General features: G+C 36.0%; 2 protein-coding genes across 5 annotated transcripts in view; one reads left to right on the top strand and one right to left on the bottom strand.

The window, feature by feature from the left end:
* The window catches only part of TRMT10A (tRNA methyltransferase 10A), a 13,885-nt gene extending 11,878 nt beyond the window's left edge, over nt 1–2,007 (bottom strand). Inside the window, exon 1 of one of the 4 annotated variants that reach the window (XM_079154857.1) lies at nt 1,601–2,007. Coding sequence is in view for 1 of the 4 variants with exons in the window: in XM_079154855.1 (XP_079010981.1) it covers nt 1,057–1,077 (21 nt within the window). In the remaining 3 variants the exon portion in view is untranslated. Of the gene's footprint in view, nt 1–1,056; nt 1,516–1,600 lie in introns of those variants that run through there. The other 3 variants (XM_079154856.1, XM_079154858.1, XM_079154855.1) reach the window with 3 other exon arrangements.
* A 9,655-nt stretch (nt 2,008–11,662) lies between these two features.
* On the top strand, nt 11,663–59,902 carry LOC306669747 (microsomal triglyceride transfer protein large subunit-like). Its single transcript, XM_079153894.1, is given in 23 exon segments — nt 11,663–11,825; nt 17,625–17,812; nt 19,068–19,211; nt 24,857–24,964; nt 26,134–26,250; nt 26,567–26,706; nt 28,511–28,661; nt 30,791–30,948; nt 32,241–32,409; nt 33,288–33,395; nt 42,924–43,136; nt 45,034–45,245; nt 47,416–47,425; nt 47,427–47,518; nt 47,611–47,641; nt 47,643–47,720; nt 47,722–47,730; nt 49,426–49,551; nt 49,553–49,573; nt 49,575–49,655; nt 54,579–54,703; nt 56,647–56,817; nt 58,524–59,902. Coding segments are annotated over 23 exon segments (2,688 nt in total). The 5' UTR covers nt 11,663–11,764; the 3' UTR covers nt 58,699–59,902.
* The last annotated feature ends 12,187 nt before the right edge of the window (nt 59,903–72,089 follow it).

The following is a 72,089-nucleotide window of genomic DNA, read 5'->3' as shown; positions in this document are numbered from 1 at the left end:
CGCAACATAAAGCAGTGTTTTTACAACCATGTGCAGCAGAGGGAGCTTTTGCCTTTCTTATTTAAGAAGTCTCAAGTTAAATTTAATTTGACCTATCACAGCATAGTTACGTTCTTAAACAGCCTATCAAAAACAAGAAAAGGTCATGAACTAGTCGTCATCATCATTCAGTTTTTTAGTTATTCTGAGTAAAGAAAATGTAGTGAAGTTTCAAAATTATAAACATAGGACAGTGAAACATTAAATGCAGAAAAAATCCGAGCTTGATAAATATTGTTGTGTATACAAAGATGGACCAACCCCGACTATCACTTCATTCTGTACTAGCTCGTTTGGATTACCTGTTATGCAAAATATAGCACTTTATAAGGCAACTTGTTTCCTAATTGTTTTTGTTTGGGTCATAATTTACAAAATTTCTATGGCAGAGTTTTGTGTTCCTCTCTGACCTGCAATTATGCTCACAGTACATTTTCAGTCATTAAACCAAGTCCAACAAATATTTAAGAATATTTTACAGTATAGAAATATTTGTGAAATTTTGTTTTAGCATAAAATAATGAGATTCACAGATATAGGTTATCAGGTGGGCTTAAGAAAGAACTAAATATAAGTGATTATATTTGGTGTGGGTGGGCAGAATAGGTAAAAAGGCATCTCAATATTTACATTTCTTCTGCCAGTTAAAGCAGGGAGAACACACCTCATAATCAAAGCCAAAAGGAAAAAGAAAATTTAAAAACGTCGTGTTATCAAACGAACTAAAAGGTCTTCGTAATTTACAACACAGCTCCCTTCGAGAAAGGTTTAATGTTGGAATAACTGAACAATGGAATTAATGACCTGACCGTGATAGCAAGAGAAGACCGAACGTGTTGGCCAACTCTGTGGTTGCAAAAGCCCTTTGTTTCATTGTCAAGATCCTAGGGCCAAAGATCTCCCCTGGGAGAGATGTTTTTAATCTTTTCACATCTCTGGAGAAATTCCCAGATTTTAAACTCTTAACGTATTTCAGTGAAATCAAGTAACACTTCAATCTAATAGTCGCCAGCTCACCACAAAGGGACTTAGCAACATCTGCAGCAATTTCCCCCTCGGGCTCCCTACATTTCAGAGGGCTCAGCTACCTCAGTCTGCTCCCATAGGAGACAGAAGGAAAGGGAGCTATAGAGGTAAAGCGTCTCGCCCACGGTCTCTAGTCACAAGTGGCGCTACCACAACTCGTTTTCCGGCCCTTCAGAGTCCAGATTCCCTCTCCCGATATCCTTTGTAGGACCATTCTGTTCACATCCGAGGGACCGACCGCCCACCCCCCAAAAACTTGAACTGTAAGCTAGGCACCGCGAACCGGAAGAGCCCGGTCCACCCTCACCCCCGTTTCTACACCTTCCGCCACGCATCAGCGGAGAGGCGGGACTAAGATGCAGCCGGCGAATCAGAGAGCTGTGAAGGCCGCAGGGGCGCGCCCTAGCCAACGTCATTTCCTTCGGGAATAGGATGGCTACGGCCACTTCCACAGGCCCGTTCCCTCGAGCCCCGGAAGCCCTTGTTGCCAGTCGGTCGTGCTGTGGCACGCGTCCCTTTTGTATACGAACGATACCTAAGGGAAAGCAAGCGCTATCCGCAGTGCCAGGAAATTTACCAAACTGAGTTGATGGGGAACGTGATAGTTCGTTCAGAAAGCCTCTGGTGTGTTCCGATACCGCTGGCGAGTCCTCCTTTGGAAACTTCAACTCCCAGAGGCAGAGGCGAGAGTTACACGGTGGAGGCTACGGCGATTACGTCTTACGTCATTGAACTGCGCTAACTTCCGACTCGCCTGGGAGAAAAAGGAGGGGCTTTATATGGGCGGGGTCTGGAGTTAGGATTTGGGGAGTGGGAGGTAGTTATGGTGACATCAGTTTTTCCCCTTAAAGAGGTAGAGGTGTACGTGCCGGCATTTATTCATTCATATATTCGTGTGGCTGCGGAGTGGGGAGCTTAAGATAGTCCCACTCTTAAAAATTAAAAATGCGGAACAGATGAAAGAGTAGAGGACAGCATTTCTTACTTTAGTATTTTTTCGGTTTTATACAAAAAAGGTTACCAGGGTGGCATTTTTACATGACTCAGATGGAAAATCAGAGTTCGAGAAGTGAGTCAAATTCACAATAAAAATGCATTTAAATTTGGAATTTCTAAGACTTTTTTAATGGCTTAAGGAAAAAAAGCCAGACGCTTTACTTTCCATTCATTCTTTGACCATTTTTTCCTGGGTTATTTTGCAAAACATCAGGTGATGTTTCATTGTTTGTAATGTTTGACCTTATATAATCTTTGGGCTATATATAGACCAAGTCACCTGAGGGAGAAGTGAAACACAATCCTGTGGATTGTCGTTTTCTATTTTTTTTTATTTGATCCTAATTCTAATAGGTGATTATTGTAAAATTTGAAGATAAAAAAATAAGGTTTGAATCTTTCAATAGAAGTTAGCCTTCTTAATATAAAGAACTTTGGAGTAGTTTTTTCTTGATGTTTGTAGACATATTTGAATGCGTTTAAAGACTTGAGTGAATAGAAAGTTAAATTCAGAATTTTAGATTCTCTAAAATAATTGCAGTTTCTCTGAATTTAGTCACATAACTGAAGTCACTTTGCTTTAAACTCTTAAATTTATTTGAAAAACTATGTGAACTGTAAAACAGTTTTAGTCCCTCTCAGTTTTTTCCTCATCTGAAATCTAAAGGATCTCTGTTAACTGAACATTGGCAATGAAATCTGGATTCATTTCTGATCTGTTAGTAGGGCATCTTTTTCCAGCTGCCTCCATATCAGGGCAAAGAGTAGCTGAGGGAGGATTAGTAATTGGATATGTAGCCCTTCACATGTAGGTCATTAAATTCAGGCTGGCACAGTGATGTGCCAGATCTTTCAACAGCTGTTCAGTTGTCCCTGTGGGATCTGTTTTATAAATAATTATACTTTTTTTTCTAGAGGTAATAATACCTGGCATCCTTAGATATTTAAAGCAAAGTTTTGTAAGTTATTAAAAAGTTCTCATTTTAATAATGGAGTCTTAATTTTTACTTAACCATTTAATTTTGTAGTCTTATGGTCAAAATGTATAGACTCTAGAATAATTCAAAGTAAGTACAAAAAAGAATCAGAAAAAAAAGTATTTAACCAAAGATGAAGCATATAAAAAGATTAAGCTGAAATTATCTGACATGAAACAATTCTCATTGATTTGTAAAATTCATGGTTATTTGATGTATTTGTCAAGTTCCATGTTTTTTTCCTTAGTTCTGGTAATACAAAGATGGCTAAATCATTATCATTGTCCTTAAGGAATTCCTCCTCTAGTAGAAGAGCTAGAAGTAAATAAATAATATACAATATACAATGCATTGGAGATACCTATAGATGGAAAAGAGCAACTAAATGTTTCTTGAGACAACATAGTTTCAAATTTTGTAATTTACTCCATCTTGGAAAGTAAGTAGGAGTTTTCCAGACATCAAGAAGGGAAAGGAATTTAATGTACAGGCAACAGTGAAAGTAAAGACCTAAGTGGGTCACATTTTTACACATGATTAAAAGCTGTGCATAGAAGAAAGAAGAAAAAATAACCCTAAGGATTTTTCTAATTTGGACAGCTGTAAAAAATGTAACTCTATTAATTGGATCATTAAGGGAACACTGGAAGAAAATCAGGTTTCAGAAAAAATAGGTTGGTTTGAATATGTGAATTTTAGGGAGTCTGTAGGACATCTAAACAAACAGATTTAAAAATGAACAGCACGTTTGTAGTGTAAGCCAAAAAGAGAAGTTATCCATGATTCACAAGTCTATAATGTCTATCGCAACTGGAAGGTTACAAATGAGAGAAGCTGTCTGGGAGAAAAGTGTCAAAAGCCTGAGGGTGCATTGCCTCTTTAATCAGGACTCAAGTACCATTTGGTAATGTGGGCATTATGACATTGGGCTTCAGGTTTTTTTAAGAGCAGTCAGGTATCCAAATTTGTATGTGAAATTTGGTTGTAAGTGTTGGCAACTATTTTGTTTGTTTTTAAAATACTGATCAGCCGTTACAGAAAATGATAGATTTTTTAAAAAGAAATTTAAAAAATTCCTCTTCTGTACCCAGAGGAAATGAAATCACTGCCTCATACAGATATTTATACTTCCATGTTTATTGCAGCATTATTCACAATAGCCAGGATAGGGGAAACAACCCAGGTATCAACAGATAAATGGATAAATCAACAGCTGATTATGTACAATGAAGAATTGCTCAGCCCTAAAAAATAATGAGATCTTGTCATTTGTAACAATATGGGTGAGTCTGGAGGACATGATCCTAATAAGCCAGATGCAAAAATATTGCACCATTTCATTTATATATTGAATTTTCAAAAATTCAAGTATATGGATTAAAGCAATGGTTAACAGGAGTGATTGGGAGGTTGGGGGAGGAGAAAGTGGGAAAACAATAGTTCAGAGAATACAAAGTAACATATAGGGTGAATCGGTCAAAATTGTTCTGCATATGGGATTCATACTAAATAAGTGGATTTTAGCTGTTCTTGCCACAGAAACAATAAAAATGGGTATCTGTGAGATGATGGGTATTTAATTTGCCTAACTGGTAACCTTTTTAACTGTTGATATATGTACCCCATAATGTCACATTGTTTAAGTATACACAATAAAATTTATGTAAAAATAGAATAAAACAAAGTATATGAGTTAACCACAAACCAATAAATACAGAGCAGTCTAAAGAAAACATCGATGGACCACATTCAGACAATGGGCAGTCAGTGTATTAAATTGGACTGCAAATTGTAGAACAAGAAGGAGCTTACAGCTAGAATCAGAATTTTGGTGCACAAAAATATGGTAGTAAATACAATCAAGAGCTCCTCCATGTTTGGCCAAATTGAGCAATCATTACAGATTCCACTATTGTAAGCCTACTTCTGATTTTTAAGTCTGAGAGTACTCTACAGCGAGTTGAGAATGGGGAAGTGGGGGGAGAGAATAACGCTTGCAAGCACTTAATTTCAGGTGAAGAAAATCAAAAAGGAACCAATTTTTAAACATGACTTGAAAAGGTATCTAAAAGGAAGTATTGGTTTCTTATCTAAACTTACTTCCACTTTCATTTTAATTGACTTCAAAAATAACGTTTAAAATGTGTTTTAAAGTACCTCAGCTTCCCAAGTAGTACATAAATACTGATGACTAGGGAAACGGTAATATGAGAACTTCCTGAACATCCTCATATAAACAGGTAAAGCATCTAGAATAGCCAAAAATAAGTAACAACAACAATCTTGGACAATAGTCATAACTAGGTTAAAAAAAAAAAGGAATCCTTTATAAACTTCAAAATATTAGCATCTGTGTAGAAGGAAATAGTGGGAACACAACAAAGACCCTGAAAACCTTGAAAATGGGAGTGCCCCAAATTGCCGAGTATTTGCTGGAAAGCAAGGAAGACCAATATGGGACTAACCGCAAAATGGGCAGGGAGTCCAGTAGACAATAAGTTTAGGGCAATTGTAAAGGAATGAATCAGAAGTTCTAAAGTGCCACAGTAATGTGAGGTCTAGAAACTCTCAAAACCAAAAAACAGGAACTATGTTCTTGAACAGTGCCCAGCACCAAGGAGAAACTACAAGAAGTAAAATCCTTATTGAATAGGATGGGAACAATAGAGGGCAAAAGGATAAGGCAGGTCCAGACAAAAGTCAGAGAAGAGACAAGAGTTCAGAAAAAAACCTATTCTACACACCTCTCTTTCTTAAAATTACAAAATAACATTTAGTTAAAAATAAGCCACAGAAAAGGATTATGATTCAATTCTATTAAAAGTTGCTATAGTTAAAAATAAAGGAGGGGGAATGAAGCTGGAAAAAAAGATGAAAACTATAACCCAATATTTTAAGAAAATTTGCAAAATTTTTAAATGATGGAAAATAATGAAAGAACAAAAATAATTATTAAAGATTTTATTAAAGAAGATAACTCAAAAAAGAATAAGAAATATAAAACTACACATTTATATTTAACACTGTATTGAAAATCCTAGCCAGCACAATAAGAAAACGCAGTAAAAATAAAACCGTTTGCTGATGATAATATTATCGGTTAAAAAAAAAAAAAACTCACCAAACCCTTATTAAATAAGCAATTATAGTAAACTCACAGGATACAAAGTTAAGATACAAAAGTCAATTGTTTTCCTATGTATCATTAATACACAATTTTAACTTGAAAAATAACTATATTATAACAATACTTGATATAAATCTATTACGGTTTGGATCTGGATCGTCCTCTCAAGACTCATGTGTTGAAAGCTTGGTCTGCAATGCAGCAGTGTTCACAGGTGGTGCTTTTGGGAAATAACTGGATCATGAGAGCTTTACTCTCATCAGTGGATTAATCCATTGAGGGATTTGCAACTGGTGGTGCTATTGGGAAGTGGATACTAGTTGGAGGAAGTAGGTCACTGAGGGCATGACCTAGAATGGAATTTCTTGTCCCCAGCCCACCTCACTTCTTACCAGCTGTCAGAGCTGAGTAGCTTTCTTCTACTATAAATATGGCCATGATCATGATGTTCTACCTCACCTCAGGCCAAAGTGATGGAGCAAATGGAACAAGATGACCATGGACTGAAACCATGAGCCACAATAAATCCTCCTTTAAGTCCCTCCATTCCCAGATTTTAGTGACAGCCACAAATAATTGTCTAATATAAAATCTAACCAAGTTTGTATAGGACATATATGAGGAAAGCTACAAAATTCCAATGAAAGAAATCAAATGCTAGCTAAATAAAGAAATATTATGTTTGTGGAATATAAATTCAATGTTGTTTAAAGCATAGGTAGACCTAGAGCACATCTAGTACCCTGATCTTGGTTTTTAATGATATTCTTCAATAAAAGGAACCAGAAATTCTAGAAAAAATGATTGATTCTTAGATTAGGATAAAAATACACAAATGAAAAAGAATAGGAATACTTAAAAAGAAATCAAAACAAAAACCAAATTCTTTTGGATGAGATATGGTCAAAGGAATCCAGGAGCCAAATTGAAAGAATTCCTAATGGCTAAAAATGAAATAATTGTAGCAACAAATTAAAAGAGGTAGTATTGGGTTATATCCCTGAGTATAAAATATCCATGAGTTCATGCTACTATAAATGATTCAATAAATGAATGGGAAAAAGAAGACAAATCTCTTATATAGAAGCATTCCTTATGATATTTATACCTATCCCACTTTTAAAGAGGAGAAATACAACTAACTCTATTTAGCAGTCTGCTCTCCAAATATCGTAAACATGTATAAACATAATTGTAAAGTATTATTTTAAATGGCTACCTGTTGAATTGATGTACCATAATTTATTTAATCACTTCTTGTCATTGAACAAATATTATAATATCCAAATTTTCACTGTACCACGAAATGTGACATAATTATTCTTGCCTACTTTTAAGTTGGGTTCAGCCCCACAAGACATAATTATTAAAGTTTCAAGAGTCAGTGTGTCTCCTCACATTATTTACCACTTTCTTTATTCTTTGTTCTTTCTTGAATCTCAAATTCCAGCTGGAGTCACTTTTTTTTCTGATTGAAGTAGATTTTTTTAAAGATCCCTTATGGAGGTATGGTCTTGCACATTCTCGGTTTTACTTTTTCTGGAAATACCTTACTTCAAATTTATGTTTAAAAGACATATTTACAGAGCATACAATACTATGATGACAATTGCCAATAATTGTCAATTGACAATCATTGTCTCATCACATTGAAAATATTATGTCTTCAAATTTTCATTGTTACTGTTAATAAATTACCAATTTTGATCAAAATTTAAATTTTATTCTCTTTACAGTAGTCTACTGAAAATGCTTCTATCAATTTTCTTCCTTTAAGTGCTAGCGACTCAGTTTTGCGTGGCCAAAGACAATTGTTAAGGTAGAATCCTCATAGTTGGCTAACATGATACATAAGGATTTTTTTTATTGTTATCAAATATGTGTGAATATGTATGTATATGATGGGATCAAGTTTGCTTCATAATTCTATCTTGAAAAAAAAACTGTATTTTTTTGAAGTTTTAATTCCAAATATCTCCTACCTAAGTCTAAATTTGACTTTTAAGGTGAGGAGTTTAATGAGTATTTTCTCAAAGACAACTCTTGAACAACACCTGTTAAAATTGTGCATTTATTCTTCCATGATTTTACCTTGGTATAAATGAGGTCATATATTATAAGAATATCCTTAACCTAACAAAAATTACTTTTCAGAATTCCTTCAAAATGCTAAGTCCATTATTAAACTGAAAATATTACTAGACTTAACCATTATGACTTTTTAGGGAAATATCCTCCTAAAATTTTTTTTTTTTAATTTTTACTTTTTACAGACTGCATTTTGATTCATTGTACACAAACGGGATACATCATTTTGTTTCTATGGTTGTGCATGATGTAGATTCATACCACTTTAACAATGTCATGTTTGTAAGAACAAAGTGAAGTGTTCTGATGATGATTTTCTTCTCATATAGTCACTATACACCCTGACCTACTATATCTGTATCTAGTGGGGCAATACATTTCCTTTCAACCTTTAGTGGGTAAAGTTCATCTATCTTCTAATCTACAAAAATAAGTTAACCCCTGTTAATAACGCATGACACTCTACAGAAACAACTGCACTTTGGAATTAGTCATCCATCTTTATTCCATAGTGCCCTTACTTATCGAGGCAAAGTGGTAGTACAGGAAATATTTCAGTGTCACATACCACCAAAGGAATTTCATGATAATAGGATTATTTTAAAATGTATTCTATGATTTTTCCTAACTAGTATAAATCAGTGTTTCCTCTGTATCGTGACCTTAGAACATCTAACTACAAAAATCAGGTGCTCCATGAGCTTTCATGTACAATTGTGATGGACTTACTAAAAAGATAGTTCCTACTGATAATTTCATGGCATACATAAGAAATTGATTTTTTTCCACTTCCCATCTTTAATGGTTTTATGTAAAGAAGAACATTGAATTTAGGTTTTAAGGTTTGTTTTCCTATATTCCTTAAAATGCTTTACTAAATTAATCTGAGCCTAGTTTTCCTGATAAGTGGGATGATTATTATGATGATATATTATAAAAAATGTAAATCACTTAACATAGTGTATTATGTGTGGTAATTGTTCCACAGACAGCAACTCTTGTTATTTTTATACTGTTCTGTGCTTCTACCCTGCCGCGCATGCCACGTAAAATAGCTGGGGAGTATTAGGATGTACCTCCAACATATATTATACAGCATTTGTTCTGCTTGATCTGCAGAGCAACAGAAAGAGGATGCTTCTTTGGTCTAGAGTTTATTCAATGTGGAAAGGATTTGACATTCTTATTTCACCTTGGTGAAGCAATCACAGGAAGTCTTTTCTCAAATGTTTGTGTAAAAAGAAAAGGTTATAGACAAAATATAAAAGGGTGATGTTATTTTTAACCAATAGAAGCAGCCTTGTTGAACATCCTATGTTGAAACAACTCTAGTACAATGACTCACAGGCGCTTTCTAGTGGAAATCAAATGCTCACCTGAAACAGCAGTTGTTTTATTAGGCAATAGTGATATGCCTTTTATTGGTTGGACTCTGGTAAACGCCTGACAACAAGTAGTACTTTACCCGAAGAGACACGTATCATGAACCACATAGTATAACCCCAAACTTTAAAAGTCTATTTAACTGCAAGTCTCCAATGAAAATGCAAAAGACAGTTCTTATAGAATCAAATAAGAAGCAAACTAGTCCTTAATTTAAAGAAATGTGGACGTAAAGCTTAAGTGATTATAATTGTTTCATATCCCTATAAGTATAATACAGAAATTGTGGGAACATTTAGAAGTCTGTTCAAATGGAAAGCAAACAGCACTTTCCCATTTCCTTGTGTTGGTAATCCCATCTATTCATAATACTTTTATTTTCTCAACAAAGTTATTTTTTCTCAAGATGAGGGAAGGGTGAAGGTGTGGGAATAGGAAAAACAGTAGAATTAATTGGACATAAATTTCTTACGTTCACATGTGAATACACGATGTGAAACTCCACACCATGTACAACCACAAGAATGGGATCCTGATTAGAATAAGTTAAACTCCATGAACATATAATATGTCAAAATGCATCCTACTGTCATGTATATCTAAAAAGAACAAGTGAAAAAAAGAACAAAAAGAAATAAACTTGACAGTCTCAGCTATAAGGAGTTACAGGGAAAAAAAGTGACCTTTTCTGTTAAATCCCAAGAAAACTTAGTATTTATAGCTTTAAGGAGATTCCTAATCAAACAACTTATTTTTTATTAGGTACTTCAGCCAAGATTATTATATAAAACTGACGATAGCATATTAAGTTCTAATCTCCATAGATAATAAAACAAAGAATTTCATCTTTTTATTCCTCATGTGAAAATATACTTGAAGAAGAAATACTCTTTGAAAATTTCTAAATTTTTATTTTATTTTGTGGCCCCATTAAGTCTGCTATCTTTTTCCTAGTTGTTTGAAAGATTCAAACTTCAGGTTGGGGTTCTACAAAAGGATTTTGAGAGGAAACAGGGTACATTTAAGAATCCATATGTTACTGAAACATGGCCATAAGTATTTTCAAGTACATTGAAATGACACTCAACCAGCAACCCTCTCCCCCTCCCCCACTACCTTCTCCATGCCACTTTGGTTTAACAGGTTTTGTTCATGTCAGGTCTTTCTCATGGGAGGTCCCAGGGCCAAGGGTTGGTTCAGCTAGCATGGCCTTAGCCATACCAGGATATGTACTTTAATTCTAGAGAAATTTCCTAATTAATATTCTGTACCAAAATTGCTGAGAACTGTGATTTGCCCTCTGAATCTCTTCCTGGAAATAGAAATCAGAAAGCATAAGCTAATCAGCCTGTGAACTCACACAAGTATGTCTTACCTTAGATACAAATAGAGGTCTACCATGACCTACTCAATTGGCCTGCTAGCCCATTAATGATGGACAACACTTATTTGCTTCAACCCCCTACACTTTCGCACACAAGGAGACTCATCTCTGCTTTAGGAATGAAAATTCTGTTTTAATCTTATTTTAAAGTAATTGGTAGTGGCACATCTTAGTCTAAATTTAAATTCTAATATGATGGTTTTTAATAATGGCATATAAATAATACAAAAAAGCTAAAAATGACCATATAAGACATATTAAAATTCAATTAGATTTAGCTGAGTTTGAGAATCCTTGCCACCCTCCCACATGAAGTAGTGAAATGTGAACATAGGCAGTTAATATCATAGACATGATGATGACTATGTATTGGGCAGAAAAAATCCCACCCTTTGCTTGAAATGTCCTTCAGTATTTCTGTATTTATAGGAAGGTAGACTGACCTGGTTTAGTTCTCAAATGTATAAACTTTCTGAATTTTCCTTAGGGATTGAAAAAAATAAAATAAAAAGAGTGAGAAGCTGAAAACTACAGCCCACCTACATTTGTTTAATCATTAATAATGAGCCCTTTAGTGAACTTAGGTCCTGATTTTGGAGTTTGGAATCTGACCTTTCCCCAAAGATAAACATTATTGTCACAGGTTCTGAGGAGGGTCACTCCCTTGCTGGCTAACATCTGAAGAGTCCATCTCTCAGTGACTCCTAGCTTGGGACTGGATGCAGTAGAGGGTAGTCAGTCAACATGATTCTTCTTGCTGTGCTTTTTCTCTGCTTCATTTCCTCCTATTCAGCTTCTGTTAAAGGTAAGTTTGTATTGTCTTTTGCTAAACTTTAATTTTGGTCTTTAGGGAGAATGTGTGTGTGTGTGTGTGTGTGTGTGTGTGTGTGTGTGCGCGCGCGCGCGCACGTGCAGTGGAAGAGTTCCTAACTAAATCATCTTCAAAGCTGTGTAATTTTGGAATGTTTGTGAAAGCAAGACTAGGTTGACATGAAAACTAAATTCAACTTTCTGCTTCCATTTTTCTTTTCTTTCTTACCAGTGTGTTTCTTGCTTCAGTTTCTCATTCCCTGTCTATTTTTAAAAGAGGGAAAAACGAAGCCAGCTATTGTTACCCACAGCTTTTGGTAAAGCCCAGTGCAACTCCTTCATTTGAATTGTAAAAGAGGATTTAAAAAAAAAATCTTCAGTACTTAGATTTCCTTCTAGTTGCTTAGCAATGTGACATCAAGAAGAATTAGACCCAATGAAAAGGGCATTTGATTTACTAAAGAATTATGAATGAAATGGTAAAGCATGTATTTAATCCATTACCATTCAAAAGTGCTAGAATAATCACAGTTGGTGAATTAAGAAAAAAAAATATTATATAGGTTTAAGAAACAAGACTTATCTTTGGAAAAATAGTGTTGTGAGTTAGTTTTTATTTTAAGATGGAAGTGATTAAAATAGATATATATTTATATATCAATATTTCCAGAAAAAGCAAGAGAAAAAAAAAAAAAACACTTTATGAGGAATGGTTTCAAAGGACTGTATGAAATGTACTAATATGGAATCTTACATTATATCAGATAGATTATAAACTCCTTGAATTTCTGAATGTTGCTCCGTGTAAAATTGTCACTTTTCAGAGACTTAAAACCCATCAATCTAACTAGCAACTTAGTATGGCCTGCTTTTAAAACTACTTAACTCTTAGTAATTGATGTAAAAGAACTCTTTGATAAACTTTTAATACCTGTTTGAGATAAATGGGCTTTTGATCATAAAGTGAAATTTGTGTCAAGATATATGGAAAATTTCCACGTGAGAGAAAATGGCAAACTTTGTCATTGGAACAATGAGTAGAGGACTAAATTTAAATTATTTCACCCAAGTAAATTGTACTTTAGGTTCCTGAGTGAAAGATAATACATTTTCACCAGTTTCTAAACTGTATTTAAAGTAAGTTTGGTCCTTACTTGGATGAAAAAAAATTGAGAGAAAAGTCATGATTCGTAAATCATATCTGAGAATTATTGGAGAGCTATTTTACTGTCAAACTCTAAAATATTTGAAATATGAATGATATAAATACCATAATATCAGCCTAATACCATGATAATTTTGAGAAAAATAATAGAGATTATAGCTGTTATGGTGGACTACTCTTATTTCCATTCTATAAAATAGGAAAATGCAAATGCATTTATAAAGAATTTAAACACACATACTATATAGACACATATACATTCAACAGCACTCAGGGAAAACATGACAGATTGCTGTGTGCAAGCTCAGTGGCAAATCCAGATTTTAGAACCTGAAACTTAAGCAATTTAGAGTCTATCTTTGAGAAAAGAGTACAAAAATATCTTACTTTTTCAAAGGCTACTGCAAAAAGATAAGATATGTGTACACATCACTAGGGTTCCCTTCCAAAGTCCTGGAAGGAACCTTAAGTTTAAGCTTCACTGGCTGCTAAGTGTACATTGCTTATTCCAAATATCACAAATGAAAAGGACTAGTTCTTTCTTCTTGGATGAAATGACCTTTGGTATTATAATACCACGATTTCATTATAGATTCTTTGCCTTCATAATGATTGACATCTAACCAGCAAGCTCTCTCAAAATTAGGCCATTCTAAATGTTCCGATCCTGTGCATCACTTCAAAACTCATCTGTAATTTAAATTACCAATACAACTGTTTAGTAATTTCTAAATTTTGGGTGGATGTTGAGGGCAGATTGGCACAAGAAGAGAATGGAGGAGAGGGCTGGGATTAATATTAGTAGAAGAGATTATTTGGTATGCTGAGTATGAACTTTTTAAAGACTCAAATTTTCCTTACTTTTGGGGAAAATGGGTACTGGGATTGAAGCTAGGGGCACTCTACCACTGACCTACGTCCCCAGCCCTTTTTATTTTTTTCTTTTAATTACTAAAGTTCTCTTTAAATTGCTGAGACTGGCCTCAAACTTGCAATCCTCTTACCTCAGCCTCCCAATTCTGGGGATTATAGGTGTGGGTCACTGTACCCAGCCTTCCTACTTTTTCATAATTATGCTTTGTATGGTGGGTCTGTTCTCAGTACTGTCTTTGGGTTTCCCCTATGTAATGCTTTTACTTTCTGTTTAACTTTGTCACCACCTCTAAACCTGAATGGTTCCTTCCCTTCACTTTCAGCCCGACCCTATCCTTATTTTTTGCTCTGTTTATATGAATCATCTATTTTATTTTTCTCTTCCTCTTCTTTTACCTCTGACTTTATAGTTCTGTGTTGCATCTTACACTCGTCACATCTCACCCTTATCACCACTGCGCCTCACGCCTCATTTTAGTTGACCTCTGCTTTGTTCCACACTTAAGCCAATTAGCAGTGCTGTTGTACCTAAGTTTTCCAAATGAGTGTGGTATTTTAAAATATTTTTTAAAGCATTCCAGACTAAGAGTGTTGTTGCTCTTCAGTCACTTTAAAAACTCTAAATGCACTTGAAGGAACAAATTGAAGAGGTACTGACTCCTTTCTGACTTTTGGTTTTGGTGTCACTGACATTGGTTCCCCAAAAATGCCATTATGCATATTCTGAAGAGCAATACCCTAACAAAGAAACCAAGTCAATAATATAACACCGGCAATGTCCAGTGTTTCCAGACCTCTGAATAACGTAACAGAGAAAGAGGAAGGAATAACAGAAGAACACTGTTGCACAATCTAATTATGTGAACTATTTTAGGCTTTTTAAGCATTAGGCAAAAGAACAAGCATTTTAGGCCTGTTGAATGAGGTAGAAAAAAGCTTTGGACCAACAGGGCCCTTTCTTCCCTATGCTTTATTCCCTTCAAGTCGTAATCAAAAATTGATCTATTGTTCCTTTTTGTGTTCCTTTGAACAGTAAAAGTAAGAAAAAATGAACTGCATGACAGTTTTGAAAGCTTTGAAATTTAAGACAGACTAGCATCCTCTAATTTTTTTCATAGTTATTTTAATCAGAAGGCACCTTCATGTAGGCCTCAAACTTGGATTTCAGTTGAATCTGAATATCAAATTCTGCATTATGTTTGCTTTATTGGGTCACACTTGGAATTGGTTTCTGTCAGCTCTCACATAATGCTTACCTTTTAGAACTGCTATGAAGATTAGATAAGAAAACATCTATTTATTTCCTTTATGTCCTATGTGGAATTTGTTAGGCATCATTAAAAAAAGAAAAGAAAGAAAAAGAAGAAGAAGCTTCCCCAGCCAAAATATCTTTCCTGGACACAAAGCTAGTGTTTGAATCTCCTGCAGAATCCCCAGTTAAAATGCAGAAGAGGCAGAGATGGGAGGTTGGAGGGATCACAGACTTCATCTCCCTCTTGACTCTCTCTGCCTTCTGTGTGTCAGACCTCAGGTCCTTAACTTGATGTTTGGACAGTTTGGTTTTGTGTGTGCACACTTAGATACTTACTCTCACATCTCCTTTACCCACCTCTTGAGTCCTGTTAAATTCTTGTCCTCTTTCTTTGAAACTTCATCAGATCATGAAGTACCTAAAACCTAAAACCAGATCACCACCTAAAACTCTCTGCAAGCTTTCCATCTCACTCGGAGTCAAACTCCAAGTCAATGCAGATGTTCCCCCAAGTCTCCACTGTTTGGCTCATCTCTTTCTGCTGTGCTTTTCATTTGCTCAATTCCAGCCCCTTTGGCCTCTAGGCTGGTCCTGCATCACACCTGCATGAATCCTGCAACAGGCCTTTGCACTTGCTACTTCTGTGGAGGGACTAGGGAGTAATAGTGGGAGTAGTGCAGGGCATATTCTCCCCATAGATGACTACGTGGCTAGCCTAAGGCCTTTACCTTCCTACAGAGGTCTTTCCCTCAGCATCCCCATTCCCTTCCCTGCTTCAGTTTTCTTCATTAGCATTTCTAACATAGTATATAATTTGCTTGTGTACTTATTTTTGTTTTACTGCTCATCTCCCTGTCATTTAAATGAAAACTCCATGATGGTAGAATTTTGTCTCCTTGTAGTTTTGTATAGCCCCAGAGTCCAGATAATTGCCTACCATCCAGCAGGAACTCAGTACATCCTTGTTCAATGAATGAATGAATTTCTATCTCACTCCCTAGAAATGGCAAATAATTCAATCTAAAGTTTCCACAATATACAGTATAAGCAAGAGCATGGTCTCTGCAACCAGATGACTAAGGTTTGAATCATGTCTCCACAACTAATTACTGGGGGAACTTTGGGTAAATTGTATAATCTCTGTTTTGCTCAGTTTCCACATCTGTAAAATGAGTAATACTAGTGCTTAACACAATAGATTTTCATGTTCATTCATAAAAATGCCCTCCAGGCAATAGGTGCTTTAGCAGGTATTGGAACTGGAGGAATAGTTTATTACTGTATAGATGGTAAAGGCTTTTTAGAGGTTTTCTTAATTTTTTGGTTTTTGAAAGTAATTTTACTTCCTTTTTCAACTACCTCGCTTTTGATCTAGCCACTCCATTCTCTTCCCTGCCCCTCTCTCCGTACATATAGTTCTTCAGGAAGAAAAATAATGGTTGCCTGCTGTAGTTAACTTGGCAGTGTAACATCATTAGTCCTAAAGGGAAGCATACTGAAATTTTCTCGATAATCTCTTGAGAGCCATTCATAGAAAATATACCCTCCAAAATTTTATATGACCATAAACTTCAAGTCATTTCTGAGGAAGACATACATATTGATCCTTCTTTACATTTCTTGGAGATAAGTTAAACTGAATTGGAAACAGTTCATATGTCAGTTTCTTGACCCACAATACTGATGTATATGTGCACTATTTGATATTAAACAGCACCTGGTGGAGTTAGAGATGTAGTTCAGTGGTAAAGGGCTTCCTAGTATACATGAGGTCCTAGGTTCAGTCCCCAGTACTGAAAAACCGAATGCATATAAGTAAATAAATAAATTGTCCCTGATCAAATTTAAGCCTATGCTAGGACTTTATTTAGTAAAAATCCCTTTATTTCAGCAAAGCTAATTTAAATTTTTTTAGGTATAGTCTTAAAATGTACCTTTGCACTAAAAGCTTACTAATAAGTTAATAGAGTAAATTATACTGGGGGCTTATTTCTTAAATATCAAAAATATCCAAATTAAAGAAATGCCCTTATAGAACTACTATAACTACTTTGTCATTCAACTGTTAGTATTAAAAATATGGAAATTACAAAATGGTTCTTGTTAATTATATATGGTTTTTAATAAATTTATAAAGCAACTCCAATTAGTTAATTGAACTCATGTTTACATAATAAGAAATGATACAATGACATTTTCTTGAAAAAGTGTTCTTTCGTTCAACCAGGGCAATATTTGGATAACCTGATAACTGACAAGAGGTACAAACTGGTTTTCTGAAATGGGAATTAGTTTGTTAGTTGATTGTCTTAAAATTTATGTTTTTCAACCACTGATCTCTTACAGGTAGAGAAGCAGGACCATATTTGCTTTAGCAGGTACTTACTAAGCTCTCAGTGAGCACCAGTGAAGTAGAGGAATGTACTGGTGTTAAGTCAGTACATTCTCTGGCCTAATGGCTGTCTTACAATTAAAACTTGACTTGTGTCACTCTCTTTATGCAGGTCACACAACTGGTCTTTCATTAAATAATGACCGGCTGTACAAGCTCACATACTCCACTGAAGTGTTCCTTGATGGGGGCAAAGGAAAACTCCAAGACAGTGTGGGCTACCGAGTCTCTTCCAGTGTGGATGTTGTCTTACTGTGGAGGAACCCTGATGGTGATGATGACCAACTAATCCAAATCACAGTGAGCATTTTCTGCTGAAAACAACAACAACACACACACACACACACACACACACACACGGATTAGTTCTCAGCAACGTCTTTGAGAAATATACCATTTGACAGTACTTGTGCTGTGCTCTTGGTTATATAACTATTTCATTTGCTACCTTTCTCTAAATCGGTGCTAGATTCAGTTTTGAAGTTTTTACTGATCAAAAGTGATTTTATTTTTCCAAGATGTTGAAACAGGCAGTATATGCTGGTGGGCAACTGAAGTGTGATGTTCAATTCTGTATGTTAATAAGGGCATTAAACTAGAATCCATTCAAAATGTTCTTGGAGTGAGGGATCTACATTCCATATCATTTGAAAAACAATTGAGACTAAGTGAAAGGCAAGATAAATTAGGAGGTGTCTGAGATTCTTGATTTAACGGGAGGAATCACCAGTGAGGGAGTACACCTATTTTGTATTTTCTCCAAAGGAACAAAGACCTCCCTCGCATGGCAGTATTTGGTCAATTATGATGGTTTAGATTCACATGTTGAGAATGAAGTTCAATTAGATGGTCCGTAGAACCTTTTACAATTTTATTATTTGATGACTATATACTTGCTTTTCCAAAACCTAAAGGCAATAGATTTCTTTAATATAGTCAGTAATTTTTCTGCATATTAGGTACACAGAACCAAGTACTTGAAACAAGTGGTTTCTGATGTCCTTTATAATAAAGTTCACTGCAACCCATTTTCCAAGTGATCTTTGCTTGGCTGTCTCTGATAGTTGTTGTATTTTTCAAGTTGGATCAAAGCGTCATCACCCATTTTTCTGAGCCATTTCTCAAGAGAACAATAAGCTATTCTGAAAAAAAAAAAATATATATATATCCTTGTTCAGACTGTTTACCTATAATTTTATATATACAGATATGGTCCAATGGGGAAGGAGTCCTTTTAGACAAATATACAGAAAGTGATGTGATCAGGCAAATAGCAATGGCTCAAACAAGTGACAAGAGTAAGAGTGGCATGGAAAAGCCATAGCCACATCACAGTTACAGTCTGACATCACAGGATTTTTAAGTGTTGATATTTTGCCTAATTTTAAAAATCTAATTTTCAAATACCTCCTCCGTTCTTTTAAAGTGAAAGTGGCAAGGTCCTATGAATCATGGATTGAAAAATGACAACTTTTTTGGTCTATTACTTGGTCATTTTATTTTCCAAGAGACAGACATCGAAGTTTTTCTAACAGGCTTTCATATATGACTCTAGGTAACGGATGTAAAGGTTGAAAATGTCAATCAGCAGAGAGGAGAGAAGAGCATCTTCAAAGGAAAAAATCCACCCAAAATCATAGGAAAGGCAAACTTGGAAGCTCTGCAAAGACCTGTGCTCCTTCATCTAATCCGTGGAAAGGTAAAGGCATTTTGTAGGTTCTACATCTTTCTTCTCCAACTTGCTGTTTTTCTTCCCTTCATTAGATATTATTTTGAGGGAATCATGTTGTCACTACTTTTGTGGTAAATGGAATTATTTCAAGAACAAATTTCAAAAATTGCAAATGAAATGTTTCCAAAGTAAATAGATGCCCTGAATTCTCTTATACTTTTAGTCAATTTGTTTTCTACTCATCTTTATAGTAGAATAAAGTATTTATTTATTGATGAGAAGCACTATTAAAAAGTACATTCCTTATTAAATCAGAAAGTTGCAGAGATGGTATAACACAGCAGGTCATCACAGCATGATTAGATGAATTCAAGGAAGTAGACAAATTAGAATGAAATGATATATCTTAGATAAGTGATATTAAATTGTTTTGAGGGTATCAATATCTAGGCAAAGTAGAAAGTCAAAGCTTTTAAAAAGCCTGGAATGTCTAAAGTAGAGCTGATTTTTTAAAAAGTACTTAGAGATTCTTTAAAAGCCAAGACTTGAAAAATCATTTAATGGTAAAAATAATGAATGAATTTTATAATATTTATTTGAAAAACTGCTCAAAAAATTCTGTTACAGGTCATTACTTATAGTTTGAAATTTGTCTATTTTAAATGGTCTTAATATATTTGAAATGAAGAGGCAATTTTTCATGGGTACTAGGGATTGAACCTCAGGCACTTTGCCACTGAGCTATATCCCCAGTCCTTTATTTATTTATTTATTTTATTTCTGATATAGAGTCTCACTAAGTTGCTGAGGCTGGCCTCAAACTTTTGATCCTCCTGCCTCAGCCTCCCAGGTCGTTAGGACTATAGGCATGCACCACCTCATTATATGTGTAGGTATATGGAAGTTACAGATATGTCATTGGCATATACAAAAATACATCAGTGAAGATGAGAACTCAATTTTAGGCACCAAAGTAGAAAAACAGAACAGGAACATTACAATTATAATTCTGCATATCTCTAAAATTAAACTTTTCATATTCAAATTAAAGATGAAAACTAATATTTTAAAATAGAAATTTCAGACATCTCTATTGTTAATCAGGATACACATTTGTACTTGTAAAGTACTGAAAAGACTCACAAGAAGGAATATATATATTCACCTCTTCCATGACCAAATATAAATCCTCATCTTCAGGAATGCTTTCTCTTTCTTCTCCAATTGTCGAGATACTTTCTGTGTGTGGGTTTTGCTCACAGGCCTGTTACTTTGTACAGTTCATACCCTTCCAGCCAGTTGGAAATAATCATCCCTCTTTAGAACACTCTTGGCACACGTAGCTCACTGGTGGCCCTTATCCCTTTTCTTTTGATCATTTGTGTTCATTGCTAGCTTGTGACTTAGGGTGGAGGGAATTCCCATCCCTCTTTGTATTCCATCCCCCTCCTCCACTTTATATCCTCCCACTCCCTCTCTTCACCAAGTACTCAGAACCATTCCTTGTACTGACTGGCGTGGTATTCCATAAAGCCTTCCCCAATATACTCCACAGCCCCAGAGTTCCTAAGTTTATTTCTGGCAAAGTCTTTATCAAAGTGTATTGCAATCTTCTCTATTTATCTGCTGTCTATATTCAGAGTTAAGTTTCTTGTGGGGAGAAAATATGTCTATATCTCTTTATTTTCAACACCTTGTTCATAGTGGGAACTCAATAAATGTAAAATAAAGGGATGGATAAATAAGATTATTTGGGACTAAAATAAATCAGACTTGAGAATGATTTTCCTTATTGTTTCCATAATAGTAGCAAAACCTCACTGGGCACTTCCTGTGTGCCAGGCACTGAGTGAAGACATCACCTGTATAGTCTCTTATCTTGGTGACAGTCTCAGAAAGCAGGTGCTGCTTTATCATCCTGTGATAGATAGAGACCTAAGTTAAGAGAAATTAAGAACCTCAGCTAAGGCCACACTCCTGGTGAGCAGGAACTTGGAACAGAATCTGTGCTCAAACTTCTTGGTTCTACTATCTTACAGCTGGAAAGCATTTGTAAAACTGTCTCTTTGGTTGGGGTGTAGTATTCATTATTTCATTCTTTACTGTATGTTTTCATTTACTTGGTCTGCATATGTCTCAACTTGGTTAATAATATGAAATCCTCTTATTTTCTTCTCTGGGCTTCCAATGTAGCAAGACATTTGAATCTGTAAAATATTAATTGCATTTATAACCTTAATGACACCCAGTGATTTTATAGCTCCTTCACTTGCAGTTGAGTACAAAGTCTTTTGCTACATGCACAAAATAACTCACTGCCCTTTCTGTTCAAAGGCTGGATTGGAGCAGCCACGTCATTATTTCAGTGATGCCAGTGTGCCTGTTCTAGAGGAGCTTTGATTTGTCACGATTTACTGTAGCCACAGGTTAAAGTACATCGTCATATCTCTCAATTAGACAATAAAGTACTTGTTGGAAAATACTTGACCCTGGAGACTAAAAAGCCAAAGTGGAATTTTGAGCTACATCATTGTTAGAAAGATCATTACTTTGGGATTTAAACCTACTCTGAGAGAAATTATGCAAAGACAGGGTAAATTGCTGAGGTACATTTTTCTTAAAGAGCATTTTTTTTTTTTTTTACTGAAATTAAGTTTTACTGGAAATTTCTGTGATTTCAAGGATGCGCATCAGCATATATTTTTGTCCTTCTAGAGAGGTCCTCCCTTCTCCTCTCCCCTGTATTTACATTATAAAAGAAAACGCATCAAAATACCCAGATGCATGTTCACTGCACATTTTCCTTTTTCCATTGCTCCTCATTTTTCCTACGGAAGTGTTTGGGCACGACTCTAGTTTTGTCTACAAATCATAAACTGAGTTGGAAATGTGACAGTTATGTGGTTGAACTGATTAACATTGACAAGAGAAAGGAGCCTCAAGTTACAGCATAAATTCTATTTTTTTTTTTAATCTGAAATGCTAATCTAATTAACCAGACAATTATCAAGTTTCCACTCCTGGTTTTAGCTGTATTGATTAAATTAACCACATGGCTGCTGAGTTGGCCTCTTATTTTGCATTGTTTCCAGACAGTAATTTGCTCTATGAATCTGGCAGCCTCACTCCTGGACACACACTGAACCTTCGAAGGAACTGGGACACCTTGAAAGCTTTCATATTCTCCATGTATCTTCATTTGTTTGCTTTCCAATGTGCCATTTCCTAGCTATGTTAGGAAATGTTAGGAAGATGGCTGCCCAAATTTGACCAGTCAACTAGGAGACTGACAACCTTCCCAGTCTCCTAGATTTGGTTTCCTTGGGTTAAAGGCTTAGTTTATAACCTGGTTGTGCCTGCTGTCGTGCTCTGGAAAGTCTGGAGACTATGGATTCAGATAAGAACCTTGTGTTCTTGGATGTTCAGAACTGTCTCAGTACTGAAGGACGTAATCAGCTTTATGGCCTGGGTATAATAAAACTTAGTTCCTGTTGTGAAATAATGAATAAATTCATTATTGTGGCTGTGGCAACCACATGGATTGAACTGAAAAGTTCTGGTGTATTATTATTTTCTAAAATAATTTTGACTCTTGGCAAATAGGGTTACAAGTATTATCTTCACTTTGAATTTCACTGTTCTGCTCTAAAGAATCAGAATTTAAGCCCCCAGAGACAGTAGTCATACAAAAAAAAAAAAAAAAAAAAGAATAAAATAAAACAAAAACAAAAACAAAAAAAAACACTTGTCCCCTTCCCTATTTCTAGGAAAACAATAAAACTAATTGAAAAAATTGATTTTTTTTCTTTGTGTCTCATAGTTTACATTCTTCAGACTTCAGAGGAAAAACTAATGCTCTAAGATAATTTTCTTGGTATCTAGAGATCAAGATCAAAGATTGATTCATAAAAGCAAGCCAGTAAGAGAAGAGATCTTCTGCATAGCAAAAAATTAAAGAAGTGGGTTTCCTATAAAATTTTAGGTGAAATTTAAATAGATCTAAAAGTAGGCACATTTTGCAACTTGGAAGGAAACTGAAGTGATAATGATATAGGTATTTTTCCCACTTAATGGATCCTCTTGCTTTCTAAAGTATTTAAGTCTCAGACCAGAATATCACCAGAATATCACACCACCACTGAGGGAGCACTTACTCTCCTGGGCTCAAATAATCCCATTAAACATAGGCTTGTTATCTGGAGATATCATACCCCAAGGTATTTGCAAAGGAAATAATACTGTCACGGCTAAAGGAAAGAAGACCCCATTTACAATATAGAACATCAGAAACTCAGCTTGGATTTGAGAAATTGCCAGTGATTTGTTTGAGAACATGACACCATGGATTTTCAGACACTGAGGTCATTATTCCAGTTCCTTTTTAACTGGGACAAACAACAGTATTCCAACATTTATAGGTTTGTCCAGTGTAATGACTAAAATTGATTGTCAGATAAAGTATCTAGTAAATATGTCACTAGGGAGAGTATATGTAGGAAATAAAAATAAAGGGTTGAGGCACTTGTTTGGATAATTTAGCAAAATATTCTCTTCTTTTAATGCATGACAGGTTTTTATGTAGACTGAATCATTCAGTTATATTTGAATTCGTTGCATAATTACTGAACTTTCTATTTTACTTGAAAAGTCATGGTTGTTTTTAAAGATGAATAGGAAGGCATTCCAGATATTTCTGGTAGAAATTCTCTGCTACAATTAACACAGACTTTGGGAATCTTTACAGGGAAGACATATCTAGCCTCTATTTCTAAACCTCGTGATGTATTTGGAGTCAATACAGGATAAAAATCAACAGGCTACTTGCCAGAATATTCTCTTTGTATATTTACCCTTTTTCTTAAACGTTGGCTAACTTATCCAAATAATAAAAGACACTGTAGCTATAAATGTCAAGGGTAAAACAAAGGGAAGTTACATATTGTTGCTACCAAATCACAGTCACCTCATTCCTCCTCTTTTCCCTGTCTTCTTAAAGGAACATCAGAGCAGTACCTGGAGCAGCCTGTAAGCAACTCTGTCTCAAATCTTCCAACTTTCTGTATCTCCTTGTACCCAAGGTCAACATGAATGCCCTGGAAAAACCTTGCTCCTCTGGAATTTTATCCATGAGCATCTTGGCCATGCCTGGGTCCTTGTCATGACCTTCAGAGGCTGTGCCACCTCAGAAGTCTCAAGGGTAACAATTGCCATTCTTTTCTAAGAACCTTTTTATTTGCCGTTATTGTAAAACTTGGTTAGTTTTCATTTTGACAGGGTTTCAGGTAAAGAACATGGTGATAAGTTCAGAGGGACTGTTCCTAATTTTTCTTTCTTCAACAATTCTTGTTTTGACAGAAATCCCAGCCTGGATCAGTGCTCTTTCCTCTCCTATGCAATGCCCATCATGTTAGAACCTTCACTATCAGTCCTCTAAATTTCACATCTTAGTGATCTATCTTCATAGAAATCTAAATAGCTTCTTGTCACACACACACACACACACACACACACACACACACACAGAAATCACTGCTTTGAAGTAACAGATTGCTTTCTCCCAGAATTAATGGAGGTGAGAATCTCACCTTTCTACTCACTTATTTAACTAAATCTGATAAATGATGCATTTTTGCTTCATATATGTTCTTTTCTTTCTTTTTTTTCCCTCATAGGTCAAGGAGTTCTTCTCATATCCAAATGAGCCAGTGGCCATAGCAAATCTCAAGAGAGGCTTGGCTAGCCTATTTCAGATGCAATTAAGCTCTGGAACCACCGATGAGGTACTTACTAACATTACCAAGGAGTCTGCATCTTGTTTGTCAATAGGGTTGCCAAAACTGTTTATAAGTAGTTCTTCTTGTAGAAATTCAGTAGATGAGTTACTATTATGGTATCGTTCAGAAAAGATGAGTTGGTTACTCAAATCTCATTTACATATGAAACAGTTGTCATTTACCCCAATGCTTTTTTACTTAAATACAAGATAAAGGGATTTAGAACCACTTCTAATAAGTAAGAGAACTTAGAATAATTGTTAGAAATACAGAAAACATTGGGGATCATTCCAGTGGTTTCCAGACATCATCACTGTGTACCACTATCCTATGAGGATTAGCCCAGAGATTGTGATCAGTAGATTAGGGAGGACCTGAACATCTGTGTTTTAACAATCTCCTCAGATAATTAGGATTAACTGTCAGTGTGGGGAACCATTAATTGGTACAAACTTCCCTCATTTTGCAAATGAAGAAACTGAGGTCAATTGGAGAAGTTAAGCAGATCCACTAGTATCACACCTGTAGTCAAAGCTGGACTCCAACTTTCTTAGTTTGAATTCAACTAGCCCACGAATGGAAGAGAAAATCTGATGGCAGGCCTGGGCTAAGAGAAACCTGGCTAGTTTGCTAGAGTAGAGGCAGACGGGGCTGGCAGAGCCCAGGGGAAAGCTCAGAGAAGCTAGACTGAGTCTATATTGGGAAACATTTGCCTAAATTCAAATTGGTGATGGACTAACAATGAGTCTAATTAATCCCATGGGGTTTTAAATATAGTAAAAGGCTAGTCAAAGTAACACACACACACACACACACACACACACACACACACACGGTCTAGATGTAGTTTTAAAAATCAACTCTCTGTGCCACATAATTATCTATTTACTAGAGTTTTATTTATTGCCAGGCCATTTTTGTTGGGCATAGAGAGAAATAGAAAATGCTGTGTTATTTCTGGATCAATCAAAAGGGTACTATAATCTTCAGCCAAAGAAGGTGAGAAAGAATGAACAGACTATAGGGGACTAAATTCTCTATTTTTGTTTTGTCATCCTGAAATAAAAAGCTGTTTATTGTGAGGTATTAAGGACCTCAATTTTCAGGCCACTTCCCACTAGAATTAAAAGATCCCTGCCAAATCCCAAACATTATATTTTTGCTTTTCTTTTTAGGAAGATGTCTCTGGAAATTGTAAAGTGACCTACCAGGCTCATCAAGATAAAGTGGTAAAAATTAAGGCCTTGGATTCATGCAAAATTGAGAGGTCTGGATTTACAACCCAAAATCAGGTAAGATCTGTATCACTTTCTTTGAGGCAGTCAAATAATTACATGTTGTAGAGATTAATTTTAAATAATAGAAAAATAAGGTCGAAATATAACTTGTAAACATTTATATTTTTTAGTTTAAGTCATAGTTTCACACATGTCAAATAAATAGACTTAGTTAAATAGGTTGTGGATGTGGGTGATGGGGAAAAGAATAAAAGGGTAGCTCTTTGAAGATTGTAGGATAGTTTTGTATTTGGTTTAATTCAAAGAATAAAAAAGCTAATTGACTTTTTTTTAATAAAAATAGATATTTATCTATCTTTTATTTATTTAGGTGTTGGGTGTCAGTTCCAAAGCCACATCTGTCACTACCTATAAGATAGAAGACAGTTTTGTTGTAGCAGTGCTTGCAGAAGAGACACATGCTTTTGCGGTGAATTTCCTCCCAACCATCACAGGAAAAATAGTGTCAAAGTAAGATAATGCTGAAATTTTGATTTTCCTTACTATTCTTTGACATATTATTATACTTGGTTTATAAATGTGTGTGTGTGTGTGTGTGTGTGTGTGTGCTGCTTCTTCATTTTGACTGTGAGTTTCTGGAAAACAGAGATTACACCTTGATCACCTTTATTTTTCACATCATCCATAATAATAATACATGGCACAAAGTAAATACCATTTTAATAGAATTTCATTAAAAATCATTTATGGATTTGAATTTAAAATTTAAAAAGACAAACTATAAGTGTATTTTCTAATTTGTTTGAGTGTTTTTTAATGTTAAGGATAAAAAAATGGTGGCATTTGCATCTTATCACCTTGGGAGATTTTCCTGGTCAATTTTTTTTTTTTTTTTTTTTTTTTGGTGGTACCAGGCTTGTACATGTTAGGGTCTTGTACATGTTAGGCAAGCAGTCTGCTACTGAGCTACACCCCCAGCATCCTTGAGAGTTTTAAAAGTCATTGTTAAGAAACATTAAAAGTTCCATAGTAAAGAAATGTGACACAATTTATGAGATTTATAACATTTAAGTGTTTAAGCCTGTTGTATCAATTTAAGACCATTTCTCTGATCAGAATGGTTCTAACAAGATTAAGAACTGAAATTTCAAATGTAAGAGTTTGTTTTAATATTTTAATTCAAAAAGGACATTTTCGACATTAAGTAAATTATATATTATGCCATTGCTTCTCAAAAATTTCCTTTGAACTGGTCCTAACATCAGAATTAGATGAATTAGATGAATACAAAATCATAGAAGTGTCTCAAACCATTAAACCTTGAAATTTTATTCAAGTCTCATATGGAGTAGAATTTTGCATTGTACTTCATGCTCTTTATTGTTTTTATATATTCTCATGTAAAATAAATGTTTTTAATTGCTTATCAGGTCTATCTGGTTTCTGTTTCCTTACAACAAGCTACAAATTCAATGGAATAGAAAGCATCGTTCGCTGTATTATTCTCTCATAATTTTGGACTTACCTTGGCTTGGCTGAACATGCCTTGCCTAGTGTCTGCTAAACAGTGACAGTGACAGTGACAGGCTAGAGCTAGAATTATTCTAAGGTCGTTCCCTCATGTGTCTGGTGCTTGAGCTAAGAAGACTCAAACAGCTTTGGCTCCTTACGAATCTCTCTTTCTCTCTTGGCATGGCCCATTCAGGTGACCAGACTTTTTTTTTTCCCCACAAATTTTTGTTGGTGCATTAGTTGTACATAATGGTGGCATTTATTGTTACATATTTGTACATGCACACAATATAACAGTAGAATTTGGCTAGTATCATTCCCCAGTATTTCTCCTTTCCCTCTTCTCCTTCTCTCTAGTTCCTTTCTTTTGACTAGGTCCTGGAAGACAACAGTAGATGAAAATATTGTCAAGTCCATTTTTGGAAAATGAACTTTCCTAACTGTCTTTGTTAATAAGTGACATGTGGTTGTATTCAAATATCACTTTCAGAAAGCTGGGCTAAATTCTAAAGGGCTGACATCTCATATTTGGTTCAGCATCCAGGTGAATTTTCTCTCTTCTATTTTCTTGTCATAATATTTTAAAAGTTGAGACTTAAACCTTTAAGTTATTGAATAAAATCATTGCTCTATGAAGACTTCATAATTATCTGGAGGTTTCAGTTAGCCCTGGAAATACCCAAGTTTGAACTTTTATAACCCAAATAACCTGTTTTTCTTGGTTTTCAAAAGAATGATAATTAATATATTGTTCACTCAAAAGAATGCTTATAATGTGCTATTTCTTTTTGGTGTTATGCAGGCAGAAATTAGAGCTAAAGACGACTGAAGCAGGCCCAAGACTGATACCTGGAAAGCAGGTTGCAACTGTAATTAAAGCAGTTGATTCAAAGTACACAGCCATACCCATTGTGGGGCAGGTCTTCCAGAGCAAGTGCAAAGGATGCCCTTCTGTAAGTATGAATAAATTGGGGCTAATAGCGGCTTAAAATTCTATTTTTCTTTTGTCTCCATTGGAAGCATCAACTAATTTTATGAATTTTCTAAATAACTACCAGCCACCACCAAGTTAGGATGATAGTAGCCTAACTGATATAATCCTGAGATGATGCAAATAATATAACAATAATGAAGAAATAATTACTACTTGTTTATCTTTAATAAAACATGCTATGACTTAAGGACAACCTTTTGAAAATCAAACCTGAGATTTAGGTTGGGGTGAGGGAAGACTTAATGAAGCTGGGGGAAATAAATTTTATCAAGAACATGGACAAGGGTCTGAATTTAGTAAGGGCAGAATTGTATATGGGTTTGTTCACAGGTACTTTATTAACCCCAATGTTCTAAGTATTGTTGTTGGGAATTAAAGAGGATTCCAAATTCTCCGCCTGAATTAGAGTATAAGCTCCTACCATATTTCAATGTCTCCTACAAGTACAGCCAGAAAGGGGATATTCCTTCTTAAAGGCAAACTATAGACCATCTTGTAAGATTTTCAATATAATGAAGAGAAATTTCATTGATCACATGAATCAGTTGTGCTGTATGGTCACAGAAATGACTTTAAGGTCCAGTGTTTCCTAATATCTAACCACTTTTCTGGAGCAAACCTTGGCTCCAGGTTCTATATGTAGCTACTGTAAAGTGCTTTTTCCTCAAACATTACTGGTGTTCAGAAAAATGAAGTCATCAGGAACTAATACCACAATTTGTTTAAAGTACAACATGCTAATACCTGATTAATTTATAAAATTTACTAAATCGACTTAGAGGAAAATTGAAACATTTCAAAGCATGAAATTATAATTTTCAGACTTTATTTCTTATTGTATTTGTTTTTCTTCCATAAGCCATTTAATTTTCCAGTATCTTATGAAATAGAAATTATTTAGGGAAATGATTAATGAAAGGAATCATATTTACTTATGTTGTGACCTCTTGATCCCCCATAGTTATTAAACATTATGAGCCATCTAAGATTATTCATTGCAGAAAGGGTTTATGTTATTGAAGAATTTGCTTTTCCAACCTCAGTATAAAGTTACTACTGTAACTTTTTAAAGAAAAAAAGTCTAAATTCACATAGAAATTCTCTTTGCCTTTAGAAACAACCTAGGAAATATGAAGCTAAATATAGCTGGAATTTTGCATTGAAGTATCCTCTTCAGATGAGATAGCTAAAAGAGATTTGCAAAAGAGAAAAATAAGTGTCTGTTGCTTAGAAGAAGGGATAAATAATTTAAAAACCAGAAGCATGGTGATTACCACAGAGTTAAAAAGTTAGAGGTCACTGATGGAATTTAACATATTCTGTACAACTAGGTGAAAAGTAGTCAAGTATGAAAAATAAGTTCTTTAGTTTGTTTCCAAGCCATGGTATGTCATCAATTAGAATTATTTACTATTTTTAAATATGTCAACAATTAGAATTATTTTTCAGAACAAAAGTAGAATAATTGCAGTGTGTATGTGAGAGAATTGCTTTAATGTAAATAGTATGCTACTAAACATAGATATAAGTAATGAACAGTTCAGACCTCAGTAATAGTAAAACATTAAATTTCAGACAAACAATACTATAAAAAGAGTAGGGAGCTCAAACTATTATAAAAAGTGACTTCCAGTGAGGTGCAGGTAAATTAGAAACCTGTTAAAATACTTCAACAGTTCTGTTTTTTTTCCCTCCAAAATATCCTGCCATTAATTAAAATTCTAGACAGTTTCACTAGGGTAGTCAAAATCTGGTGTTTGGTGTAATTCCCTTGGTGTAGCCATGGGGTGATCATATGCCCAGACACAAGTTATTTATTTCCCAAAGTCCTTCAAATTTATAACTAACAGACAAAAATGGTCCTCCTACAGAAGAATGGCCTGAGGATTAGCATGCCTCTCCATTTGCCCCTGGGCTTCACGAGTGGTCTGATCTGGGCAGGGAGACGAAAACCATACTGAGCAAAGATACAAAAGCATCTTCTGCTTGTCAGATACAAGTAAAATTTTATTTCTGGGGAGAATGGCCTTTGTAAATGTGGGTTATCAGAATTGCGGGCAGGACATGAGCCTGTGACTGTGTTTGCAGCTCTCAGAACACTGGCAGTCCATCAGGAAACACCTGGAACCTGACAACCTCTCCAATGCCGAGGCTGTCAAAAGCTTCCTGGCCTTTGTTCAGCACCTCAGGACTGCAAAGAGAGAAGACATCCTCCAAATTCTGAAGACCGAAAAGAAAGAAGTACTGTAAGTTCCCCAAACTTTGTGTGGGGTCATCTGTCAGGAAACCATTGCTGGTTGTCATTTTTTTATTAAGCAAGAAAGACTCCTTCTAAATCAATTGTCCCACTTCCAAATCAATTATTCCATTGTTCTACCATTATACCACTGTGCAGTAACTTAATGGTCACTTGACCAAAAATCCAAGAACAAATTTTCACAACAGTGACTCAGGATGCACATATTTTTGTACTTATGAGTTGAAGTTAGTGCTAGATTAGCACATAGAGAGGTGAGGGCAGGGCTTCATCATGACAACCCGGCACGTGGCTGCCTCTCTGTTTTTTGCAACCGTGTTTGCAAGCTATTAATTTATGTTTGAGAAGATTTCGGAGTTGACTGAAACAAACTAGAAAGTTATGACTTTTCCCTTGAAAATGTGATTTCATTAACGATCCAACTGATGTCTCATTTTATGCAGAAAATTGAGAACTATTGTTAAGTAACCAAAAGAATCTAGTGAAAAGAAATTCACACATTTTGTAGAATTAGGTGAAAGTGATTCATTCTCACGTGTGAGAAAGAAAATTGACTTAATTCTCAAATATGTTTTGTTTGTAAGTAAATTTTATACATAGTACACAATTTATAAATACAAATTCATCTGTATAATGTCAATTATCCAAATTAATTATGTAGAACATGGCTCACTTAGTATTTGACAAACAGTGAAACCTACCCATTAACATAATCAAAAGTGGAAATTGGCCAGGTTGCCTGCGCGCGCGCACACACACACACACACACCAGCAACAGCAGCTGTCAGGATTCAAAGGACTCAATTTCTCAAGAAGAGAATTTTGTTTTTTGATCTGCAAAGACTGTTTATTCTTGATCAGATTTGTTATTTACTTCCCTTGAGGATACTAAAAAATAGAAAAATTATCAATTTGATGGGCCACAGCTTTTATATATTACTGGTATAGAGAAGAATTTGAGCCTAATTTATAATGCTATTTATATAATTTAAATTTACGAATCTTCAAATTATTCTTGGGTTAGGTTAATATAGTAAAATTAGCTTGTATATTCTATGTATATATTGTTTAAATAAGAAAAAGAAGAGTTAAGGGAGAGATTTAAATAAAATGGGAAGGGGATCTTTTTTGAGAAAATCTTATTTTTTTTGTTGTTCAAATAAAAAGAATTCACTTCTTCAAGAAAGTCAAATCAGTGAAATGTCTGTGAGTGGCAGAGGTTTTTTAATAATTCCTTAAGCACCTGAAGCACTGATATGCATGACAATGCCTTTTTCATAGACCTCAGTTGGTGGATGCTGTCACCTCTGCTCAGACTCCAGCCTCATTAGAAGCCATTTTGGACTTTTTGGATTTCAAAAGTGACAGTAGCATTGTCCTCCAGGAGAGGTTTCTCTACGCCTGTGGATTTGCCACCCATCCAGATGAAGAACTCCTGAGAACACTCATTGTAAGTCAAGCAGACTTAGGGAAAATAAAGACTCTCAGCAGCTAAAAGCAAAAGCAAACAAACCCAGAAACCCCCAAGAATATAAGTGGCAATTAAAAGTTGTTCAGATCAGAATGAAGACTGCAAACTGTGAATATCTTCTAAATATTCACATTCAGATTTCTCTGGACTATTTCTATTCACAGATCATTCACTGCACAGAAAATTATTTCACTTAGTGCCTTTACGGTCTCACTAATTAGCATAAACTATACATTGTGGAAACTTAAAAATTGTGTTCACTTCTCATATGTGGGATAGGACAATATTTTGGAGGGGAGAAATCTAGGTTAGGCTTTAATAAGCAATTAAATTTTTTTTTTGAGTTAGAAATCCTCATGGCATTTATATAGATACATTGAAAAGATATAATTATTTCACAATTTAAAATTTTATATTCCATACAAAACTGACTTCTCTTGAGTCCAAGATTCTTTTTTTTTTAAATTACACTTACCCACTTATTACCTGGTGGATGATAAGTTCATAATCTTTTTGGAAAACACTCCTACTTGAGAATCTGGTAAAAACAATAAAGACCACCTTCATTCATATTTACATTTTAAAGACATTTTTGTAGTTCACTGACTAACCTGACAAACCTAATCCACAAACCCTTAGAGAGTTCATAGACCATGGTTAGGAATACCTGGACAAGGGACATTCTTTTAACTCTTCATTCAAAACTAGAAAGTGAATTTCTAAATGTTTCAAAAGCAAAATTCTGAGTTTGCTGATATTTCCCTCAAGTTATTGGTTACTTTATCCTTAACAAAAAATGTCCCTCTGAAATACTAAAGTGACTCGATGGCCTCTTTTTATCCCTGTTTGGTTAATAGAGTAAGTTCAAAGGTTCCTTTGCGAGCAACGACATCAGAGAAACTGTTATGATCATCATTGGAGCCCTTGTCAGGAAGCTGTGCCAGAATGATGGCTGCAAACTCAAAGTAAGTACGGATCAGTGTCCTGCATGCCATCACCCGAACCACCATTTGATCCTCATCTTGCTTCCCACCAATGACACTCCTAATTATCCTCTGACTCTACTGATTTTCCCTTTTGCATACAATTACTGCCATCTAACATACCTTGAAATTCCGTTGTTTATTATATTTATTGTTATTTCTGTATACTCCATACAAAAATGTATCTTTGTTTCCTTCAGTACTAGTTGCCTACAATAGTGTTTGATGCCTAGATAAAGATCAATAACTACTTGCTAGAAAGGGAATAGTCCATTAATATTCCTACCAACATATGTTTATTGAGCGTCCATTAAATACTCAGATTTGTTTGGTCTTTGTTTTATGACAAATGATAATTGTATATATTTATATATATGGGGGGGATCAAGTGTGATGTTTTGATACATCTAAACATTGTGGCATGATCAAATTAATATATCCATCACCTCAAATACTTACTGTTTCTTCATGGTGAGAACATTTAAAGTCCATTCTTCTAGATATTTTGAAGTAATGACACAATTTTATTAACTAGTTATCATGCTGTGTGATCACCAGAATCCTGTCTGATACTGTGAATGGTTGACCTCTATCTCCGGTTTCCTGGTTCCCCCTTCCTTATCCTACTCTGACTAGCCTTTGGCAACCACCATTCTTACTCTACACACTTATGTAAGTTTGACTTTTTTAGATTCCATGTACAAAGGAAATCATGTGGTATTTATCTCCCTATGCCTGGTTTATTTCACTCAGCATGATGACCTCCAGGTCTGTCCATGTTTCCTTTTTAAAGGATTTAGTATTCTGTTATGTATGTGTACCACATTTTAAATGTCCATTCATTCTTGGCTATTGTGAACAAAACTGGAAAGAAGATGGAAGTGCTGATAGCTCTTCAACACACTGATTTTATTTCCTTTGGATAAATACCCAGAAGTAGGATGCTGAATCATAAGGTAGTTCAGTTTTTAGTGTTTTGAGGAATCTCCATACTATTTTCCAAAATGGGTGGACTAATCTACAAAACTACCAACTACACAAGGGTTACCTTTCCTCTACATCCTTGCCAACACTTTTTATCATTCTACTTTTTTATAATAGCCAACATAATAGGGATGAGGTGATAATTGTATTGTGGGTTTTTTAAATTGTAGTTTTAATTGGTATCTCTGATAATTAAAGATGTTGAACAGTCTTCCATGTATCTGTTGATCATTTGCATGTATGTTCTTGGAGAAATGTCAGTTCAGGTCCTTTGTCCGTTGTAAGAGGGCTCTGTTTTCCTGTTATTAATTTTAGTTCTTTGTTTATTTTAGATATTTGCCCTGGATGGTGATATCAACCATGGTATACAATTTGCAGATAATTCCTCCATGACTATTGGTTTTCTCTTCACTCTATTGTTTCATTTCTGTGCATAAATTTTTTGATTTGATGCAGTTCCATTTGTCTATTTTTCCTTCATTGTCTTGTACTTTTGGGTCTTATCCAAGTACTCTCTGCCCATATCAGTGTCCCCCTGTGTTGTTGTTTTTGTAGTATTGCAGTTTCAGGTCTTTCATTTAATCCTTAATCTATTTTAAGTTAATTCTTATGTAAAGGGGGAGACAACATTTTTTTTCTTTCATATGTAGATATCCAGTTTTCCCAATACCTTTTATTGAAAATATGGTTTTTCCCCATTACATGTTCTTGGCACCCCAGTGTAAAAATCAGTTAACCCTGTGTGGGTTTATTTGTGGACCCTTTAACTTATTTCACTGGTCCTTTTTATATTTATGCCAGTACCATGCTGTTTTTATGACTATGGCTTTGTAATATATTTAAAATTCCAATAGCGTGATTACTCCAGCTTTGTCCTTTTTGCTCAAGATTGCTTTGTCAATTTAGGGTCTTTCGTAGTTCCGTAAGTGTCATAGAATTGTTTTTTTTTTGTTTTGTTTTTTGTTTTTTTTTTTTTTTTTTTAAGTTCTCTGAAGAATGTCACTGGGCTGGGTGTGATGGTGCACTCCTGTAATCCCAGTGGCTCAGGAGGCTGAGGCAGGAGATCTGGAATTCAAAGCCAACCTCAGCAAAAGCAAGGTGCTACGCAACTCAGTGAGACCCTGTCTAAATAAAATACAAAATAGGACTGGAGATATGGCTCAGTGGTCAAGTGCCCCTGAGTTCAATACCTGGTACCCCCCTTGTACCCCCACTCCCCCCAAAAAAACAGAATGTCACTGGTATATTGATGGGCATTGCACTGAATCTTTAAATTGCTTTGGGTAGCATGGTTGTTTTAACAATATTAATTCTTCCAAATGCCTTTTCATTTGTCATCTTCAGTTTGTCATCTTGTGTCATCTTCAGTTTCTTTCATCAGCGTTCTATAGTTTTCAGTATACAGATCACTTCCTTGGTTAAATTTACTCCTAAGTGTTTATTCATTCTATTATAAATAGAATTGCTTTTTAAATTTCTTTTTCAGATAGTATGTTGTCAGTTATAGAAATATGATTGATTTTTTTAAGTTGATATTTTATCCTGCAACTTACTGAATTCATTTATCTATCCTAACAGCCATTTGATGGAGTTGTTAGGGTTTTCTGTATATAAAATCATGTATTTAGAAAACAGAGGTGATTTCACTTCTTTCCTTTCCCATTCAATGTCTTTCATTCCTTTTTATTGACTAATGTCTGGATAGGACTTCAAATATGATGATGAACAGAAATGGTGCTAGCAGGTATTATTGTCTTGTTTCTGATCATAGAGGAGTAGTTTTACTTTTTACTGTTGAGTATGTCAGTAATGGTTTTGTCATATATGGATTTATTGTGTTGAGGAATATTCCTTCTATACCTAATTTGTTGAAAGTTTTTATAATAAGGAACATTAAATTTTGTCAAATGCTTCTTTCTGCTCTCATTGAAATGATTATGTTTTTGGTCTTCATTCTGTTAATATGGTGAATCACGTTAATTGATTTGCATATGTTGAACCATCCTTGCATTGTAGGAATAAATCCTATTTGGTTGTGGTGACAGATTTTTTTTTAAAGTACCGTGGCTAGTATTTTATTGAGGATTTTAAAATCTATGCTCAGCAGTGAGACTAGCCTTGACTTTTCTTTTCGGTGGTATCTGTTTTGGTTCTGGTATCATGGTAATGCTGTCCTTGTAAAAATGTGTTTGGAAGTAATCTCTCCTCTTCCATTTTTTGGAAGAGTTTTGAGAAGGATTAGTATTGGTTCTTCTTTAAATAGTTGGAAGAATTCTGCTTTGAAGCCATCTGGACCCTGGACTTTTTCTTGATGGAAAACTTTAATTACTGATTCAATCTCCTTTCTCATTATCACTCTGCTCAGATATATGATTTCTTCATAATTCATTCTTGGGAAGTTAAATGTTTTATGGAATTCATCTATTTCTCCTACATTGTTCAATTCGTTTGTGTATGTAGACATTGCTCATAATAGTCTCTTATGATCTTTCTTACCTGTAAGTTGTAATGTCTCCTCTTTCACTTATGATTTTGCCTATTTGGTCTTTTATCTTCTTAACTTAGTCTAGCTAAGGGCTTGTCAATTGTGTTTGTTTTTTAAAAAAAATCCTTAGTTTCATTTTCTTTTGTATGTTTCTATTCCACTTACTTCTCCTCTGATCTTTGTTATTTCTTTCTTCTGCTGATTTGAGCTTGTTTAGTTTTCTTTTACTAACAGGGTAAAATATTTTTTTGAGATTTTCTCCTGTTTATATGTAGGCATTAGTGCTATAAATTTCCCTTTTATGAATGCTTTTTGCTACAAACTATAAGTTTTAGAATGGTGTGTTTCCATATTCATTCATCTCAGAATATCTTTACATTTCCAGTTTAATATATTCTTTATTTAAGAATTATCAGAAGCCTATATCTAATTTCCATGTGTTTGTCAATTTTCTTGATTCCTCCTCTATTGATTTCTAGTTACATACCATTGTGGAAGGAAAAAAAATATTTGATATGATTTCAATCTTCTTAAATTTATTAAAACTTATTTTGTGATTAAGATTTAGTGGGGGAAGGGGGTAAGAGAAGAATGGAAGAGCGTTGGATTGTGTAGAGAACAAAGTGGGGTATGAAAGGTGGTGGAATGAGACAAATATCATTACCCTATATACATGTATGATTACACAAATGGTGAATCTCCAGCGTGTACAACCATAGAAATGAAAAGTTGTACCCCATTTGTGCACAGTGAATCAAAATGCATTCTGTAAAAATTAAAATTAAAATAAAAAAATAACATTTAGCTTAAAAAAAATTTAGCCTGGGCAGGTTTCTGTGTACACTTAAGAATGTCTATTTTGGGAATATTAGATGGAATATTCTATGTATGTCTATTAGGTCCTTTTGATCTAAAGTATAGTTCAAGTCCAGTGTTTCCTTATTGATTTTGTTTGTATGATCTGTCTATTGTCAATAATGGGATATTAAAATCCTCAACATTTATTGTGTTGTGGTATGTCTCCCTTCAGTTCTCTTTAATGCTTGCTTTATGTATTTAAGTGTTCTCATGTTGGGCACATACTGTTTACAATTGTTATGTCTTCTTGATGATTGACCTCTTTATCATATATAATGGCCTTCTTTGTTCTATACTCAGCTTTGAATGGTGTGTTGTTCTTCTAGTTCTTAGGAAAATATTAGATTCTAAGGCTTCCTGTTAGAACAGAACTTTGTCTATAATAAATGTAGTTTATAGTTTAAAGTTTTGTCAGTGGAAATTTAAGTATTTCTAATCACCTAGAACTTTGTATTTTGCTTTTAATCTCATTTGCTGAAAGCTTCTTTGTTTTCCTAAGAGCTAATTTTCACATCTTTTTACATAAAAAAGCAAAAATACTCACTGTGTAAGCATAACTCAAAATGGAAATTCCAAATGGATTAAAATCAAATACATCCCACTTTTCTATAATACAAATAAAGCATTTTCTCTGTCCATATTTATTATATAGCCAGCATCCTGTTCTGCCACAGGAAGGCATAATTGCATTATTTTGCTTACTAAACACTTGCTGTTAAGAACAATATTGAGAATATTTTTGAAACCAAATCATTTCATGAGAGACAACCCCTAAATAGATTGTATACGAAGTATGAAAAAGATTACTAAAAAGAGGGCCACTGAAAATATTTGAATATCAGTTCTGGCAGAAATCAAATTTAGTATAGAGAACTATGAATTCTTATGTTTTTCGGTTTCCATAATTACTTGAGTAGCTTATTTGCTTCAGCAATTGATGTATTAAATACCTTGGCTAAAGACAAAATCCACATATAAAAATCCTGTTAGCAGTATTTGATGAACATCTACTCTATGCTAGGTATAATGCTAATCCTTTAACATAAAGAGATATAAAACATTCTACCATTCTCAAAGAACTCCTTGTCTATTTATCAACTAAAAACAGGCTAGTGCAGTTGAGTTGACCTTCTGTATCTGTAGGTTCCCCATCCAGGATTCAACCAACATTGATTGAACATACTGGAAAAAAATTACATCTGTAATTATCATGTGTGGACTATTTCTTTTTCATTATTCTCTAAACAAACAGTATGGCAACTATTTATGTAACATTTACATTATATTAGATATTACAAGTAATCTAGAGATGCTTTAGGGGCCCAGGGCGTGGCTCAGTGGTAGAACACTTGCCTAGCATGCCTGTGGTCTATCCCCAGCACCACAAAAAATAAATAAATAAACCTTCCAATTAATTTTTTAAAAATCTAGAGATGATTAAAAGTACACAGGAGTATGTGTGCAGGTCATATGCAAATACCATACCATTTTACAAGCATTTGTAAATTTAGTTATCCTCAGGATGTCCTGGAATCAATCCCTATGCATACTGAGGGACAACTGTAATACTGAAACAAACAAGTGGGGTACAGAGCCACAGTGACCTTTTCTGTTTAAGGGTGTTAGGGAAAGTTTCACCAAAACGGTATTTGAGCTTAGTCTAGAAGAAAGTTTTAGGTGAAGAAATCATAATATGGAATAAAGGATATTCTACAAGTAGCATAATATTGTATGAAAAGGTCCAAAGTAGGCCCAGTATGCTTGGGAACAGTGAGAAATTCTGTGGCACTGGAACACAAAATAGGTATGCTTGCCTGTAGGTAGGTTAGGGTGAAGATACCAGAAATGGGGAGGACAGAAGAAAGTAAATAGATCTTTATTAATAATGAGCTAAGGAGTCTCACCTTCATTGTATACAACAAGGAGGTCTGGTGAAGTTTTTAGGTGGGTGAATGATATACTCCTTTTTAAAATTTTATTTTGGAAGAAGCAAGATGATATATGGACTGGATATTAGCTGAATTAGTCAGTGAGATCTGACTGAAAACATTTTGGAATAACTCTGGTAAGAATTAATAGTTGTAAGCATAGGGTCAAAGGAGTAAGAGGAGACAGATTCAAGAGCCATTTAGGAAGTAGATTCAATAGTGTTTAGTCATTGATGAGCTGCGGGGAATGAGAAAGAGGTAAGAATCTAGGTGACTCCAAAGCTCCAGGTTAGAATACCAGGGTATGGCAAAGCCTACCACTTAATCAAGGGTTCCAGAGCCTGATTTAGGAAGGTGGAGCTATTAATTTGTTTTGACCATATTACATTTGAAATCCTTTGGGCCACCAGGTTGAGTTGTTCAACAGGCAGTTGGTCACAACTGCAGATCAGGAGAGAAGTAAGAGCTAGAAATAGAGGGTGGTCAGAAACCCTGGGAGAAAAAGGGATTACCAAGGCATGTGGCATAAAAAGGAAACTGAGTGACTGATCAAGGTTCTTCTGATAATGAGACAGCTTAGCTCTTTTCACATTTTTAAAATCACCCTGTAAGTAGCTGCAAACTATCCTCTATCACTGTCATTCAATCTCGTTAATGTTTTTGAGCTACTTTATTTTAAGCACTGTTCAGATAATGAGATTTGGCCACCAAATGGACTGTAGTTAATGTTCAAATTTTCTTTTCTATTTTCTGCTATGAAGCTCTGATCTACCCTTTGGTCAAATCAAAGACATATGAAAGAAAATGAAAGTACAAATTTAAGGTACTTTCTGGGAACGCAATGCTTATGCTACCCAAAAGGTACCTGTTATTCCATCTAGTGCTATGGCTTCACAGTGTGTGTTAGCATGAAATTTGCCCAACAGCAGTCTGAATAGCAGCTAGACAAGTTCACCATCAGGACCAATAAAGTCAATGATGTCTTTTCTATTTATTTTGTTTGTTTACATTTTGACCTCCCTGCATCCTAATTTCATTTTCTCCCAAAATTTGCATTTAAAAAGAGCAAACTTATAGAAAACTTCTAAGAATAGTACAATTTCATGAACATATTATACTCTTCATTTAGATTTTCCAAGTCTTGAAATATTAACATTAGCTCATTCTGTTTCATTTTAATTGAACCATCTGAGAGTGAGTTGTAGACATCTAACATTTTACTCCAAAATATTTTTACTTCTTATTACTTGAGTGCCCTTGCATCTAGGATCTTCTGGTGGACAAAATACATGTAATTTATTAAAGTGTGAATTCATACCTATGTTTCTAATTCTAATTGAACATAACAAGTTTCTTTCTCTCCTTCCATTCTATAATTTTATCTTTTTTTTCCCAGCAAGAAACCTGGATATTTTGAGAACATCAGTATATTCATTCATCTGCTCATTTCTAAGAGTGACACAAACTAGTTTTGAAATTGCTACACCCGTCACTATAAAAACAAACTAAGTTCAGTTCAAGACTTCATTACAGTTCTTTTTGTCCTTAGGATATTTTCCAAGGTATACAGTCTGAATCCTATATACAACAGTTGTTTGGATGAATTCTTTTTTGTCCTCTTCTGTTTAGTTCTGTTATCAATTTGATATCCATTTAGGTTCATTTAAGTTTCAATTGGATTTTAGTAATTTTGCATCCTTATTAACTTACTTTTACTTCTTGAGGATATAAAATATTAACATGATTCAAAAGCCAAAACTATTTTTAAAAAATCCTCAAAAAGAATAGCCCTTCCACCTATTCTTATCTACTTTCCATAGCTAAGCGTTACCATTAATTTTTGTTTCTCCTTCTTACATTTCTTTTCACAACAGCAAGCAGAGGTTCACACGGACACACACTTTCCTATTGCTTTTTTCTTGTACAAAATTTCCACTCTATATATCCTCTTCTATAGCTTAACTTTTTCTACTTAACAATGTATTATGGAAATCACTCCATACTGGTAATAGAGGCCTTCCTAGTCCCTTTTTACAACTGCTTACTACCCTATTGTGCCATTGAATCACAGTTTATTCAATGTCTCCTACACACTATCATGCAATGGCTTCCACTGTTTTTGCAATTACACATAATGCTGAAATGGATAATTTTAGACACCTTGTTTTATATTGTTGGGGATGTAGCTTCAGGTCAAGAGCTGTAGATCAAAATGGAGTTTTGTTAACTTTTGTCAATTCTGTTTATCTTCCATATGAATTATGCTTTCACTAGCAATACACAAGAATGCCTATTTCCCCATAGCCTCACAAACAAAATACATTATCAAGCTTTATTTATATATTTTACAAATCTAAGAGTTGACAAATGTCATTTCTTGAATTATGTGTGAAGTTTAGTATGTCTCCTTCTGTTTGGAGATTTTTTATTTTCTTCCTCCGTCCAACCTTCCCCTTCCGTGTGTGTGTGTGTGTGTGTGTGTGTGTGTGTGTGTGTGTACCTGTAGCTTCATTTCAGAGTTCATAAATCCTTTAGGTGAATTAGGTCTTAGAAATCTTTATGATGAAACAAAAGCCCAGAAACTTACATAGTGGCAAGGATAAGACCAGAACTCAGATGCTTCTATTTCTAATTTGCCTTTCCATTAAACTATTAGCTCATCCCCAGAGTTTTTTTTTTCCCTTTCTCCAGGTCAGGAAAAAAGGCCTTTTCTAATTGCAGAACATGTTTGCAAAGTACCTAGCAAAGGACTTGTCACATGGAAAGCATTTAAAAATATTTTAAAATGTATAGCAGTATTAATTAACTTCGTCTGCAAGTGAGAACAAACACTTCCAAAACATTTAGAACCAGACCTTATATGTCAAGCAAGTACTTTCACTCAGGCTGTTTCTTAAGAAAACATGTGTGGTGACATTTAGGCTCCATCTAATTTTTGTTTTAGAAATTCAATAAACGAAAAAATTTTTAATCAATTGCAAGGGAATTAAAATGGCTTTCTTTAAAATGGCTTTTTAAAAAATTCAGAATGCATTTAAAACTAAATCAGCCCATTATTAGCTCATTGCTTCTTAAGAACGTGTTGATATATATATTTAAGAAAAAAAACACAAGTACCTTTTCAAGCTCAACTTACTTGCTTTTATTGTGTGTCCAGGCAATAGTGCAAACCTTTTAAAACTGTAGGTTGTTTTCTTGCCTGAGTTTTGTTTTATGTATAGTTATGAATAAGTTTAAGGTATGTGACTTTTTTAGGCCGTAGTTGAAGCCAAGAAGTTAATCCTGGGAGGACTTGAAAAACCAGAGAAAAAGGAGGACACTATGATGTACCTGCTGGCCCTGAAGAACGCTCTGCTTCCAGAAGGTGTCCCACTCCTTCTGAAGTATGCAGAGGCAGGAGAAGGGCCCATCAGCCACCTCGCTACTACCACTCTCCAGCGATATGATGTCCCTTTCATAACAGATGAGGTGAGACCTCCAAGAATATTTGCAACATAAGCAGAAGGGGAAAAGCACATCCGAACATGAGTCAAGAGCAAATTCCTCTCAAGTCACTCTATTTTTTCCCCAAGTGGTCTCTCTCTTGTGCTTAGAAATAACTCTAAAATTGCATTTAAGGCTATTCTAAAGCAGCCTCACATTTTGAATAGATAATGTCCTATATCCTGAAGCATACCCTCTTATTTTTAGAAATAAATTATTTTCAGAAATATACTTCCTCTTATAAGTTTTTAGATGCTGTTAAATTTTTCAGCACAAAAATATCCTGGCTTAAGATTGGCCTCTTTTGTTCATATAACTACATTTTTAGGCAGTCACCTAACTTAAAATTTTTGAGGGCAGAGGATGTTTATTAACTTTAATAAAAACTTACTTTGAATAGGGTGTCTAACACTGAGAATGTTATTTCCAGTTTGTAGCTAAGTGCCCTTCCCCCAGTTTTGTGTCAAATGTGATTGGCAATAAAGCATAATCATTAGGCGTACAGGCTTTTGAGAAAGATGACCTGGTTGTAAATTCTGACTAGTCGTTTGTCCTTGGGTGAGTTATTTAACTTCCTGAGAAGGAAGGCCAAGATTTGAGGGAAATAGGAAAAGACAGAGAGAAGCATAATTGCAAGAAATATTTATAAATGCCTAGTAAAGAGCCTCACATATTATATCTTCTTAGGTAATGTTAGTGACCAATAAAATTAGTTGTTGACACAGAATACAATTATAATGATACATTTGCATTGATTTTAATATTTTTTAGGAAAAAAGGACATAATGTACCCTATGGTTGATAACGATGTGTCAAGTGGGTTCACTGAATATAACAAATGTACCATTGTTGTCTCTTTCCATTTTCTATTGCTATACCAAAATACCTGATGTCAAGTGTTTTATAAAGAAAAGAAATTTAGTTTGCTCACAGTTCTGGAGGTTCAAGAACATGGTGCTGACATCTTCTCAGCTCTGATAAACGCTTATGGCCAATAGCTTCACAATGGCAGAAGTGCATGTAAGAGTGGCCAGTGGCACATATGGATAAAGATTCAGGGAGGTACCAGGATCCCTTTTAATAACCTATTATTGAAGGAATTAATCCAGTCCTATAAAACTGCATTAATTCCTCCTGAAGTCGAACAGCCCATGCCTAATTACCTTCTATGAGGCCCTGCCTCTCAAAGGTTCCACCACCTCTCACCACCACACTGGGGTCCAAGCTTCTAGCACATGAGTCTTTGGGGGACACATTCAAGCCACATTCAAATCATAGCAACTGTGGTGCAGGATGTGAACAGAGGGGGAGATTGCGCATGTATATGACTGGGGATATATTAAAACTCTATCTAATTTCTACTCAATTTTTCTGTGAACCTTATTACACTGCTCTAAAAAAAAAAGTAATAAGGCCTAGTAATTTAAAAAAGAAAAGAAAAGATTCTGAGGTGTTTCATTGTGAAGAAATATCCATTCATATAGCCATTTCTCCCCAAATCCTCATTGCCATGTGGCAGTAGTATCCATAAAATATATTAGTTAGGTAGAACCATGTTATGCTGCATAACAAATGAACCTCAAAATCTCAGCAGTTTATCAAAAGTTTATTTATCATGATATGTCTAATATGGGTAAGGGAACATGTGGCCATCAGTCCATTGAGTCATGGAAGAAAAAGATGGGAAAGCATTGCCTCAACCTGAAAGTGATCCATATTGATTCTGTCATGTCATGGCCTATTAGCTGGAACTAGTTGTATGGCTCTAACCTAATGACAAAGGAACCTGGGAAATGTAGTAATACACATATTTACTCACTGTCCCTGCTACACTATCAATTTTAAAGGTCTGGTTGTGCACTAATTTTGAATATCTTACAAGCTGAAGAAGACCTTGAACAGGATATACCACCAGAATCGTAAAGTCCATGAAAAGACTGTGCGGACGACTGCAGCTACTGTCATTTTAAAAAACAACCCATCTTACATGGAGGTAAAAAACATCCTGCTCTCTATTGGGGAACTTCCCAAAGAAATGAATAAATACATGCTCTCCATTATTCAAGACATTCTGCGTTTTGAAATGCCTGCAAGGTATGACACGTTGCATGTCTCTGTGCTTGTTTAAGTTTATTTACATACTGATATGGTACAAATGTGGCTAATAAAATGGTGTTATATTGCATGGAACAAAAATTGCATGGAACAAAAAGGTGAAAAATTTACCCGAGAACACTGTTTAGTGAATCAGCTAAAATAGCTTCATATTGGCTGTTTCTAATTGGGAGCTCTGAGTCTGACTTACTCTGGCTGTACTATTCAGTCTGATAAGTACATATTGCCAAATGTTAGTAATGTTTTAAAATCTAATTGCAGGACTCTTTTATATGTAGCCCAACAAAGTGATGTTAGTTCTCACCAACTTGTCTTTCATCTTAATTTTTCATATGTTTGGGATCTTTGAAGCCTCATTTATAAATTTGCCATTAAGGTTTAAAATGTTAGGCATGGCCTACATTTTTGGTCAATTCAAGGTCTGAAACAGCAGACTCTGCTGCTTTCAGTCACTCTTGTTGGACTCACCTCCTTCAGGTCCCCAAGTCTTTCCTCCTAAATTCACCAATCCCACTCTTCAGGGTAGCTACCCCGAAGCTCCTTCTCACTGGAATCAGAGGTCTAGAGAAGGAATTTCCATTTCCCCAGAGGTACCTGCGGAATAGGACCCCCAAGAAAGAACAAACTTCAATGGTCCCCAAAGCAAAAGAAGACAGATGAGGGAGGGTGGAAAACAAAGGAAAAGAAACTTAAAAAGAAGAAAGTAAAAGATTGAAAGAAAGAGAAATAAGAAGTAAGAGTAAATAAGAGTAAATAAGAATAAGAGTAAATAGGGGGCGTGAGAAGACCTGAGAGAAGAGTAGGACAAAGAGAAATGAAAGGAGTGGGTGAGCGGGGGAGGAAGGAGGAAGCCAGGTCTATGGGAAGCCATTGATTTCCAGGTGAATGGATGTGATTCTGCTTCTACTTCCTTGTTGCTTTTTTGAGGCTTTGTGGAGGAAGTCCCAGGCATGTTTGCTGACTTGTCTTGTGAGTCTAGTAATTTAGGAATGGGAAAGAAGAGGCAATCAGAGCACAGGGAAGAAGATGGGGGTGAAGAGCAGCCTAGGAAATGGGAAGAAACAATCACAAACATTGTGGGTCAGATTCTTAGGACCAGAAACCCTACAGTGGGCAGGGACAGTAAAGGCCACTTTGCTTAGTGTCACTTTGCAGTGTAGGGACCTTGTGTCCAGACTTCAACTGCTCCTCTCTGGTGGCAAGAAGCTCATCACCTGTGAGGAAATCTATTTCATTCTTCAGACTCTGCCCACATGTCTCTGTATGAACTGAAATCTTCCTATTGTCTCTCGTTTTTATCTCTGGAGCGAAGCAAAGCATGTATAATCATTCAGCCACGTGAATACCCTTTGAATTTTTAAGGGCATCTTTTATGATCCTCCCTTCTTTGCTTCTCTTTGCTGAAATCTTATAACCTAGTGATATTGGAGGGTGGAGAGTATATCAAATTGCTATTTCCTCCCCTCAAAAATTTCCTACCTCAGATCTAGATCCAGTTTACTTTGGCTGATTATTTAGATGTTTACCATGTCATAATTTTATTATGACTGATATTATTAGTGTTACACAGTAAAAATGGAAAAATCTCAACCCTAATTACATAGAAAATACAGAGACATGGAGTAAGGAGGAAGACTTTGAGACAATGGTTCATTTCTGTGTTTTATTGAGCTGTGTCTATAATTGAAAACTACACAGGTACAAAGAAATCCTGGAAATTTGCTGTTATATATTATTAACCAATGATAACATTAAATGGAATAGAAAAAATGTTCGAAGACACAGTGTGCAACCACCTTAGTTTGATACAGTTTCTCTTAAAGCATTTATACAAGTTAACAACAGAACAGTGATGACTCAGCCCAAGCTTTCCACTCTGTGTCCACTGTCAGCTGAAGCCCTGCATCGCTGGGAAGCCTTACCTTGCTGTCATTTGGATACCAAACTAAATTTCAAATATCTGCGGAATGAAGGGGAAAGCCCTAATCTTGATGCTGATGTCCAGCTGGCACCTCCCTCAGTCTTGGAGTGGCATGAGGAAAATTCCGCCCCCCTTCTTTTTCCTCTGAGGATTTGATTTCTTTCCTGACTTGACTGGGAAACAGCCAATTACAATGAACGTTCAGCTTTTTCTTCTTACATGTTGCAGCAAAATGGTTCCGTCGCGTTCTCAAGGAGATGGCCACTCATAATTATGACCGTTTCTCCAAGAGTGGATCCTCTTCTGCCTACACAGGCTACGTAGAACGTATGTAACCCACAGAGGGGTTCTCCTCCATGCCCATCCCCAAGTTGGCATGCTGAAGCTGTTGCTAAGCTGCATGGTTGCTTTGTCATTAGGTAGTCCCCGAGCAGCATCTACCTACAGCCTTGACAATTCTTTACTCGGGTTCTGGCATTCTAAGAAGAAGTAACCTGAACATCTTGCAGTACATTGGGAAGGCTGGTCTTCACGGGTAGCCAGGTAACTCATCTTCATGGGTTGTGCTTAACAAATTGTGTAAGAAATTAGCCTAAGGTAAAATATAATATCCTGATGGCAGCAACTATGTGTAAGTTAATGATGGCTCTGTCACATGTTGCCATGATTCCATCATCTGCAAAGGTTAAATAGGTTTGTAAACCCAGAGGAAGTTCCAAATATGAACCTGGAATGTAAGCAATTGATGTGCACAACTTTCCAGAGATCCATTTGTCTTTCAAAGGTATACATGTTCACAAAATTGAAATTGTGTCTGTATTCTTCACTTAAACTTTTAAAATAATATTTTATTTGTATTCATAAATATATTTCTTTGGACCCCCTGAGTATTTAATTCTAAAATGTATTTGCCTTTTTGAGTGTCTTTACAGATAGATTGATTCAACATAAAGGAAACTGTATAATAGAATATGACTCTGACTTTGGAGTCCATCTGTATTTCTTCAAAAACAGCTAGGAAAAAAAAATACAGTGTAAGCATTCAACAACTGGTTGGCAGCTTTTCATTCTGTTAGTTTTATCCAAAATTTGGTGATGACCTACAAGTCTACCTTATTATGAAATATACCTTCTTTTTAGTTTTTATGACTATCAAATTATAACCTTCTTAATTGAAGAGATAGTTAAGCTTTAGAAGTGATCCAGGGCCACAGAAACGTTGAGTTCCCTTCAATGTTCAATCGCCTCCCTTCTTACTTGTACTGTAGTTAGAATACCATGTCCTTTCTGTCCAGAGGACTCGCCATCTGTTTTCTGATAGGTGCTCAGAAATGTGAAGCACCCAGTGGTTTGGGGCTGGGGTAGGGAGGACAGAAAATGTGTAAATTCTGTGTGGTAGAAATCAGGTTGTGAACCTTCTTATGGTATTTGTCGTCTTTTTAAAAATGTTTTTTAATTTTTGGCAAGGGAGAAAAGTTTGTCATAGAAATGTATGAGCATGGCTTGGAAAGTTCGCTCCTCTCATGGCAGCAACCTTGGGACACTGTGTCAATACCCTTCTATCTCCTTTCAGAGCTCTCCAGGATAGCTGATTCATTATTATATGTAACAGTCCCTGAGAAGACCAAGGGCCTCAAAAGATTTGAAAGCTCATGCCAGGCTCAGTGGCACATATATGCCTGTAATCCTCGCAACTTGGAGGACGAGTCAGGAGGATTGGAAGTTCGAGGCCGCCTCAGCAACTTAGCAAGACACTGTCTCCAAATTAAAAAATAAAAAGGGTTGGGGATGTGCTCAGTCATAAAATGCCTCTGATTCAATCCACAGTACAAAGAAGAAAGAAAAGAGAGAGAGAGAAAGAGAGAGAGGAGGAAGGGAGGGAGAAAGGAAGGAAGAAAATAAAGAAAAGAGAACTCATGGATTTGCAGTCTGAAAGCAGAAGTTTTGTATCCCTCTACCATTTTACTAAGCGAGTGAACTTGAGCCTTTTTTTTTCCCCCTCACCTAAAATATGGGTTAAAATCATCTGCATTTAAAGAATGGTTGTGAAGATGACATGGAAGAGACTAATCTGCCTTATATTTGGGCACAGAGGTTTTGTTTGACTTTAGTTGTGTTTTGGGCTACCTACTGCAGGCATTTGAGGTTTTGACCACCAGAAAAGTTTTAGCTGCAGTTCAGAAGCCTCATCACTTACAGAGCAGGTATGTCATAACCGTTGTATCAACTTTTCCCTAGGTGGTCATTGAAGCCCAAGGGCTGGAGGCCTTAATTGCAGCCACTCCTGATGAGGGGGAGGAGAATCTCGACTCCTATGCCGGCATGTCAGCCATCCTTTTTGATGTTCAGCTCAGACCTGTCACTTTTTTTCAATGGATACAGTGATTCTGATGTCCAAAATGCTGTCAGCATCCAGCGACCCTGTCAGCGTGGTGAAAGGACTTATTCTTCTAGTCGATCATTCTCAGGTAATTCAAGTCTGCAAGTATTTATTCAGTCTCTTAAATTGCCAGGTGCATTTTGAATGTGCTGTATGCCTGGAGGATACAAGACCAAGTTCTGCCCAACTTGGAGCTCACCTTCTAAGCGTTTGACCCTCTTGATATTATTGCCTTTCTCCTATGTTATTTTCTTTTGCACTTGTTAGCTGATTCTGGGATTTCTTTACTTTGAGATAAATGGGAAATATGGATGCTAACGGAAACAAGATTATGGAGACTGCCTAGGATATAGCAGAGCAGGGATGGCATTGCCTCCATTTTGGACTTACCTGGGCATGAGAGGGTGGGTATTTATCCTGAGTTGCTGAGCCACATGGCTTCATAAGTTACCAGTAACGTTCTTAATGACAATAATGATGAAGATCCCAGAGAGCATCATTTTGACCCTGCACAAGCAACCACTGATGCCAGCACATATTTCATGGAGACTCTTTGCCCAAAATTCTCATGATCATAGAATCTTTGAAGGGCTGTTTGTTCTTAGAGAGTAGGAAGGAGTACTTCACTCACTCAAAGGCCAATCTAGAATATTTTTCGATGGTCCTTGATCCTAAATCTCTATGGTAAGATTGAGGTGACCAAGATGGGAGTTGGTCTGCTTAATTGGATTTTCAGAGAAACAGAAGAGGGTTACTCTGAATGCTGAGTTTGAATGTTTCATGCTTAATATTTTTCCTTTAATGGCTTGATTTTATTTCCTGTCTAAGCAAAGCAAAAAGAAAAACTGGAATGGTGGCTAAATAAGAATCTTAAGGGAAATCATGGTACATTCTGATTAATACTTATTATACTGAAGCTGTATAAAGAGAATGAACATTAAATTTTATAGACTTGTAGAATTTACTTGTGAAGTTTGCTTTGGTGTTTTACTAAATTCATAGGTAAAAGCCTAGGTTTGAATTTTGGCTCCTCTACTTTCTTGCTGTATGCTCTTGGGCAGTTACTTAATAGCTTAAGTCATGACTTCCTACTAATAAAGTGGGGCATTTGAAAAGATGATCCAAAGATTTTACCACCTTTGTTGTTCTTTGACAACTCTGATTTGTTAGATTCCAGTGGTGAAAAATAGTTTTTAAGAGCTGGACAAATCTTAGCTACCAGATTTTATTAAAGCTTCCAAAACATTAATAATTAAAACTAATAATATTAATTCTCTATCTTTATTATTCTGATATCAGTTCAGGATAGCCATATGTAACAAAACAACAAACAACAACAAAAAAACATTTTAGAGTGGCTTAACCAAATATTTGACCTTTATAGTGTAATATATATTTGAAAGTAGGTGGTCCAGGGTTAATATGGAAAACCTATGGTATCAGAATCCAAGTTCTCTTCCTCCAACTCAGCCACCCTTACATGTGGTTTCTAACCTCGGACCTGTCCCCTTGTGATTATGACACAGCTGTCCCATCTGCAGCATGGCCTCCTCATTCCAGAAAGGAGAACATTTTTCAAAGCCCTGTCTAGAATGTTATTGACAAAACTATATCACCTGACTGCCTCTAGCTACAAGGGAAGCTGGTGAATATAGTTTGTAACAGGGGTGGGAACACTCCAAACAAAACCATGTTTCTGTTAACATGAATGAAGAGAGTCTCTGATATCTCTTTATCAAATCGCCCATAAAAAGCAGTTCTCAAATGACATCAAAAGTTTACATTTGCAATTCCAACACACTTTTAATGGAAGAAAGCTCTAAATGGAGCCTAAGAGTGTCAAGGAAGTAGTTCACAATTTAAGACCGGACAACAGTTCGGTATCACCATTAACAATGCCTAATGATTTATTGTGTAAAACTCAATGCAAGTAATCTACATCTGGGTCGGCAAACTGGTCTGTAAACACAGGGCAGAAAGCAAATATTTTAGGCTTAAGGGCTCCCCAGTTTCCGTTGCAGCTACTCAACTCTGTTGTAGAGTGAAAATAGCCATCAGCAATATATTAACAAAGGAGTAGGACTGTGGTCCAAGAAAATTTTATTCACAAAAAAACAGCCAGTGGCCCAGGCTTGCCTTCAGGGCCTGGATTGAGACTATCTTATGTGATTTTTCTATTCCTTAATTTGGGTGCCTCCGGCAAGGCACTATGAGAAAGACTGTCCCCTAGCTATTAAACATAACCAATGTCTGTATGCGTCAGGCTGAAGTGTTTGGCAGATCTGAAGTTATTATACAAATAAGCTGTCTGTGGTCCCCTGGCTCTGCAGAGCACTCCAGTAATGTCATCCTCGCTTTGTAGGCACATACCACTCTGGGTCAAGTGCTGACATTGAAGGAAATGTTGGCAGTAGGTGGCCTGTCACAGCCACTGGAACAGATGGAATTACTCTGTGAACACTCCCTCTCTCTCTTTCTCTCTGGATAATTGGATTACTCTTCAGGAAAGGATGTCTGATAAAGTCAGTTTAATAAGGGGCTCTTATTTAGCCAAGAACATATTTTCATAAATGGAAGCAATGGGATCAGTTGTCAAAATGTCGGTGGCTGATCAGTAAGAAACACCTTTCAGGCTCAAAGTAAAAGCCTTTGATCACATTAACTACAAATCAAAGTTCTAATAATTTGTTCTTCTAGTTTCTAGGTAAAACATTAAACAAAACACATACTCTGGGTCAAACGAGCACATAAGTCTATGTTCTTTCTTTTTGGCAGTGTATTTTTAGAACAGACTTTCTTGCACATGAGGAGAAAAAAAGAGTTATTAGTTTGGGATAGCCACACACAATAGTAGAAAAATCTCCACTTTTGAGACAGTCTGGGGATTTATTCTGCCTCCAAGTGTAGGCGCTGGGCCTGATTTGTCCTTTCAGCCTTCAGATATAATACGTACCATGGAAACTTGGTATGAGTATTAAATGAGTTACCAAATGTAGAGTTTTGGGCACATAGTAGGCCCTCAAAATTACTAGTTTCCCTTACTTTACACCTCAAAAATTAGAACCACTGCACTATGGGTTTACTACTTTTCCTTTTTTGAAGAGAATTAAACCACATACTGCAGATCCAAGAAAATTCCCTTATGACATCACATAAGATTTCTACCATGGTCCCTTTGCATGAGAAAAAAAAAAAAAAAAAAAAAAAGAATCTTCTTAGAAATCCAAGGTGCTCCTCAAAATCACATTGTAACATAAATGCTCTCTTCTTATAAAGGTGGATTGTCTAATAACCATAAAATATTCTTTTCCATAGCACTTGAGGCATTTTGACATCCACCTAATGTATGGTCAGTGGGAAAGACAAGATCCACTTTACAGGTCCCTGCTGGGCTGGAAGGACTAACAGGATTATGATTTTCAAATCAGGAAGAGAGGAGAAGATATAAAGAAAGAAACACTTCTCAGGCAGGGCACAATTTGCTTGACATAACCACAGTTAGAGTGCACATTCAGATCAGATCTCCTGGCCCTGTAATTCATTGGCATAGATTAAAATTTGGGCATGACATTGTGGTTTCTCAGGACAAAATGTGTTCATTTGTTGTGGTACATGACACAACCCCTGTATCCTATAGCAACCACATTTTAACTCTAGACTGAACAGAGTTTTAAGTATCTGTAGGGATGTCTGATGTGTCCTGAGCATGGCACTGAGACTCTCATGCCTCCAGCCAGGAGGGCCCTTTGGAATGAGAGCAGTTTCATGCTACTACCATACCCTCTCAAGGGCACCTGATCATCAACCAAGTTCTTTGTCTAAGATTTCCAGCCACACTTTTTGAAATTCAGGGAGATTAACACAATCCTTTCCAGAAAGTGAAATCATGGCATTTATAGTTGGCAAATGCATGGGTTGTTTGGGCTGAGTAAGGCAGTTACATAAAGAAGTGAGTCATGCTGCAAGTTGCCAGGAACTTACAATCTTTGGAGGAATATCAAAATTAAGGACACAGAGCTTTTTTCCCAGAATCATTATCACTTTCAACACTTCCCTTAGGCAATCTGATTCCAATCTAGCTGAAAAAAGTTTCAGCCAACATCAACCTGTCTGATGTACATGAAAAATTCAAGACTTAAAGGTTAAATGCAGGCAAACTACACAAAACAATGAGTTTCAGACAACCTTGAAATTAGAATGCTATTGAGTTCATATTGGACTTAGCTGTTAATTCAATGTCATTTCAAATGTCAGAAAGCAAGGCATTAAGGCTTAGTGAGATGCCTTGCATTCCTTTCCAAGCTTAATCTAGGCAATTCCTGGAACTTGTATATTGCTCTGGGAGTTTTTAATCCTACCTTTTGTCAAAAAGATGAAGTTGTCTATATTTGACACAGCATACAATTAGAGACGTGCTGAAGGACCTGAAGAGATCATCTTGTCCATCCCTCACCACCACAAAAAAGGAAAAGCCACAGCTGGATTTCTGATTTCTCAAATTTAGGCATGTCAGAATCACAGGAGGCCCCATTAGAACTTAGATCACTAGGCCTCAATTCAGAGATCCTCATTCAGTAGGTATGGGAGACTTGAGAATCTGCATTTGAACAAGTTCCCAGGTGATGCCGATGATGCTTCTCAGAGGACCACATACTGAGAACCATTTGGCCTTCCCAAAGTGAGGCAACCATGGAAGGAAAATACCCTTCTCTAGTATTTTAAAGGACTGATTATTTTAGTAAATCAGTAGCTACTCTTGGTGATCAAGAATAGGACCAACATGTTTCCAAGCCTAGAGAAAGACTCTCACATCAGCACAAGTCAAATGGCATTATCTAGAGCAAGAACTTGAATGTGCTTTGGGAAAGGGAGTTGACTAAACTGTACTTATTACTGTTACCACTATTAACATACATGTGTATGTATGTGTGTGGGGGGGTGTATACATATACATACACATATACATATATATATATATATTTTTTTTTTTTCCTTCTTCTTCTTCTTCTAGGAGCTTCAATTGCAATCTGGCCTAAAGGCTAACATAGAGGTCCAGGGTGGTCTAGCTATTGATATTTCGGGTGCAATGGAATTTAGTCTGTGGTATCGTGAGTCTAAAACCCGAGTGAAAAATCGGTAAGCAAAAGATTTTTAATACTCTAAGCAAAGAATGGCAGACCTATGTTTTGGGAATTGTTCAACCTTTACAGTTTTCAAAATCTATGCTTTCTGTTTGTAATCACTAAATTATAGAGTTAGAATTGACCATGGATGTCATTCTGTCCATAACTTCTTAGGAGTAGATTAGTACTTAATGGAACTCAACTGAGAATTATCCAAGTTTTAAAGACAGTGTCATTGGGCCCCGTGGAAAAGGGGCTCCTCTCCTCTTTCTATTCCATTTTAGTAATTGACAAAGCTGCTAGGAAATTTCATTTCAAATTTTTTAGCCCTAAACCACTTTTTGGACTTTAAAACCTTTCCTCTTTTGCTATTTCAATAGATTAAAATAAAAAGGCAATCTCTTCTATGCAGAATATAATTTTTAAATGTTAGGAGTTCTTAAACTTTTTAAATTTTTTAATCAACATACTTTTTCTCATCTCCTTTAGTTTTTCTAATCTAGCATGAGATTCAATGAAAATATTTACTTTGAATGTAAAACAATGTCTTTGAGCCAATGATAATCAAAATAACTATTATTTTGTTTGTTGTAAAAATTAAAGAAAATGAAGAGGAAATTCAATTTATTTTCACTGTTTAGGATATTTAGGGGGGGGCAGAAGTGAGATAAGAATGATAAAACTAAACTTTTATTCATTGTGAATGATGGATGAAGCAACTGAGATCAATCCAAGGTGGCACATCTAATGTGAGGGCGACACATACTGTAAACAGAAGGAACCAAAGAATGAGAAATGGAAATGATGGTCAGAGACCAGCAACATAAGTTGGGGCTTCCTACTGAATCAATTATCTTCTCTTTTCAAAGTGTTTTCTAGATAGAAATTTCCCCAAATGAAACTGAATTGGATTCTTTGCAGAGAGAAATCAACAACAGCAACAAAAATAGTCTGAATATTTAAAGAGGACACAATATCCCTAAGAAATTGCCAGCATCCATATTGTAACTAATCTGTTCTCCATTTTTCATTTATTCATTCATTAAAAAATATCTCTTAAGCCTTTGCTGAGTAGAGGACATTAGAAGGTTCTGTAAGGGATTCAGGGATTAAAACAACCACCGACCTACTTTTATGCTGGGAATCACAGCAGTAGGGGTTTTAGTTTGTACAACAAAAATTAAGATGATCCCTTTTCTTTGAAAAGGAAAAGTATAGACATAGGACTTTGATTTGATTATGGGAGTAATTACCCACAGTTTGATTAAAGTCTATAATTCCTTAGTGATCCTGGTGGTAAACCTCCTAAGGAAAATTTTTTATCCTCTTTATTGCTGTTCAAGCCACATTTCCCAGCCAGTCCAATCTCTCTCTCTCCACCCCCCCCTTTCTATCTCTCTCTATCTCTATCTCTCTCTGTAGATGACCATTGTTGAACCTACCTTCCTGGAGATGCCTTGCGCATGCCCCACTATAGGAATGGTTCTTTGTAATGAATACTCTCAGATATCATGGCAACCTAGACTCAGGCCACTAGAGATTCTTTGGAGGAAGTAATGAATGGAATTAAATAGCTACCTCGAAGACAGCAGAGCAATAGTTAACAAGAATATTGTTATAAACACCACTTGTCTTCGTGGAGACTTTATACTTCTTTTTAAGATAACTGACATGTTTTTGACCTCCTAAGAGGATAAACAATGTCAGACCTGGTACACACTTGGTTCCCATGTCTAGAACTGGAAGGAGGAGAAGAGCAAACTTCCCTGACTGATCTCTGACACCAAACAAACAGACCCTGATTAGCAGCAGGACCCTAAGCCCATTCAGGTCACCTCTCAATTGCTAAGTGTTTCCTTCTAGTTGTTAGTGTCATAATCAGACAATGTGATATTTGACCTCTCAATCCAGCTCCACTAACTCTGATATGAACATATATTTTTTCTCAATCTTTAGGGTGGCTGTAGTAATAACTGGTGACGTCACAGTGGACTCCTCTTTTGTAAAAGCTGGCCTGGAAACCAGGGTAGAATCAGAGGCAGGCCTGGAATTCATCTCCACAGTGCAGTTTTCTCAGTACCCATTCTTAGTTTGTATGCAGATGGATAGGGCTGAAGCTCCGTTCAGGTAAGATGAGTGCTCATGAATATTCCAGGACCATCTGTGCTCACCAGGAACTGTGTTCAGTTTTAAGCATTCAGTTTCAGAATTAAAAACAAACAACAAACAAACAACAACCAAAAAAAAAAAAAAAAAAAAAAAACCTCACAAACACCAAGCATTAGAAATCAAGCAAAAATGAACTTTCTCTAAAGAATTAGAAGAAACAGTTGGAACCAAAGAATGAGAAATGGAAATGATGGTCAGAGACCAATAACATAAGTTGGGGCTTCCTACTGAACCAATTATCTTCTCTTTTCAAAGTGTTTTCAAAACTAAGAAGTCAGTTCCTAGGATACCAAGCAACTCCAATGACTAGTTCATTTGATTTTGAATTAAATCATATTCTAATCCACAAATAACTTTTCAAGATAACAAAGGGATTTGACTTACAGTAGAAGTCACCACATAGTTTCAGCCAAAATACCAGATGTACATTTGCTGTCTGATATTCTTCACAATTTCCCTCTGGACAGAAGTTCAAAACAAAACACCTGGCAATCTATTTACAATGGTTTAAAGGATCAAATGAATTCACAGTTCTTAGTTGTCTCATATAAGAGCAACTTGACTTTGTTTAACTTTGAGTTCCAGCTTAAGTGTTTAGGATTTTGAAATTTTTAAAAAATTTCAGATTTTTTTAAAAAACAAATTCAAAAAATTTCAGATTTTTATTTACCCGTATTTAAGATTTTTTAAAAAGATGTTACTAAAATGCTTAATAAACAAATACATACTTGTTCATGTAATGTCACAACATCCTCTTCGTTCTGGAGCGTCTCACTAACACTGTGTCCTTGAACCTTTTAACCATTATTTGGAGCAGTACTGTCCCATGGAGTTAGAATGCTTTGAGTCTAGGTAGCACTGATTCTTCAGTGATAGTTACAGAGGTCTCTTTGACATAAACTATCTGTCCATAACATAATTTGTGTACTTAAAATAGCAAGTCACAATTTACATCATCTTTTGATAATCAGGCCAGAGTTGACTGTCTTATTTTACTGACATTTCATGATCCATATAAGAAATGCATCACTAATATAAGTACAAAATATGAATAGGTTATATTTTCATGATAAACGATAGTGTCTTATAGTTAGAACATTAAGCTATCATTAACCTATAGTAACTTACCCCTAGAATAACCCTCCATACATGCATAAAAAAAAAAAAAAAATCAGCCTTCTAATAGCCAAATGCAGTGGCCACCAACTCAGCCACATGGTTACCTGGTTTGATTACTTGTTTCACTTGGGTCGGAGCCTTGGGAATGTTTCCTGTCAGCATTCTCAGCTTAAATCTGGGTGGACTTGCTATTTACCCCAAAGGGGAGTGCCCTCAAGGTGGGGCTTCTGGAATGAGGAACATTGAAAGCCTGTGAAGCTTAACAGCATCCCCAAAGAAACGAAAGGAATTCAGTCCTTCATTCCAGAAAAATATATGGCAGGACTCCCACATCCCAGGCATTTGGATTGTAATGCGTAGTATACAAGAAAATGGGAAGAAGAAAACCACCCCGTTGGAGGGAGTGGAGCACAATTTGTCTTTGGTACTCAGGTCATTTCTCAAATTGTTTTGGGACAGAAGCTTCAAGTGTACACTCAGAAACCTGGGATGGTGTGGGTGAGTAAAATGTGTGTGATTTTGTTGTTGCTACTGTCGTTATGCAGGCAATATGAGACAAAGTATGAAAGGCTGTCCACAGGCAGAGGCTATGTCTCTCGGAAAAGAAAAGAAAGCCTACTAGCAGGATGTGAACTCCCACTCCACCAAGAGAACTCTGAGATGTGCAAGGTGGTGTTCCCCCAGCAACCAGAGAGCGCTTCTTCAGGTGGATGGTTTTGAAAGTGACCGCTGATATTTCACTTGAATTTGTCTCCTCCAAAGGGAAACAATGTGACATGCCGAAGTACTTGCTCTCTGAGAGCACAGTGTTTACATATTTACCTGTATTTAAGATTTTTGTAAAAAGTCATGGAAAACTTCAATTGATTAAATTTGGGCCTATTCAATACACTAACCTGCAATTTCACTGTGAGTCATCACGTGATACTTTCAACAACTTTCTTACTTTTCTTGTATCTCTCTCAAATCCCACAGAGAAAATAGTTCTACTCTAAAAAGAAACAAGTGTTAAAAACAAAACTAAGCAAACAAAAAAAAAAACCACATACACTCAGGAGAATCCAATTTTGTTTTGACAGTTTGCTGTCAATAGATATGAAGCTTTTGATAGAACCTTAAGCGTGTCTTGCTTTCTATGAAGCATATTGTCTGCTAAGGGAAAAAAACCAGACCAGTTTCTTTTTTCTTCTCTTTTTTTTGGGGGGGGAGGGTGGGGAGGTTGCAGGAAGAGGCTGAGGATAAGACTTTAAAAGAATGTTGTTATCCAGCTTCTAGAATTAATATGTACATCTTCTGCTATTGTTAGTTTTATTAAGCATTAAGGTAGAGAGTGCACAGAATTAAAACATATCATTTTATCTTTCTGCTGGTCATGTAGTGAGGCTACTGGGAATCCATTCAGATCTCTACCTCCTATCAAAAAAAATCTGGAATTAGCACATAGGAATTTTTAAAAAAACTAATTTCAGAAACTCCATTTTTGACTACTCTATACCATGTCTGCTTGAGACACGTGGCACACTGTTTTCTATAAGGGACTTCCTCATGTAGTAATCATGGTTACCTCTGCCTTGTTTGTTTTGTGGTAAAAGCTCCAGTAAGTTTGACGACATCCTGCATGATAACCATCATGTCTGAGAGAACATAGCTTCAAGAAATGGATTTGGATTTCAAAAGTATGAAATCAAATAAAGAGTGTCTTCATTTGTATGAATTAAAAGAGCCATGTGAAACATTTAAAAATATTTATTAATAAAATTGATGTGTGGGTTACTGTGATAAACCCCAAAAGAAATGACAGGTGCTTATTTGTCCATTAAACATACATACATACCATGAAGGTTTAGCTAGCCCGCTAAGAGCTGCAAATTGACAATGAAGTGTAATGTTATAAATAAATTTCAATAAATCTTATTGAAATCCTTGTGTCTTTCGTTACTTCCAACACCATGAGCCCAAGATCACAGAGCTAAGCCTCCACAGCAGTATAGGGCCGGCCAAGGTCACTAGTCAGAGCCCTTCGGAGAACAGGCCCCTGAACACGGTAGCAGTTGGGACATGTGAACCTGAAAACAAAGTGTAAACCCACTTTTCAGAAAGCTCCAATCCCCAGTACTGCAAAAGAAAAGAAAAGAAAACTCCAATCGGGCATCCTTATTGTTCTGCTACTAACAAGGGAGAAAGTAGTCAGAAACTGAGGCTGGCAGGAACGCAGTGAGGGGTGGCCCTGGCCGTAGAGGAAGCATCCATAAAGATACTGATGCTGCGGCAGGGCAAGTTGGCCCAGGGCATGAGCCAAAGATGGAGGGGGCCGACAGATCACAAATCACAGTTGCCTGTTTGAAATGTAAAGTACTTCCCTAGAATTGAGACCGTGGTGCCCTGAACATTTGTGCTTTGCCACCTCCCGATTGCTTATCTAGCAGACTTAACCAAAGAGCTGCTCACCCCCTGGAGACAGGACATGCTGGCAACTTTAGCATTCTCCAACGAAACAAGAAAGCATAAGCCTAGGATAAACAGTGACTCCTTTTTAGATAAACAAGGTAGAATTTTAAAAGGGATGGACTATATTCCACTTTTGGAAATGACACATCCAAGCCAGCTCTGACCACTTCACAGTTACAAATGTCAGACAGCTTCTGCCTTTTGTTCAGATGTCTGTCTGGAAACCACATGGTCCTCTAAAGTGAGTCTCCAGGCCTCTGCCCCGTCAGCTCCTTCCTGTGAGTGCTATGGATGTAGCCACGCTTCTCTTCTATGAGCTGTTGTTCCCTGTCATGTCTTCACCTTCAAAGAAGTGTTAAAACTCACACTTACTTAGTGCTTATTATTTGCCAGGTATTTTTAAGTGTTTTGCACATATCAAATCATTTAACCCTCAACAGAAACCTTGTTTAAAAAGCGGTAGTAGTATTTCCATGTTGTAGATCAGCACCATCCAGGAAAATATAATGTGAGCCAAATAATTTTACATTTCTAGTAGGTACATTTAAAAGTAAACAGAAACAGGTGAAATGAATTTCATAATGCATTTTATTTAACTCAATACATTCAAAGTATTATCATATCAACATGCAATTAATATAAAATCATTAATGGGATATTCTACTTTGGGGGAAGGATTGGGTCTTCAAAATGTGACATTTTTTATATATACAGCACATTTCAAGACAACACATTTCAAGTGCTCAGTATCCTCATGTAGCTAGTGACCACTGTACTGAGCAAAGTAATTACAGATGGAGAAACTGAGACACAGAAGACATTTACCTCACCCCACAGAAGACACTTTGTCACCTAGAATATGGTAGAACAAGAATTCAGATGTAAGTGGTCTCACCCCAGAATCTGCTTTCTTAACCCACTATGCTATATTTGCTGGCTTCTTTTGGTTTTAAAGATTTATTTCTAAGAGAATGCAAATGGTAGGTCATGAAATTGACAAACGGGACTGTGGCTACAAAGCCTTATGTTACAAAGTTCTGAGAGTCATTGCCTTTACTCCATGGCTCCTGAGTCTCTTTCTGTGATGGTACCAGAGGCAAATATGAATTTACAATAACGAATGCACATTTTTTGATCATAGCTTTATGGAGATATAATTCACATCCTATATAAATTCATTCTTAAAGAATTCAATATTTCAGCACATTTAAAATGTTGTACAGCCATCACCATAGTCAATTTTAGAATATTTTCATCATTTTAATAAGAAACCTGTGCTCTTTAGCTCTTTCACTTAGCATTATGTTTCAAAGTTTCTCTACATCGTAGCATGTATCTGTATTTTATTCTTTGTTATGGTTGAACACTATTCTGTTATAGGGATGTGCTGTTTGTTTATCCACTCATTAGTGATGGACTTCTGGTTTGTTTCCAGCTTTGACTATTAAGAATAATTCTATAAACATTTGTGTGCAGATTCTGAGGTGGGCATATTCTTTCATCTCTTTTCAATATATACTTAGGAGTGGAGTTGCCCCATCAAATGTAACTCTGTGTTTAACTTTTTGAGCACTGTCAGATTGTTTTTTAAAGTGACTGAACTGCAGCATATAAAGGTTCTAATATTCCCACATTCTCACCAACGTTTGTGTGTTTCTTTTTTATTACTGACACTCTAGTGGATAGTAACTGGCATTTCACTATGGTTTTGATTTGTACTTTTTTATCACCTAAGGATGTTGAGCATCTTTTGATGTACTTGTTGACCATTTGTTTATCTTCTTTTAAGAAACAGTTATTAGGATTCTTTGCCTTTTTAAAAATTGAGTTAGTTGTCTTTTTAATGAGTTGCTAATGTCCTTCCCATATTTTAGGTAAAAATCCCTTAGGATATATATGATTGGCAAATATTTTCTACCATTATGTGTCTTTCCATTTTAGTGACAGTATCTTTTGTAATTTTAATGAAATCCAGTGTTTCTTTCATTTTGTTTGTGTTTTTGGTGTCATACCAAGAAAAAGTCATTGCCAAATCCAAGATCACAAAGATTTACTGCTATGTTTCTTTCCAAGAATTTATTAGCTTTAGTTTTAAAATTTAGGTACCAGATTCATTTTAAGTTAATTTTTGTTTACGATATGTAGGAGGGGGTCCAAATTCATTCCTTTGTTTATGTATATCTAGTTGTCCCAGGAGCAACCTTGAATCTGTTCTTTCTCCCTTGAATTGTTTTGAGATCCTTGCTGAAAATCGGTTGACCACGATCAGGCAGTTTTATTCCCCTAATCTACATGCCATCTTCATGCCATTGCACTACTGTCTTTTTTTTTTTTTTTTTTTTTTAAGCAAGTGGGATACATGTTGTTTCTCTATTTGTACATGGAATCAAGGCATACTATTTGTGTAATCATAAATTTACATACGGCAATGTTGTTTGATTCATTCTGTTATTTTTGCTCTACTGTCTTGATGACTATTGTTTCACACTTAGTATTGCAGCTGGGAAGTTGCAACCAAAACATATCTTGTTTTTTTTCAAGATTGTTTTGGTAGTATGGCCACATGCTAATTCACAATAAGGGAGGTGGTAAGGAAGAATAGAGTTACTTTAGAGAGGGGAGTGAAAGGAGGGGAAGGAGTATGGGGGTAGGAAGGATAGTAGAGTGAAACAGATATTATTACCTCACGTACATGTATGACTGCATGACTGATGTGATCTGCAACATGTACAACCAGAAAAATGAGAAATTATACTCCATTTATGTGTGATTTATCAAAATGCACAAATGCATTCTACTGTCATATAATTAATTAAAACAAATTTTAAAAAGATTGTTTTGGCCATTCTAAGCCCTTCGAGTTTCTGTATGAATTTTAGGATCAACTTAGGGGAATACCTATCCCAGCACTCAGAATCTGTTCAAGATTCAGATTGTTGCATCAATTTGAAACAGTGCTCCTTACCAGCATAGTCATCGCCTAAATAAGGCAGTGGAGAAGAAAAGGGAGCAGGACAGAGAGACCTGGCCTGGAATCTCAGCTCCACTCCCTACTGGTTAAATGATTTGGGGCATGTGATGTGACTCAGGTTGTCACTGCTGAAAGAGGTAGGATAATTTCTATTTTACTATGCTGTTCTAAGGATCCATGAAGAAAATGCCTGTAAAGCATGGGGTTCAGCACACAGTAGCATTTGGTTAATGTGTGTGCTCTCAGAGATGTAGCGAGCAGGGTTCTTATCAAGGGTCAGTTGATAAAAGAGGTTTCTTTGCACTTTGTTTCTACTTCCTCCTTGTAAGCAATTGGAGATTGCTTCTTCCCCACCATGATGTCCTTCCTCATCTCAAGCCCTGAGGAATGAGCCTACAGTCTATGAACTGAGACCTCTGAAACTGTGAGCCCCCAAATAAACTTTTCCTGCTCAAAAGTTGTTCTTGTCAGGTCTTTTAGTCACAGCAGCAAAAATGCTGATTAAAACATTGTCATAAGTGAAGTGGATAGTTTTTTGAAAAACCAGACTCCAGCCCAATCATTATCTTTCTCAGGACTTGAGCATAAGACTGTCTAAATTCTGCCGTTCTTAATCACTATCTCCCTCACTATCCGTTTCTTTTTCTATGTCAAGGTGCATGCAAAAAATAAGGTTACTACATGAAATTAAAACTGGGTAATTTGAGTAAAGCTCAATAAACTTTATAACGATATGTGCAGGGTATAGGGAAACCACAGGGGATGATACAGCACCTTAAGTCTTAGAACAGCAAAGGAGCCTGAAAAGTCAAGAGAGGGAGGAATTGTTGGTGCCCAGAGAACACAGGTTGAGTGGAGCTGTGGTTTGGGATTAAGGGAACAAGCAGCCTTTCTTATCTCTACCAGGGAAGAAACAAAATACCTGACTTCAACTTCTTCCCTCTGATCACCTGAGGATGGCACCTACTGAAATAGCCAGAGGGCAAGAGTGCTTATTGATCCAGACTACACAGTCTGTGGAGAGAGCAAGACTGGTTTGGAAGGGAAAATGGGAGAAATCTAGCACAGGCATGTGATGGGTCCTTTCCTACAATTTGTTAATTTGTTAAATTATTTGTCTTCTACAACGTGGAGGGTCCGTTAGGATGAAGGAATGTACTAGGTTAAAAAAAAAAAAAAATAGAAGGAAGATATCTTGCCTTACCTCAAGAAACAGTGAAATGAGGAAAGCAATACAACTAAAAATAGTTTTGTGCCATTTTGGCACAGTGGTATAAATGTCACCCCACAAATGTGTTCAAAATCTTAAGAGAGCACAAAGAGGGGAAAGGTAAAGAAAACATCATGGAAGTGGCGATATTTGAAGTAGGCCCCATGCTTTCTTTGTCATTACCTCAGTTACTACTCACCCAGAACTGGCCTCTTGCTTTGGCTGTGTGGATCAGCTTCCTGTACTATCCATGGCATCTGAAACCCCAGGGTGGAGTCAGACCTGTTTATCTTCCACTTGGGAGTTTAAAAACTTTGCACTCTCAGAGATCCTGCTATACAATCATAAAACTTTTTTGATGAGATTTGAAAAGAATATGAAAATTTAGATTCATAAAAATTCCACCATTGATAGTACATTGGCTATTTACATACCATCAGGGGATTATAGTTACTCTAGAATGACATTAGTAATCCTTTGTAGTTCTCCTATTAATAAAAGTTTAATTTACTCACAGTTGACTTGGAACATCACATAAACCTATAAACTATTTTCACCCTTCTATTTTTACTAGAAAGATTCCTGCCATAATCTTCTAGGATTACATGTAAAATGTGTGGACATCTCTTTCCAGAATAGGTTTCAGGTTTAAGTTACCTGATTTTTTTTTTTTTTTTTTTTTTTAAGTGAAAGAGAATCAACTCCATTCTGTTTTAGGGTACCTATTTCCATTTTTTAAAAATGCATTTCTCCCACTTCATTTTCTTAAAGATTAACTTTGTTAACATAGTCATGAAGTAAGAGGTCAGTGTGAGAGGAAACATTCAGATTGTTGAGATATACAAAGATGCTAAAAGATAGAGATGTTCTTATATATTCCTCAACAAGAAAAGAAGAGTTCAGATCTTTAATGAGATCTGAAGCATGGTAAATACAAAGTACTCGAATGATCAGACGAGTCCTCCAAATTATAATTATTTATGCCCAACTAAAGTCTCCCTCTATCTTTATTTCTTACCAAACATTTCATATTACATTTAAGGGCCAGATATTGCTATAGTCACTTTAAAGAATCAAATAAGGACTATACCCTCTGTCTATGGAGAACCAAAACACATAAAGTGTTAGTGAGGTTCTGCATTTCATTCCAGCCTAGAATGCATGATGTCATGAACAACATTCCCCCTTGCTCCTGCAGGGTATCTCTCCCAAAGAGACCTTACTCTTGATAGCTCCTCTTTTCTCATCTTTCCTCCTTTCTGCCTAAAGCTCAAGTTCCCATCACACTTCCTGTGTATAGAAGCTGCCAGCCACAAAGATACCTGCATCCCAGGTATTCTTATACATATACCCGCAAGGCAATTAACCATACCAACTTGGATGACTGTCCTTCTCTGTTACCTCCTGTTGTTGGATTCTAGGTTTTTTTTTGTTTTTGTTTTTGTTTTTTTTTTTTAATGTATTGTTTTACTTATGTAAGAATCTTATCTTCCCAAATAAAATATGACCTTCTCAAGCTAGGACCATACATATAGTCTTAGTATTCTCCATGTAGTGGGTGATCGGTTTTTAATGACTACCCAACTACTCCCAGGGCATTCCTTAACTGGAAGATGCTCTTCACGATGGCCAAGGTTCGCCATTTTGAAGAGGACAGACTTATATCACAACCTTCCATAGCAAAGCCATCGTAACCCTGCCCTCCATAGCACAGTGCTCTTACACTCCCCTCAAAAGAATAAAACTAAATGAAATGTCAAAAACTAAAGACGAGATTAACTTGACAAAAAGAAAAGGAACTATTATTAGTCAGCTTTGTATTGCTGTGACTAAAATCGACAGAAAGCTTGGTGGAATAGAAGGAGGTCACCTTTCTTGGCTGCCATGGCTTCAACCTATTGAAGCAGACAGGCAGTTCTCAGCAAGGTGGAGGGTGAACTAAAAAAAAAAAAAAAAAAAAAAAAAAGGGAGGAAGGCACTCTATTGGAATTAAACCTGGACATTCAAAGCAGACCAAGACACACAGTGGTTGGATATAATAAGCATGAAAAAAAACCCGACAGCTGCTGCCATGGCCAGGTGAGAAGCACCAGCCAGAGCAGTCCCTGTGTGAGCATAGTGGAGGGATAAGGAATAAAGGAACCCACATTTTTGGGGAGTCTTCTGGTCTTGTGTCGGGGTATGCATGCAGCATGTAGAGATCAAGGCAATGTCCAACAAACCTGAAAAACACACTGCATAATATCTGTGTTCAGAGAAATAAGCCTCCATTTCTCCAGGCAGTGTGTGGAGGACAAAGGAAGAAATCATTTGGCAGCTGTGGTGAAGAGCCGGCAGCTGAGGGAGCAGATTCCTGGCAAACCCAAGTTTGACCTGAAACACAGGCCTTGTAAACACACACTGCACAACATAGTGTGCTTAAGTGAACAGGAGAAAATTGAATGTGCAGAGAGTTTTACAGAGGGGACAACTGGTTGTGCAAACCTACCTGGCACCACCCCTCCCCCTCCAGTCCAACCGCTTGCAGGACCTGCTGGGAGGGCTGCTTCTGGCTGGGAATGCAGAAAGGTGGGACACGAGCGATCATTTGGAGACTGAACTTGAGACCAGGAAACGTGGGGTTCACAAGTGATGTAGAGGACTAAAAACTGGCTCCCCCACCATGTGATTGGAACCCAGGGGAGATCCCTGGGGTATGGTCTTCCAGCATGGACTAGCAATTAGCCGGCTCTGGAGGTGCACTTATTTAAACTCTTCAGACCAATTAACATTCAGCAAAGAGCCTGGAGCCCACCTAAGCCTAAACCCTGCTTCCAGGAACTCCGCCTATGGGATTACCTCTCTCACTCCAGCAATCCACAGGGTGGAGCATCATGCTCCAGCAATCCACCTAAAACTTCTGAGAAGAGAAGCTGAGAATATTTTGAACTTCAATGGAAAGAATTCTTTAACTCTTCAACAAATTCCCCTCCCACCTTTTCAAAAATTCTTTTTCTCTCTTTAATTGTGACCTTAATGGCACATGGACATTTATACATTTTCATATTTGTTTATTTTCCCAATTCTAGCATTTTCAAAACCAGTTATTTTTCACAGATTAGTTTTTTGTGAACTAGTATGCTTGATTATGATATTTTAGTTTTGTTTTGTATTCTTTTATTTTTATTTTTCGAAAGTTTTACTTTACATATATATTTTTTTCTCCTACCTGTTTCCAAGTCTCTCTTTTCTTCCTCTAACAGCCAATCTCTATTGTTATCTTTCACTCTTCCTTTAATTTTTTTCCTTCTATCTTTTCTCCTCCTCCCTCATAATCATTACATCCTATATCACTTCTGTTCTCTCCCTGTTCACCATTTGAAATTATAAACCCTTTTATAAACTTATTGATTTTATTGTAGGCAATAACTGATCATATAATTTCTGTGTATTGTGATAGTTAACATTGTAGACATCATAGTAGGAATTATTTGGTTTAATGCCGTATATTGTTTGCATTGGTTGTTGTCATTATTTGTCTCCCCCTAAACAGTGAGGTACTGGAAACCTTCATGAACACCATAAGTTCACAGGGTAGAAACTCTACTGCCTCAGATCCATACTATTAGATGAGTAGACACACAAACAACATGAAAAAGCAAGGGAACAAATTGTCTCATACAAACCAAGATACTCCTATAACAGAATCCATCAACATGACAGTGAAAGAAATGTCAGAGAAGGAGTTTAGAATGTTCATAGTTAAACTGATCTGTAAAGTAAACGATGGTATAAAAAATGAAATCAGAGAGAAGATACATGAAGTGAAAGATCACTTCAATAAAGAGGCAGAACTTCTGAAAAAAACCAAGCAGAAATGCTCAAAATGAAGGAATCAACAAACCAAATTAAAAATTCAACAGAAAGCATCACCAACAGACTAGATCACTTCAAAGACAGAACCTCAGGCAATGAAGACAAAACATATAATCTTGAAAATAGAGTTGACTACAGAGAGAAGATATTAAGAAACCATGAACAGAATTTCCAAGAACTATGGAATGTCATGAAAAGTCCAAATTTAAGATTTATCAGGATAGATGAAGGTGTGGAGCTACAAATCAAAGGAATGCACAATCTTTTCAATGACATAATATCAGAAAATTTCCTAAACCTAAAGAATGAAATGGAAAATCAAATACCAGAAGTTTACAGGACCCCAAATGTACAAAATTACAACAGACTCACAGCAAGGCACATTAAAATTAAAATTTCTAACATACAGAATAAGGATAGAATTGTAAAGACCGTGAGAGAAAAATATCAGATTATATATGAGGGAAACCAATTTGGGTATCAGCTGATTTCTCATCCCAGACCCTCAAAACTAGGAAGTCCTGGTATAACATATACCAAACTGAAAGAAAATGGATGCTAACCAAGAATCCTATACCCAGCAAAATTAAACTTCAGATTTGAATATGAAATAAACACCTTCCATGATAACAAAAAAAAGTTAAAAGAATCCACAACTAGAAAGCCTGCACTACAGAACATTCTCAGCAAAATATTCCATGAAGATGAAATGACAAAAAAAAAAAAAAAAAAAAAAAAAGTGAAAACAAGCAAAAGAAAGGACTACACTAAAGGAATAGTGATTCAAAGGAGAAACTAATTCAAATGAAAAATGAAAAATAAACCAAATTGGCCAGGTATACAAATCATATCTCAATAATAACCTTGAATGCTAATGGCCTAAACTCATTAATCAAAAGACATAGACGGGCAGATTGGATTAAAAAACAAGACCCAACAATATGTTGTCTCCAAACAATATGATATCATAGCAAAGACCTCAACAGAGTGAAGGTGAAACAATGGGAAACAACATATCATTCTCGTGGATTGTGTAAACAAGCTGGGGTTTCTATCCTCATATCAGATAAAGTGGGCTTCAAGGCAAAGTTAATCAGAACAGACAAAGAAGGACATTTCATACTGCTTAAGGGAATCATACATCAACAAGATGTAACAATCATAAATATTTATGCCCCAAACAATGGAGCATCTAAGTACTTCAAACTCTTCTCAATTTCAGGAATCAAATAGACCACAACACAATAATACTTGGGTGACTTTAACACACCTCTCTCACTACTGGATAGATTCTCCAAACAAAAACTGAACAAAGAAATCATAGAACTCAATAATATAATAAATAATTTAGACTTAACAGACATATATACAATAGTTCATTCATCAATGGGCAAATACACTTTCTTCTCAGTAACACACAGATCCTTCTCTAAAATAGACCATATCTTATGCCACAAAGCAACTCTTAGCAAATATACACAAAAAAATAATAGAGATAATACCCTGCATTCTATCAGATCATAATGAAATGAAATTAGAAATCAATGATAAAATAAGAAACAGAAGCTACTCTAATACCTGGAGGCTAATTTATATGTTATTGAATAATGCATGGATAGCAGAAGAAATCAGGGAGGAAATTAAAAAATACTTAGAAGTAAATGAGAACACCAATACAACATATCAAAATCCCTGGGACACTTTGAAGACAGTGCTTAGAGGAAAGTTCATTGCATTGAGCTCATTCATTAAAAGAATAGAAAATCAATGAATAAATAACCTAACAATATATCTCAAAGCCCTAGAAAAAGAAAAACAAATCAACACCAAAAGCAGAAGACAGGAAATATTAAAATCAGAGCTGAAACTGAAACAAAGAAACAATTGTAAAAACTGACAAAACAAAAAGTTCTTTGAAAAAATAAACAAAATTGATAAGCCCTTAGCCACACTAATTAAGAGAGAGAACTCAAATCACTAAAATTCGTGCTGTAAAAGGAAATATCACAACAGACACTACTAAAATACAGAAGATTATCAGAAACTACTTTGAAAATTTATAGTCCAATAAAATAGAAAATCTTGAAGACATCAACAGATATTTAGAGACATAGAATATACCCAAACTGAATCAGGAGAACATACACAATTTAAATAGATCAATTTCAAACAATGAAATAGAAGACACCATCAAAAGCCTACCAGTTGAGAAAAGTCCAGGACCAGACAGATTCTCAACTGAATTCTGAAAGAACTTCAAAGAAGAATTAACACCAACACTCCTCAAATTATTTCATGAAATAGAAAAGGAAGGATCCTTGAAGTCATTTGATGAAGCTAGTATCAATCACCCTAATTCCAAAATGAAGGCATCACAAACTAGAGAAGACTAAAGAAAGAAATCGAAGGAGACCTTAGAAGATGGAAAGAACTCACATGTTTTTGGATAGGTGGAATTAACTGACAGGGTGAACAACACCCTGGCAAAGCAGGTTCCTGCTCAAGAGGTGTGAGCCACCTGGGAAAATAAGACGTCTGAATAATCAGTAAGAAATAAGGACAAAGTTGAAGATTAGATTTAAAAGCAAGGCACCTGGTGGTCTTCCAACCTGATAGGAACTGGAACTGAATGAATGAAAAAGGTCCCAATTCTTTATTTAAGGGGAAGTAAATCAAAGGCAGGGATAAGGTTTCTGTGTAGGAGTCTTATTTTGGTGCTTGTTTTTCGGTGTAGCAGGGGTCTTGCAGTAAACAGTTGTTTGATGTTTGGTAGGTTCTGCTCATCTCTGGGAGGCTGTTTGATCTTCAGTCTGTGAGCTAAGACAGGGAGTCAGCATGATCTAGTCTTTCTTGAACCAGGGAATTTCACCCAGGAGTTCCCAGAAGAGCGGCTTCCCTCTTCTGCAAGTGGCTCAAACAAATGCATAATCCATTTAGGGCTTCCAACAATTAATATTGTCAAAATGGCCATACTACCAAAAGCATTATACAAATTTAATGTAATCCCTACAAAGATCCCAATGACATTCTTCATAGAAGTAGAAAAAGTGGTCATGAAATTCATTTGGAAAAATAAGAGGCCTAGAACAGCCAAAGCAATCCTCGGGGAGAAAAGTGAAGCAAATGGCATCACAAACACCAGACCTTAAATTATACTACAGAGCTATAGTAACAAAAATGACATGGTATTGGCACAAAAACAGACATGAAGACCAGTGGAACAGAGTAGAAGACACAGAGTCATATACAGAGTCATAAATAATTATTTCATACTAGACAAAGAACCCAAAAACCTACATTGGAGAAAAGAGCCTATTCAACAAATAGTGATGGGAAAACTGGAAATCCATATGAAGCAGAATGAAATTGAACCTCTATCTCTCACCCTGCACAAAAGTCAACTCCAAGTGGATCAAGCATTTAGGTATTAGACCAGAGACCTTGTACCTAATAGAAGAAAAAGTAGGCCCAAATCTTCACCACGCTGGTTGGAACCGACTTTCTTAACAAGATCCCTAAAACATAAGAAGTAAAATCGAGAATCAACAAATGGGATGGAAGAAAACTAAAATGCTTCTTCACAGCAAAGGAAACAATCAAGAACATGAAGAGAGAGCCTACAGAGTG

The sequence above is a fragment of the Sciurus vulgaris genome, assembly GCF_902686455.1.
Source record: "Sciurus vulgaris genome assembly, chromosome: 9".
Taxonomy (NCBI): Eukaryota; Metazoa; Chordata; class Mammalia; order Rodentia; family Sciuridae; genus Sciurus; species Sciurus vulgaris.
Note: the sequence above shows the minus strand (reverse complement) of the source record. Positions and strands in the feature narration are given on the sequence as shown.